We start from the raw sequence: 72,089 nt of genomic DNA on the forward strand, positions 1-72,089 counted from the left end.
ATACGGTACCCCTTCTAACCTTTGTGCAATGACGTGCAATCCATACTGGGCCTAACACCGTCTGAGCCTGCCTCATGCTGTATAGACATATATTTTGAATGTGTACGCTATCCATACATGTTATCCGGGGATACGGTACCCCTTCTAACCTTTGTGCAATGACGTGCAATCCATACTGGGCCTAACACCGTCTGAGCCTGCCTCATGCTGTATAGACATATATTTTGAATGTGTACGCTATCCATACATGTTATCCGGGGATACGGTACCCCTTCTAACCTTTGTGCAATGACGTGCAATCCATACTGGGCCTAACACCGTCTGAGCCTTCCTCATGCTGTATAGACATATATTTTGAATGTGTACGCTATCCATACATGTTATCCAGGGATACGGTACCCTTTCTAACCTTTGTGCAATCACGTGCAATCCATACTGGGCGTGAGAACGGCTGGCGAGCTGTTAAGCAAGCTACAGCACCTGTCCAGACAAGTACAGGGATTCCCTAGCGAGGAGACTTATTTGATTGTTTTCTATGTTGGGACAGCAATTTTTGGGGAGCACTATACTCTGGAGAATGATAGATGGGGCCCACCATACACTGGAACATTCCAAAGGTGGACATCAGACACTGGAGCAGCATTTACAGGGCCCATTATACACTAGAGCATTAGAAATGGGGCCCATTATGTTTGGAGCATTATTTGGGCCCATAAGACAGTGGAGCTTCATCCATGGGGACCAACATATACTGTAGCATTATGTGGAGCTCATCATATACTGTTTCAAACATTATATGGGACCAATGATTTTGTATGGAGAAATAGATGGGCCTCGTCATGAGATGTAAAAAGTGAGGTATTTTTCATTGTACTATACCGCTATTTCTCTGCCGTATCGGAGCATGATCATTGATGAGTTGTGGTATGTGTTAAAGGGGCGCTCTTTCGCCCAGGGCACATGAAAACCTGCAGCCAGCCCTCCCCCCCACAACTTTAGCCAAATAACCCCCATTTTTCAGTGCGTAACTTGTATTATGAAGTTAATTAAGGTTGACAAGCTTAAGTAAGAAGAATTGATGCTTTTGGCATTCAAATGGGCACTGTAGGTGTGTTTCCTGTCCTCCTCTCACTGCCGACTTTTATTCCCCATTGACTTACATTGGGTTTCGTGTTTCGGGACGACCCCGACTTTTCCCTATAATCGGACGATCTTGCTCGACCCGACTTTTGGAAAAGTCGGGTTTCACGAAACGAAACGCGACCCTAAAAAACCAAAAGTCGCTCAACTCTAGTGACAACTTCTATTCCTCCGGTTTCTACTGGAGGAACATCAGTATCCGTACAACCTCGTAGACCGGACTCCGGACCATGCGCTTTAACTTTGGGAAGGGCTCTGCTCTCACCCTGGTCCTCAGTTCTCTTCTCCCCACATTCCGTACTAAACTATCTTCCTTCTGAAGAATTAGGCTTTCTTTTGCTCTTTCCCATGCCAACAACTCCAGATCACAGGAGTCTGCTGCAGCACTTGCTTTCACTCCATCCCTCTCTGGGGATCTTCTCTCACTCACTACCCTTTCCTAACATTCTCCCGCTCTCATGTGCAGTCTAAGATCCACCCATTTTCCCAGCACCCTTCGTGAACCAAAGCAGCTGGCTTACAGGATGCTCCACTATTCTAAAGTGTCTGTGCTGGGTGCAGGTGTTGGAGTGTGGTCAGGTGTCTTCACCTTACCTGGATAGTGGGGTACCACAGCTCAGGAGGAGGTGCAGTACCTCTGTGGTGACTGAACCCTCAGGGGCCCACAATAGCAATAAACACATACTGTAGATCAAAACAGATGCCAATAGGAATGAGGGCCCTGCTCGCAAGCTTACAATCTATAAGGGAAAAGGGGAGACATGAAAGCTGGATGGTAACAATTGCTTTTATTGTTTTTATTGTTTGGACCATCCCTAGTGTAAGAATCTGGTGTTCCTGTTGCTGCATGAACCAGTTAACAGTCTAAATATGTAACAGTACAGACGAAGAGGGCTATTAAATGCAAAAAGCATGTGAGAATATGATGCAAGGAACCTGGATATGGTAAACAATTTTGAAATGAGCCACACAGGAATATTTAGGTTAGTGCATTGAGGCGATAGGCCAGTCTGAACAATTGCGTTTTTAAGGCACGCTTAAAACTGTGGGGATTGGGGATTAATCGCATTAGCCTGGGTAGTGCATTCCAAAGAATCGGTGTGGCACGTGAAAAGTCTTGGAGACGGGAGTGGGAGGTTCTGATTAATGAGGATGTTAACCTCAGGTCATTAGCAGAACGGAGGGCACGGGTAGGGTGGTAGGCTGAGACTAGGGAGGAGATGTAGGGTGGTGCTGAACCATGGAGTGCTTTTTGGATGAGGGTAATAAGTTTATACTGAATTCTGGAGTGGATGGGTGCCAGTGTAAGGACTGACACAAGGTAGAGGCATCGGTGTAACGATTGGTGAGGAATATGTTCCTGGCTGCAGCATTCAGGACAGATTGGAGAGGGGAGAGTTTGGTAAGAGAGAGACCCATTAGTAGAGAGCTACAATAGTCAAGATGAGAATGAATAAGAGAAACAGTAAGAGTTTTTGCAGAGTCGAAAGTAAGAAAGGGTCGAACTCTTGAAAAGTTTTGGAGGTGCAGATAACAAGAGTGAGCCAGTGATCGCATGTGGGGGGTGAAGGAAGGCTCGAAATCAAGTATGTCCCCAAGACAGCGGGCATGTTGCTGGGGAGTAATGGTGGAACCACACACGAAAATGGCAGTCTGGCATAGGTAGGTTGGTAGAGGGAGGAAACACAAGGAGTTCAGTTTTTGACAGGTTCAGTTTCAGATAGAGGGAGGACATAATGTTAGAGACAGCGGTAAGACAATCACTGCCACACGCTACTCAGTGTCTCTGCTGTGTGGCAGGCTTTATAGTCACATCATGCCACAAAGCAGTCTGCCACCTAGATGTAACATCATGGGACAAATGGATTATCATCTTCTCTGTGGAAAGGCGAGGAATACTGTGGTATATTATTTCAATTCTGTTACGGGAGACATTGGCTTATGTGGACTGGGTGATGACGTGAGTATGGTTTAATTTAGATTCATTAAAGGAGTCTGTGTCACTCTTTCAATTAATTGAGTTTATTATGGGTGAGTGCTTATTTACAACTATAGGATTAGTTATAGGCATCTCTTATTACCAAATAATAAGACAACATGAGTTTCATATTTAGAGCTTGCTACTGGAGATGTTTCTTTACAGACTTTTTCCCAGGAACACTAAATTAAACGTCTGCATATGACTACTACCATAACCTATTGTTTTTTCTCCTTTTTAGGCAACATTCACACTTTCTGTATTTGGACAGTATTTTACATCAGTATCTGTAAGCCAAAACCAGGAGTGGGTGATAAATACAAAAGTGGTGACGTGTTTCTATATTTTCCTCTGATTGTTCCATTTCTGATTTAGGCTTACAAATACTGATGTAGAATACTGAGCAAATACTGAATGTTTGAAATGGGCTTAAGCTAATTTCAGACTCTTTCCTTTGAAGGTGGTGTTTTTTATGGGATTTTTTTTGTTTTTTTGTTGCTTAAAAATGCCGCAACCTTGTGTTTCTTCAAAATCTATACAAAGATATTGTTTATACACAGAATGTTTGTGGCGTTGTTTCAGAGATTTTCGTGATAGTAGTTGTACTTTTTTTGTGTTTTCTTCCATAGGCTTTTCTATAGAACATAAAAAAGTCATAAAAATGAATAAAGTTCATAGAATTTTAAAATTATAGCTACGTAAAGTTTGAAGCAAGCCAACGAAAATTGTACTACTTCTTAAACGTTCAAACATTTAGAACTTTGTCAGCATTTTATCCCAGAGAGATAGAGTTATGCCTATTGCATCCTTTTGTCAATCAAAAGTTTTTGGCTGTTGACTTTTTTTTACTTCTCCTATTTCAATCTTGGGGCCACATAACCATAGTTCAAAATCTCATATTGCAGCACAAAAGGAGATCTACACACAATAACTATTTCGTATTCAAACTGGTTTTACAATTGGTTAAGATCATCGCAGTACACCAGAGCTATGCTCAATTATCCTCAGTAAAGCACTGTCTTCTATTTACTGCAGTTGAGCCTTGTGATCAATAGTACATATAAATGTATGTATTCCTAACCGCAAATTTACACAGTACAGTTCCGAAATTGCTAATGAGCATATATATACTTTTACTAACTATACACTATTAGTTTATATTTGGCTATCCTTAACTTTATTCTGTGCATAAAAAACTTTGTAAGTTGTGTTTTTAGTACTTGTACAGTAAATGGTTAATGAACTTGTCTTTTGGCATAATGGTGTGAAGCTTTTCATTTATCCTGATTCCTATTATGAATTTATTTAGCCTTACTATTATCTGTCAATCAAAGTGACGGATTTTGCATGAGGAAAACTTATGATAACTGGAGATTCATAGATTTTTTAACCCTTCCTCTGCTCTGAACTTAACAGGACTTTAATAAAAAATGTATTCTAGTCAATATTCTCTCCTATAAAAGCTTCATGAGGAGATTACCTTTGCAATGCAAGATGCAAGGAATGATGTTACATTTCTTGCAGTATGCAGAGGTCTACAAAAACATGAAGCATATGAAGGCATAAGAGTCCTACAGAAGCAACTTTACATATTTATGCAACAGCAATTCACAGATACACTTCGCACTAATAATTTAAACATTTATTTATTTTTTTACATCACAAAATTGTACAGTAATAAAGAGCACCCCAGGGAATTTTTGTTCTGCTGCCATTCATTGAAAAATGCTGGTATGAGGATACGTGTCTCACTGGCTTCCATCTATTTCCTTTTCAACAGGATGTCGTCAAGGCCTCTCTCTTCTGGCCACACATAACAGAGCTAGCTGTCGCTAAGTGCTGTCTTGGCCTTGCTGAACCCCACATCACCACTCATGTAATTCTTTTTTACACATTTTCAAATTTTGAAAACTTCTTTATTTTTGCACAAATTTATAACTGAGTTTCAATTTTCATTTTAATACTTATATTCATTAGTTTTTGAAAATTTTTTGTGATTTTATTTACATTATCCTAAGAGTCATGTTTCATAATGCCCTCGGATTGAATCATCAAAGTATTACATTTTCCGATACTTGTCGGTGTCAAAAATTTGTTATACTCATGAGTAATCAATCGCCAATAAGAAAACGATTAAAACTAACGTGATCTTTGCATTTTCTGTAAAAATAAGAGATTTCTAAACACTTGGGTATAGGAAACCCCACATCACCAGTTGCGTCACAAAAACCCCACCTCACCAGTTGAGGGTTAGTAAAATTTGACTTTTTTGGCCTACAGTTATAAATAGGAATAAGCAAATCGATATGTAATTAAATGAATTTGTGCCCAATTTCCTCATAAGTTTGGATTCGGTAGACTACAAATTTTTCATGATTCAATTTAAGTAAAGTCAAGGCAAAAAGTTAAATAGTTGGGAAACATTTAACCTCATCTTGATGAATCTATATTCCATCTTTTTGTTTTCTTTCTCCCCTTCTTATAATAGCCATAGCTTTTTTATTTTACCATGTATGAGGGCTTGTTTTTGCAGGGCAAGTTGTACTCTTAAATGACAAGATTAATTTTATCATGTGATGCTCTTGAAAGCAAAAAAAAATCCAAGTGTGTTGAAACTGCAAAAAAAGTGGAATTATTATTTTTTTTTATCATATTCACCATACAGTAAAATGGACCTGCTATATATGGTGAAAATCACGATATCCTGTGAATTAAAGATAAACACTGGTTTTCAATGTAATATCATAATAAGGCTACTTTCACACATCAGGTTTTCGGCGTCAGGCGCGTTCCGGCGTCGTGCCGGAGCGCCGGATCCGGCAAATGTTTTGTAAAACCGGACGTGACGGATCCGGTTTTCTGCCGGATCCGTCTTGCGCATGACAGCCAAAACCGGATCCGTCTCATCCGGTTCATCTGTTTTTCGATCCGTTTTTAGACGGATTACACCTAATCCGGTTTTTAAATAGGCCCCTTGTGGCCGTCCGAACGGGATTGGCTACTGAAAAACTATATACTGTATACCGTGTTCCTACAGCCCTTCTTTGACAGGTTGTAGAGGAGAAAGTGCAGGTTGGAGAGAAGAGCAAGTGACTGGCAAAGATGGATGTTGTGATTGGAAATATTTTGAAGAATTTGGCGGATTTTACAGAGGAGGCGAATCGTTTGAGGGTGATTGTTCTGGAGAAGGAGAGAGCGAGACAGCAGCGCATCAGGCATCTTAGACGACGTTTGTGGATCCACCCCATCACAGCCAAGAGAATGACGCGTGGGGTCTATTCTACACTCTGCATGGACCTTAGACGAAACCCGGATAAATTTTTTGGATATGTTCGGATGAAAATGGAGAATTTTGTTTACTTGGTGGAGCGCATTGCACACCTCATAAGAAAATCGGACACCTATTGCCGCTTCTCTGTTTCACCCGCAGAGCGTCTGATGGTGACTTTAAGGTAAGCCACATTTATTGGATATGCTCGCATCAGAGCACACTTTCACTGCAATCTTGTTGGTGGTAGTTTGTATCTCCAAGTGTTATAGCTGAGTTTTGGTATGTAATGCTGTGATTTTAAACTAATTGATTGTTTTTTAATTCCCCACAGATTTCTTGCAACTGGAGAATTCCTTTCATCACTGCATTTCCAGTGCAGACTCGGGATTTCCACCATATCTGGAATAGTGCACTGTGGGACTCCTTAGCTGAAGAGTTTTTACCAGAGCCCACAACAGAGAGGTGGATTGAAATTTCTGAAAAGTTTCTACAGATATGTCAGTTTCCGAACTGCTTGGGCGCTGTGGACGGGAAACATATCCGCATTGTAAAGCCAGCCGGATCGGGATCGGAATATTTCAATTGCAAGAAATATTTTTCAATTGTCCTCATGGCCATCGCTGACGCGGAATACAAATTTATTGCTGTTGATATTGGGGCCTATGGCCGCTCCAATGACTCTCAAGTTTTCAAACTGTCTGCCATGGGGCGTAAACTGTATGGAAACACCTTCCAGTTCCCCTCCCCTAGACCGCTGCCGCAAACATCTGGTCCACCTATGCCATTTGTCTGTGTAGGGGATCAAGCCTTCCAGCTGTCAGAACACCTTTTGAAACCGTACAGTAGCAGAGGATTGTCAAGAACAAAACGCATTTTTAATTACCGACTCACAAGAGCAAGAAGAATGGTTGAATGTACCTTTGGTATTCTGACAGCCAAATGGCGGGTCCTATTGACTGCGATCAACCTCAAGACAGAAACTGTGGACGAGGTGATCAAAGCTTGCGTGGTACTCCACAATTTTGTTATCTGCAAGGAACCCATTTCCATTGAGGACACCTCTGAAGAAACCACCTTGCAAGATTACCATGACATTACCACTAGAAGTTCTGTGACGGTTTCAGTAATGAGGGACAATTTTGCATTATACTTTGTCACCTCAAGGCAGAGTACACTGGCAGGATGACAGAGTGTGAAAGATTTGTGCCCTTAAACAAACTTGTGTACCTTCTGTACCAACAGTATATACCTTTGCCAACCAAAGTTGGCTATCTTGTCATGGTCTTACTATTTTTACCTTTAGGCCAGGTGTGTACCTGGTTGTGTTTTATGCAAAGTATTTCACCTTTTAACAAAAGTTGTGTACATTGTTAGGAAATCACCAACAATAAACACAACTTTTTAGGTGAAATACTTTGCTTCAAACACAACCAGGAACACAACTGTGGCAAAAAGCTAAAATTTACCCACAGTTATATACCTGGTTTTGAATACCTTTCTACCTTTTAAATACCCTGTATTTAACCTTTTTTTTAAACATATTTCGCCGCAGAAAGAAATGACAGACAACCAGTGTAAACGATAATTTAACTTTTATTTAACTTTTTTTTTTGTAAACTGTTCTTAAAGTTAAAAAAACTTTTTTAATAAAGGTTTGAAACCATAAAACTGGTCATTTTTATTACAGACATTATAAATTTGTGTAGTGTGGGGTGGAAATACTGCTGGAGGGGCTGCGGGACACTTCGACACTGGGAGTGTGGAGAGAGGACTGGGATCGTGGTGGGGAAGGAACAGTTAAAGGTGAAGGTGTGGAAAAAGCTAGAGAATGGGTGGACATGTGGGAGGCAGAAGAGGTGGTGGGCGGTGGAGTGGAGGGTTGGGCAGGGACTGTAGGAGCAGATGATGTTGATTGAAAGTTGTATGGGGAAGGAGTTTGGTACGGGGAAGGAGTTTGGTACGGGGCAGGTTGCTGGAAGTGGGGAGATGTCTGGTACTGGGGAGGTGGCTGGTATGTAATAGGAGGGGGAGGATGGAAAGTGGCTGGAGGGGGTGCAGGTGGAGGAACTACTGGGGTGGGAGGAGGAGGTTGGGAGGTAACGTGCTGGAGAGCACCGTGGCATGAATGCATTACATGCATCTGCTGGCTAGGAGAGAGCGTTTCCATGCGCTCCACAACAGACCTGAAAAAGGTGTGGTTTGGCGAAGATCTTGCTTCTGAATGCATGGTTTGCAGAAGTGTCTTCACCTCCAGAATGCTGGAGTTGATCTGCTGAAAGCCTGCGGAGATTTGCTCTGACAAGACTTTTAGACAGTTCTGGAAAGATGCATTCAGATGCAAGAACTCTGGCGCATAAGTCTTTTCCTGACCCCTCTGCCGCTGCCGCCCAGTACCCGCAGGTGTACTAGAGGTGGCAGGGGCAGAAGGGTGGGGTAAAGTGAAAGCGACCTCACCAGCAGCTTCATGTAATGTAGGCGGCCACGATGCTCCTGTGCTGGTGGATGGGACAGATGGGTTGAATGTGTGGGAAGGCTGGGAAGGTGCAGATGTACCGGGGCGGTCGAAGTGTCCCTCGGTGCCGGTCTCCTCAGGGATCGCCTCAGAAGGGTCCAATCGTGCAGGCTCCCGAGTGCTGCTCACCGTGCTGTGGAATAAAGAGAAAAAAAAACAATTAAAATAGTGACATGGCATGGCCCTGGCTGAAAAAAAAATTGTTACATCTAAACATTTTTTTCACATGTGGTGTGTAATATTTACCTTCTGGTGACCATTGTATCCCGGAGGAACGACAGGGCTCGTGCGTACTTGTACTTGCTCCTGCGCCCTCCAGATCCACTCGGTTCCCGCATCTCTTTATTGAACTCCTTCTTGAAACGATCCCTCACAGACCGCCACCACTTCACAATTCTGTCCCCTGAAACGAGAAAGGACAAAGTGGTTAGTATACAACATCAGTGTTTCCCAAACTCCAGTCCTCATGGTCCCCAGGGGTCATGTTTTCAGGATTTCCATAGTAAATAGAAATCCTGAACACATGATCCGTGGGGACCACGAGGACTGGAGTTCGGGAAACACTGGTTTACATCAAGCAACCGGTACTGTATATACTTACGCTCTTTAATCTGGGCCCGAGCATCGAGGTCCTCCCAGCGGTCCACAAGGAGCGAACAGATTTCCTCCCAGAGCCATCGGGTAACAATCAGATCAGCATGGCGGCGGTCAGCCATATTCCATAGCGGCTCCCTTTCTCTGACGAGATCGATGAGGTGGTCCACATCAATTCCTCCATCCTCACCGTCAGAGTCGGGAGCACGCTGTGAAGGCTGTTAAAGTAAAAATAGCAAAATTAGTCACCACACTTTAAGACATGAAATAAAAAGTGTACCAAAATTTAACTTAAATATTATACTTACACGCTGGTGACCACCGCGTTGCTGTCGCCGACGACCCTGGGAGGCACTGGGAGGACCTCTTGGCCGAGCACCAGATTGGGAAGACTAGAGAAGAAAAGAAAAAAATTTATGTGTTTGGATGTTGGCATATTTGTTTGCTGTGTGATGTCTGCGGTACATTGTTTTCTATGTGTTGTGTGTAGTGTGATGTTGTGTTTCTGCGTTTGATGCAAAAAACATACCAATTGTGAGCCCACTCCAGGTGTCTGTCCACCCCTTCCTTCTTCTTCTGGGAGCTCCTCTTCAGCTTGTGATTCCTGTTTTGAAATAAAAGCCAATGAATAGACATATATTACAGAGATGATGGATTTTGGAAATAAAAACTTACCGTCAAACGCTGACGATGCGAGGGAGGGCTCCCAGAAGAAGATGTGCTGTCCTGTTGCTGGCCAGACTCCATGGCTGTGGGTGGTGCTGCTGCTGCCAGTGCTGCCAGTGCTGCTGCTGCTGCTGCTGCATCTCTTGGGCGGCTGTTGAGTAAAGAGAAACAAAGGGCCAATGAATATCTTGATATTCCTTGGCCCTAGTTTTGAGGAATGGGGGATTTGATAATTACCATCTCTCATCTGCTGCTGGACTCCCCTCCTATTGTTCAGCATGTTCCCTTTGCTGCTCCATTTGGGGTGGTGGTGGTGCTGATGGTGCTGCAGTGGTCTCCTGCCTTCTCCTGCGCCTGGTTCCTGTCTTGGGTGGCAGACCCAAAAAACCAGATCCGGCCACTGGATCTGGCTTTCGCCAGTTCCGGCGCATTGCGTGAAAAAGCTGGACCCGCCAGATCTGGCCGTTTTTTTCCAGACGCCGGATTGCGACACATTGCCGGATCTGGCGAAAACCGGATGAAACGCATGGCCATCCGGCGCGAACCGACGCAAATGCAAGTCAATGGGAGGGAAACCGGTTCCGGCATTGCATTTCGCCGGATCCGGTTTTTGTCAAAAGAGCCGGATCGCGCCTGACAGCGAAAACCTGATGTGTGAAAGAGGCCTAACAGGCATGTTCAGCAGACTCTCCATTGTCATTTCAACCCATTGGTTCCCCGCAATCACATGGAATGATGGACCCCCTGCCTGCGCATGTTAAATGTTGCTGTCAGAGATTGACAGAGGCATTTAACAGATTAACAGCTGCTGGTGGAGCTCTGCTCTGCTCCATCTACAGCTGTTAAAGGCACATAATGGGTCGTTAAATCAGCCATCATCTGCCAAAAAAGATATGGGCTCAATGTTTAACCCTGCATCAAATCAAGGAAGTCGGCATATGTGTCATATCTCAGTAAATAGTTAAAGGGAACCTGTCACCTCGTTTTTCAGCTATAAGCTGTGACCACTGCCTTTCGGGGCTTATCTACAGCATTCTATAATGCTGTAGATAACCCCTTGATCTAACCTGAAAGATAAGAAAAACAAGTTTTATTATACTCATCTGGGGCGGTCCGGGTCTGGCGCCTCCCATCTTCATGCAATGTCGTCATCTTCCTTGCTTCATGTCGTGGCTCCTGCAGGCATACTCATGTGCCCTGTTGAGAGCAGAGCCAAGTACTGCTGTGCGCAGGTGCCGGGAAAGGTCAGAGAGGCCCAATGCCTGCGCACTGCAGTACTTCGGCAGATCAGTACACCTGCGCAGGAGCCACGACACGAAGCATGGAAGATGACGACACTGCATGAAGATGGGAGGCGCCGGACCTGGACCTGCGACGCTCATCGGACTGGACCGCCCCGGGTGAGTGGAATAAAACTTGTTTTTCTTATCTTTCAGGTTAGATCGGGAGCTTATGTACAGCGAAAGGCAGTGGCCGCAGCTTATAGCTGAAAAGCGTTGTGACAGATTCCCTTTTAAAGAAAAAAAGCTTTGCAGCATTTCCCATACCTCACCTGTCACCGTCAGTTCTTAAATTGACTCTTCTAGTTGTACTTTCTGTCTTATATCGTCTTCTCTTTCTGGCACCTTTGTTGCTGTTCTTCACTAGGCCAGACTGTGGGAGAGATAGTGGAAAAGCCAAGAAAGGTGAGGTTTTTTTAACCCTTTCTCTGCAGATTTGAATTGCACTTATTTTATTCAATGCTGTTGAAAATACCACTGCAAATTTGAGGGAACATGCTAAATTAAAAATTTGACAGATTCACTTATCTCTATAGCTATTAGCAATGTTTTAATGTTGTTCTGTTAGTTATGCAGTACACTGTTTTCTTATAGGGGTTGTTGTACAGGACGATGTAAGAGTAATGTGCACACAGGAGATGTTGAAAATAGTTTTTCACCCAACTATTCAGGTAATTTCATTATTAAATGTTGCACACTGTTAGTTCTGGTGATCATAGAGGCCAAAATATTTTGCTGAACATAATGTAAGTTCTTCTGTTAATGTTGCCTCAATTTGACACAGGCATATATGACAAGTCACTCATTATTGCTGAAAGACACAATACTTAGCTTCCTAATAATGTATCTATGCAAATTATTGATTGATCTTTATCTTTATGGCTGTATTCACATTTTCATTAACAAATGTTAGACCCACAATTTGCCATGAGACCTGTGCTGTGGCTTAACTTGAAGCTTGTGGCTAGTGATGAGTGAATTTGTTAGAAAAAAGATCGCTAAGCATAAATTCGGCACAAATATGGCACATTCATATTCGTCATGGAAACATGAGCAAAAATGAATAAAATTGGACAAAATCTTTAATATTTGGAAAACAGTGCAGGAAAATATTTGCGTTGCCACTAAAGTATTTTCAGCACTTTGGCTATGATAATGGTGGTGTAACATGAGCATGGGGCGCGTGTTTGATGAGAGGAGGGGGTTTGCAGAACTCAGAGGCTTGTAAACAGTATTTTTTTTATCTAACTTTAGATGTGCACATTGTACCTAGCCAATCAGGGAGCAGGAAACATCCACAATGTCCTGACACAATGGCTCGTGTCATTGGCTGCGGAAATCACATGTCCCTCTCCATATACAGAGCGGAAATCTTGGTTTAGTGCCATTTTGATACTGTGACAGCACAGAGAGGCTGCTCCTGACGCTGACACTGTTAGCAGCTATATTTTAGGTAGTTAGCTAGGTGGTTGTTTCTTACTCAGATAGTTTAGCTAGGTAGTGTCCTGTGTGACTGTGAAATCGACCTTCCAGCAATATTTTTTTTTTTTTTGCCATTACTGAGGTCCACAGACAGGGCGCATGTCATACAAGTATGTTGTTGACTGCTTATATTGTGTTCCTTGCATGAGTATACCATTCTAAATATTATTTTTTCACTAGATAATTGTGAAACAGCATGCAATATCCCACGTTGTCATTCAGGCACGTTTTTTGCGCATTTTTTATGCGTTTTTTTTCTGGAACACCCCCAGTCTCATAGAATATATTTGGAAATGCGTTTTTTACTGCAAAATTAATGTACATGCTGCATTTTTTACCGCGATGCATTTTTTGTGCAGAAAAAAACACATCATGTGCACAAAAATTGCAGAACGCATTATAAGAATGGGATGCTTAATGTATGCGTGTTTTAAGCATTTTTGCATGGGAAAAAACGCTTAAAAAATGCAAAAAAAACGCTTATGTGGGCAAACATCCTTAGTGCTGTGGTAACATTGATCTGTGATTTGAGCTGTTGTGTATGAAGAAATATTTTTGGAGGGCAGTTGCTACCACAATTAACCATGCCATACCTTGCTGTTTAGTGGAGGTGAAATTCCACAGTGTGCATAGCTCATGCGCATTAGAAAAAAAAAAATTCTGTTGCAAAATGTGATACAGCCCGCCGTAACCCATATTGCCATTTTGTGGTATTGATATGAAGCTGTCAGCAGATCTCACGCACTTTAAAGAAAAAAAAATTCTGTTGGCAAGCGTGATATAGCCCACCGTATTCCATGTTGTCATTTTGTGGCAGTGATTTGAAGCTGTCTGCAGACCTAACACACATTAAAAAAAGATAAATTTTTCTGTTGCAAAACGTGATACAGCCCCTCATATCCCACATTGTAATTTTGTGTCGGTGATATGAAACTGTCTGCAGACCTCATACAATTTAAAATATATATTTTTTTCTGCTGCTAAACATGATACAGCCCATCATATCCAACATTATCTATTAGTGCTGTTGAATTTGTTCTGTGTTTTTATAAACATGATACAACATTCGAGATCTGAGTTTGAAATTGTTCTGATCCTATTTTCTAGATTATGTGCATTTTTGTCAGCCAATTTCTCACGGTGTCTTTTATACCTAGCTTGAAACACACATAGGTTACACTTATCTTCTGATGAGGATAAAATGCTCTCTGGTAATTGGTGTTGGGTAAATGACTAATTGTTGTAGGCTACATTCTGGATCTCATACCTCCCATCGCCGCATACCTCCCATCGCCGCCCTTTTATTGATCCTGTTGTATTTCCTCATTCCTGTCATCATCATGCCTCTTTTCCTGATCAGTTCATCTAACGACATGTCTGCCATATTTCTGCACCTTACCAACAGCAACTGTCGGAAAGAGGGCATTCCAATGCCACGGACAATCTTCTAGATTATACAGGCCTCATCCACATTAAAAAAAAAATATGTTACTATCATGATATGGAAGAGGATATCTCAGTTTTAAATTGTTTTGAGCAACTAGCCAATGTTATACAGGCCTCATCAACAGGCCAAAAAAATATTCTGTTAAGTAATACGTAATGCAGTAGGGACAACTCACTAAGAAATTATTTATAGCATCTAGTCAATGTTATACAGGCCTCATCCACAGGTCTCCCAAAATTTTGTCAGTTATTAATGCCATACAGTAGAGGATATCTAATTAAAAAATTATTTGGAGCATATCTTCTTTATCATCCAGCCTTCATCCGCACTTAAACAATTCTTTCTTCTGCTACTAATGTAAAAAAGTAGAGGACATCTCAAGTTGAAATTGTTTGTAGCATGTCGTCAATGTTATACAGGCCTCATCGACAGGCCTCCTAAAATTTTGTCAGTTACTAACATCATACAATAGGGGACATCTATTTGTTGTTTGGAGCATATCTGCTTTGTCATCCAGCCCTCATTCACACTTAAACAATTATTTTTTCTGTTACTAATGTCATACAGTAGAGGACATCTCACTTTGAAATTGCTTGTAGCATCTAGTCAATGTTATACAGGCCTGATCTACAGGCCCCCCAAAATTTTGTCTATTACTAATGCCATACAGTAGTAGTTATTAAAAAATTGTTTTGAGCACATCGTCTTTCTCATCCAACCCTCATCCACACTTAAACAATTCTTTCTTCTGTTACTAACTTCAAACAGTGTGGGAAAAATATTCTTCTACTATAGTAGGGGATATCTCACTTAAAAATTGTTTGGGGCATGTAGTCAATGTTATACAGGCCTCATTGCCAGGCCCAAAAAATATTCCTCTGTCAATAACGTAATTCAGCTGTGTGCAGAGGTGGTGCAGAGTAAAATATCTAATTTTTAGTTACTAATAGTGAACTCTTAGCACACTATCTGAGCAACTTGACTGGGAAAAAGTGAGGTTGTGGTGGAAGGGAGATTAGGCTTGATGTTTGAGGTGTATGTGAGGTATATGTTAATGTTTCTGAAAGCATTAGTGAACCAACATCGTGACATCCTATCCAAAGACAACAGACAACTTTACTAGATGTTGTGGTTTTTAGTGTGCTGCATTGTTCTTGTGTAATTGCAGTATCTGATATCTTTAGGGGTGCTACTGTGCCTGCTGTTGCTGCTGCTGTTGCTGGAGATGTTAACACTAATTTGTGGAAATGTGAACTGTCCTGCTTGGGTGTCCATCTGCTGGGTTTGGTGTCAAGGAAGACTTAATGATCCCTATTAGACTTTTCCTACTGTATTAAAATGTATGCCAATTTGTTAGTGTCTGCCACTAATTTTTGAAATTTGAACACTCCTGGTTGGGTTTCAAACTATCTATCTGCTGGGTTGGGTGTAGTGGAAGACCTGTCGGTTCCCATTATACTAATTTCACTGTGGTTAAATTGTCACTTTGTTGCTGTCTGCCAATAATTTTTGGAAATGTGATCACTCCTGTTTGGGTGTCCATCTGCTGGGTTTGGTGTCGTCGAAGACTTAATGGTCCCTATTAGACTTTTTCTACTGTATTAAAATTGATGCCACTTTGTTAGTGTCTGCCACTAATTTTTGACAATTTGAACACTCCTGGTTGGGTTTCAAACTGTCTATCTGCTGGGTTGGTTGTAGCGGAAGACTTGTCGGTTCCCATTATTCTAATTATACTGTGGTTAAATTGTCACTTTGTTGGTGTCTGACACTAATTTTTGGAAATGTGATCACTCCTGTTTGGGTGTCCATCTGCTGGGTTTGGTGTCGTGGAAGACTTGACGGTCCCTATTAGACTATTTCTACTGTGGTAAAATTAATGCCACTTTGTTAGTGGTTACCACTAATATTTGGAAATGTGAACACTCCTGGTTGGGTGTCCATCTGCTGGGTTGGGTGTAGTCCAAAACCTTTCGGTCCCTATTATACTTTTTCCACAGTGGTAAAATTGTAAAATTGACGCCTCATTGTTAGTGTTTGCCACTAATTTTTGGAAGTGTGATCACTCCTGGTTGGGTGTCCATCTGCTGAGTTTGGTGTAGTGGAAGACCTGTCAGTCCCTATTAGACTATTTGTACTGTGATGAAATTCATGTCACTGTTGGTGTCTGACAATACATTTTTGTAAATATGTAGACTCTTTGTTGGGTCTCCTTCATGTGTGTTGCCTGTAGCAGTACCTGCAGTCCTCCACTCTCTTTTAGTCATCTACCTGTGTTACTATACTTACATTTGTCTGACAATAGTAATCTATGAAACTGATATGTGTGCCACCTGAGTGTGGATGAGTATCAATATAATTTCTTTTTGTTTTATCACTTATATAGCACCAATAATTCAACATTCGCTTTACAGACTTTTAAAGACATTACTGACACTGTCACCATTGGGACTCACAATCTAAATAGACTATCTGTATTTCTTTGCAATGTGGATAAAAAAATAATTCCTGGGAGTAAACCCTCGCAAACACGGGTAGAACATACAAACTCTTTGCAGATGCTGTCCTTGTTGGAGTTGGAGCACAGGACTCCAGCACTGCAAAACTGCTAATGTTTTGTGTTGACAACTGAACTTTTCTGCGGTTGGAAGCTTATCACGGTGATGCATACTGTGTGTCTTGGGGAAAACCATTGTCAAGACAGTCTTCCAGCATGTTTTCATAATGCATCATGGGTGCGGCGAACTGCTGGGGGCGAAACATCCGGGGGTGAACTGTTGGGGGCGAAATGTGCGGGGGCGAAATGCTGGGGGCGAAGTGTACCTGGGGGCGAACTGTACCTGGGGGCGAACTGCTGGGGGCGAAACTTCCTAAAACCATTTCAAATATAACTACAGTGCCTTGTGAAAGTATTCGACCCCCTGGAACTTTTCAATCTTTTCCCACATATCATGATTCAAGCATAAAGATACCAAATGTAAATTTTTGGTGAAGAATCAACAACAAGTGGAACACAATTGTGAAGTTGAATGAAGTTTATTGGTTATTTTAAATTTTTGTGGAAATTCAAAAACTGAAAAGGGGTGTGTAATATTATTCGGCCCCTTTACCTTAATACTTTGTTGCACCACCTTTTGCTGCGATTATAGCTGCAAGTCACTTGGGGTATGTCTCTATCAGTTTTGTACATCGAGAGACTGAAATTCTTGCCCATTCTTCCTTGGCAAACAGCTCGAGCTCAGTGAAGTTTGATGGAGATCATTTGTGAACAGCAGTTTTCAGCTATTTCCACAGATTTTTGATTGGATTCAGGTCTGGACTTTGACTTGGCCATTCTAACACCTGGATACATTTATTTGTGAACATTCCATTGTAGATTTTGCTTTATGTTTGGGATCATTGTCTTGTTGGAAGACAAATCTCTGTCCCAGTCTCAGCTCTTTTGCAGACTCCAACAGGTTTTCTTCAAGAATGGTCCTGTATTTGGCTTCATTCATCTTCCCATCAATTTTATCCATCTTCCCTGTCCCTGCTGAATAAAAGCAGCCCCAAACCATGATGTTGCCACCACCATGTTTGACAGTGGGGATGGTGTGTTCAGGGTGAAGAGCTATGTTGCCTTTACACCAAACATATCTTTTGGCATTGTTGCAAAAAAATTCAATTTTGGTTTCAACTGACCAGAGCACCTTCTTCCACATGTTTGGTGTGTCTCCCAGGTGGCTTGTTGCAAACAACACTTTTTATAGATATCTTTGAGAAATGGCTTACTTCTTGCCACTCTTCCGTAAAGGCCAGATTTGTGCAGTGTACAACTGATTGTGGTCCTATGGACAGACTGTCCCACCTCAGCTGTAGATCTCTGCAGTTCATCCAGAGTGATCATGGGCCTATTGGCTGCATCTCTGATCAGTCTTGTCCTTGTTTGGGATGAAAGTTTAGAGGGACAGCCGGGTTTTGGTAGATTTGCAGTGGTATGATACTCCTTCCATTTCAATATGATCGCTTGCACAGAGCTCCTTGGGATGTTTAAAGTTTTGGAGATCATTTTGTATCCAAATCCAGCTTTAGACTTCTTAACAACAGTATCACGGACCTGCCTGTTGTGTTCCTTGGTATTCATGATGCTCTCTGTGGTTCAAACAGAACACTGAGACAATCACAGAGCACGTGCATCTATACGGAGACTTGAATACACACAGTTGGATTATATTTATCATCATTAGTCATTTAGGACAACATTGGATCATTCAGAGATCCAGTTTGCTGCACTGAAAGTAAAGGGGCCGAATAATATTGAACACCCCACTTTTCAGTTTTTGACTTTCTCACAAAAATTTAAAATAAGCAATAAATTTCATTCAACTTCACAATTGTGTTCCACTTGTTGATTCTTCACCAAAAAATTACATTTGGTATCTTTTTGTTTGAAGCATGATATGTGGAAAAAGGTTGAAAAGTTCCAAGAAGCCGAATACTTTTGCAAGGCACTGTATATGGGTAACAATAACAATCATGTTGCAGATAGTGCTGCAAGAAAGCGCACATGGGTCGATCTATTTCATGAGGTCCAAGTCCACAGTAAGTTGGTGGCAGGATAACACTCAAGCTTTCTTCATCCATACCCTCCTGACAACCACAGACAACAAAGAGGGAAACATTATCGTTTTCATCTCATAACTGATGCGTGTCCATCACCTCTTCCTTCTCATGGTCCTTCTCCATTTGTTCCTCCCATGGCAAATGCCTTGTAGATGACTGTAACAGGGTCTACCCAAGCTGGGGTACCACTTTCAGTAACACCCCGTGTTTTCGGAGGTCCACTCTGCGTTGGCTGGAGTCTGAATGAATGACGCTGGCTGTAATTCCCTGTTTACATGGGCGCATATAAAAGATCACCACAGATACAGAGGGCCGGCCAATAGAAAAGCGGCAGGCCAGACATACATTACCAAAGCCGCAGGTGGCCGGAGCCTGCCGATGTTTACTGTGGAAATTACAAAGGTGGGGGGAGGGCGGACAAAAGGGGAATGCTGATGCATTAGGGACATGCATCTCACATAGAACCTATTATACATCCATATAACTGCACAACATATTCTGGGTGCTAAGTGGTTATGTACACGTAACACGGCTCCCCTTTTCAGTGATGCGATCGGCATACACAGTCTGATCCTCAACGGATCGGTTTGGGGATGACCGAAGTTTATGGGATTGGTACAAGTTCTGTTTGTCGACTTAGTCCATCGGCGTTACCGTTTTTTTTGCCGGGTCTGTGGTGGATGGTGAAGTCCAGAGGTTGCAGGGCTAAACTCCACCACAGCAATCTGGCGTTGTCTCCGGAGACCCGATTAAGCCAGACTAGGGGATTATGGTCCGTTATGAGGGAAAACTGTCGTCCATACAAATATGGTTGCAACCTCTTGAGTGCCCATACTACCGCCAGGCACTCCTTCTCGATGGCCGCATAGCTTACTTCACGGGGCAGTAGTTTCCGACTCAGGTAAGCTACCGGGTGTTCTTGGCTGTCTGGCCCGACTTGGCTCAGTACTGCCCCCAATCCAAACATAGAAGAGTCTGTGTGAACCAGGAAACGTTTAGTTGGATCGGGTGCGGCCAATACAGGGGTATTGGTGAGGGCGTCCTTTAGTTGGCGGAAGGCTTCCTCACACTCTGAGGTCCAGGTTACCTGGTGGGGTTGGTTCTTAAGGGTCAAATCAGTGAGGGGCTTGGCTACGCTGCTGTAATTGGGAACAAATTTCCTGTAATACCCCGCTGTCCCTAGAAACGCCATGACCTGGGTTTTAGTGCGTGGGATTGGCCATTTGGCTATGGCCTCAATCTTGGCTGGTTCTGGTCGCTGTTTCCCACTTCCCACCCAATGCCCTAAATACTGAACCTCTGTTTTGCCCACGTGACACTTGTTTGGATTCAGGGTGATTCCGACCTGGTGGATCCTGTCCAATACTGTCTCTAGGTGATTTAGATGCTCTTCCCATTTCGTACTGTAGATGGCGATGTCGTCCAGGTAGACACAAGCATAGTCCTGGAGACCATCCAGAAGACAGTCAGCCAGCCTTTGGAAGGTCGCCGGGGCATTCTTCATCCCGAATGGCATAACTGGAATAAGCCGAACGGGGTGACAAATGCCGACTTGGGAATAGCGTCAGGACTAAGGGAAATCTGCCTGTAGCCTTTGCATAGATCGATGGTGGTCAAATACTTTGCCCCGCCAGCTGGTCTAACAACTCATCCACACGCGGGATGGGGTATGCATCCGTCACTGTTTTCTCATTGAGCTTATGATAGTCTACACAAAACCGTGTAGTCCCATCCTTCTTGGGCACAAACACTACGGGGGATGCCCAGGGACTATCTGACTCTTCAATGACCCCTAAACGCAACATTTCTTGTATCTCTTGTCGCATCTCCTCTCGTACAGACTCAGGAACGCGGAAGGGGTTTTGTTGCAGGGGGGTCTGATCCTGGGTCTCAACCTTGTGTTGTGCCAGGCAAGTTTACCCCGGTCTCTCTTAAAACATCCTCTGTCACAGCCTCAACAACGCCTCCGCCTGCTGTCTCTCCCGGGGGCCTAGGTCTTCACCCAAGTGTACATGGTCCCATGTTTTAGACTGAGTCCTTTCCCCTAAGACATCCGTCAAGGGAAGTCTGGCTAAATCCTCTGCTTCAGGTGCACAGATGGCCACTACCTCTTCAGGGCGCTCCCGGTAGGGCTTCAGCATATTCACGTGGAACATGCGGATAACCCTGGGGTCATCACAATCGGCGACATTATAGGTTGTGTTGGCTATTTTCCCCACTACCTGGTAGGGCCCCTGCCATGCAGCTTGAAACTTATTCTGCTTAGTGGGCTCTAACACCAGGACCTTCTGTCCTATTTCCAAAGTGCGCTCTCTGGCCCTCCGATTGTACCATATGCGCTGGCGCCGCTGGGTCGCCTGCATGTTCCCACGTACAGCCTGAGTCAGCTCCTGTAGGCAGTCCCGGAATTCCAGCACATAGGGTACAATAGGTACCCCTTCTATGAGGCCCTCCCCTTCCCAGTGTTCCAGCACTAAGTCTAGGGGTCCCCTTACCCGTCTCCCGTATACCAGCTAGAATGGGGAGAACCCCATGGATTCTTGGGGCACCTCCCGATAGGCAAACAGGAGGTGTGGCAAGAATTTCTCCCAGTCCCTGTAGGTCCTGGTAAAAGTTCCAATGAGCTGTTTTAATGTCCCGTTAAAGCGTTCATACAACCCATTGATTTGCGGGTGGTACGGGGCGCTTCTAATGAACTTTACGCCGCACAGCTTCCACAGTTGGTTGGTCACCTCTGCTGTAAACTGGGTACCCTGGTCCGAGACAATCTCCCGGGGAAATCCAACCAGTGAGAACACCTGGAGCAGGGCGACCGGCACCGTCTCTGCCAGTATGTTAGGTAATGCAACCGCCTCTGGATACCGTGTGGCATAATCTACCACTGTCAATATATACTTTTTCCCGGACGGACTGGGTTTGGCTAACGGCCCTATCAGATCGACCGCTACTCGGCTAAATGGTTCCTCCACAATAGGGCGGGGGCGTAATTTGGCCTTGCATCGATCCCCCCTCTTGCCAATGCGCTGACAACTGTCACAGGTCTGGCAGTACTGACGAACATCATAGGTTACCCCCGGCCAAAAGAAGTTTTGTGTCAGACGATGCCTGGTGCGACTGACGCCGAAGTGCCCGGCCAAGGGTATATCATGAGAGATTCGCAGTAGCTCCTGCCTATTCTTCTTGGGAACTACCAGCTGTTGTTTTATAGTGGGGCTCGTCCCTGTGTGGTGCTGCTCTTTGATCCGGTAGAGGAGTCCCTGCTTCCATACAAACTGTTCGCCTTCCACTACTCCTCTCCCCTCCTGTGCCTTCCCACGATATCCCTCTAATGAAGGATCCTCAAGTAACTCCCTCTTAAATTCATCTGGGGCGGCCCAAGAAATGTGTCTGGTTATGGGAATACATGCAGGGCTGGGATGTCTTACCTGGGCCTTCTCTGAGTGTGATTCCGCCTCTGCAGCTCGAGCTTGTCTCCGGGTGGTCACAGGATAGGTCTCAGCCAGAGGGGCCACCGAGAATGCAGACAACATGGGCCCCAAGTCATTTCCCAGCAAGACGTCTGCAGGCAAATTCTCCATAAAGCCGACCTCAACAAGGCCATCCCCGACTACCCAATTCAGGTGAATCCTGGCAGTGGGTAGTCGATGTATAGCTCCCCCTGCTGCATCGACTGCCACTGTCCGGTCCATCTTCTCTTGGTCCCAGACGAGATGAGGCTTCACAAGGGTCAAAGTTGCCCCGGAATCTCTTAGTCCCTGCATACGTTTCCCATTAACCCACATGACCTGTCGATGCTGTTGTCGATTATCTGCCCGGGCTGCCTGCATGGGGTCTACTTCATGCAGCACTTCCTCCATCTCTTCCACCCCTTGGTTAGTCGTAGCCCCCAATGCCGGGTCAGCTTCGCCTTGGTAGCAGTGTACATCATCCCGGCTGAAGTTAGCTGTTCCCGCCTTTGGCCACTGGGTATGCTGAGTCCAGTTGGGGCATTGTCTTTGCAGGTGGCCCAGCTGACGGCAGGTGTGGCATTGCGCCCCAGGGGGACTGTGGTAGGCCAGGTTTCTAGCTGGTCCCCCTACAATCTTCGGTGGTTTGGGGCCCTCCAGGTCGATGGGCGGGCCCCTAGTGACCACCTTTGAACCAGAGAACTGCGACCTCCTGGCATCATGATGTTCATCGGCCAGATGAGCGGCATCCTCAAGAGTCGTTGGCCGCTTGTCCCGAAGCCATTCCTGTGTCTCTGGGTTTAGTCCATTAAAGAATCGTTCTAACAGGAAGAGCTGGAGGACATCCTCCTTAGTGGTTGCTTGGCTCCCTTACACCCACTGTAGCAGTGACCGCCGTAATTTACAGGCCTATTCAGCGTGGGTATCGGTTACGCATTTTATAAGTCCGCGGAACTTTTGGCGGTAGGCCTCTGGTGTCAGCGCATGCCGGGCCAAGGTCACTTCTTTGATCCGCTCATAGTACATACAGTCCTCATAAGGTACCGTGCGATAGGCGTCTGCTGTCCAGCCTGTCAGCTTGCTGGCCAGAATCTGAACCCGTTCCTCCGGCTTCACTTGATGAAGGGCACACTGCCGCTCAAAGTCCTGCAGAAAGCCATCAATGTCTTCCTCTGCCTTCCCCAACTGTCGGAAGGCATTATACTGGATCTTTTTGTGGCTTACTGTTGAAGGTACCTGGTCGAAAGCCAGAGCTCCCCCTGCTCGCTGGCTCTCCTCTTTCCGCTCTGCCATCTCCATCTTGGCTAGCTCTATCCTGGTCCGCTCGGCCATCTATTCCTTCAGATCAGTACGCACATCAGCCATCACCTCTCGTATGATATCTACTGCAGGGTTTAGGCCATAGAACGACAGTCTGTTCTTTACCTCCCTCTGGAATTCGGTCTCCTCCACGTTCACCTTGGGGGGCGCTGCACTGTTGTGTTCCATGATGGCTGCTATCAAATCCGCTTTTGTTTTGTTGCTGGCGATCAACCCTCGGGCTCCCACCAGATCTTTTAATGTAGTCCTCTTTAACTTCTGGTAGTTATTTTCTATTCATTCCTTTCCTCCTGTAGAAGGGGTATCAAATCCCGCTGTCTGCCACCAGTGTAACGGGGTCTACCCAAGCTGGGGTACCTCTTTCAGTACCATCCCGTGTTTTCGGAGGTCCACTCTGCGTTGGCTGGAGTCTGAATGAATGACGCTGGCTGTAATTCCCTGTTTACATGGGCGCATATAAAAGATCACTGCTTCTCCATGTATTTCCAGTCTGACAACACTTTACTCACAGGACACAGAATATATCACACAGATACAGAGGGCCGGCCAATAGAAAAGCGGCAGGCCAGACATACATTACCAAAGCCGCAGGTGGCCGGAGCCTGCCGATGTTTACTGTGGAAATTACAAAGGTGGGGGGAGGGCAGACAAAAGGGGAATGCTGATGCATTAGGGACATGCATCTCACATGGAACCTATTATACATCCATATAACTGCACAACATATTCTGGGTGCTAAGTGGTTCTGTAACACGTAACAATGACAAACCTGAACTTATAGATGTTGATAACCCTAAAAGCATTCTCCTCTGCTTCCTCTTCTTCCCCGGGACCACCACCACCACCTCCTCACCCAGACTATTTAAAGTGTGAAAGTGTGCTCCAGCATGTAGATGACAGTAATAGTGATGCTGATGATGGCATCTTCACCACTTACCATCTTAGTAGTCATCAAGAAAACATGGAGAAGGGTGCAGAGGTCCTTCATCTGTGTCCACTATGCAAGTGTGAAATGCACCATGTCCATACTGCGTTGTACCAGGCTATGAAAAATGTCATACTTCTCCAGGTCTCGACACCGATGCCAGAGTCACTGCAACATGTGCTGAGTTGAATTCCATGGTGTTGTCACATCGCATATCAATCATTTAACCTGGAGTCTGAAAGATCTCCATACCAACTGATGTGAAATGGTGGAAGTGAGCACACAATAACAGTTTCTGCAGCAGCGCATCCAGGCTGGGACAGTGGTGGAGGAATTGCTGTATCATCAGGTTGAGGATGCCTTGTGAAAATAATTTTTTTTCGGCTAAAATAAACTTTTTTGGGGAAAAATGGGATCTTTTATTTTCACAGCTCAACATTATAAACTTATGTGACATGGCTTCAGCTAATTATTCCAGCAAATCTTACATTCAAAACATTATTACCACATTATAAAATTCACATGCCAAGACACACTACAGTATATATGAGTGCGTGTGTATATATTTTGTAAGACAGTGCTTACTGTATGTGTTGGGGACATTCTCTTGGCAACGGGATGAAGGCACACAGGCACGTTTTCCTCATAAAACAGTCTACTTGGTCTATTTAGGCATCGCAAACTGCCATGTTACACCTCCCATACCTAACACATAGTCCATCGTACTTCACAGTTCACAGTCTAACACGCAGTCACTAAACATGCCGGACTTCTCACTTCGTCCCGATACAGTGGGTGACCACACGATTAAACGTCCAGTCAGATCTAATGACAGATACTTCTCTGCTGTTATTGTAACCCCATTTCCTGGAGTTACCTTCCTGGAGCTCCTGCTTCACACGCTGACTCCTGTCAGTCCTCTCTCCTGGGGAAGCTGCCTTATGGGGATCACTGCCCTTGTGACCAGGGCACTCCTGACAGTCCAGACCCTTAGAACAATGATAGCTTCCACAACTCAGTGCCGTCACAGACTCTGCACATATGGCCTCTCCATGTGCTCGTCAGGAAGTCCACTCCTAGGACCTTCCGACACACAGGCCTGCCCTGTCTTGCAGGACCTTAGAACACAGACCATGTGACCCAAACCCTGGTCACATTCTGCAGCTGTTACTACCACCATAGGTAGGCAGTGTATGTGTGGTTATCCAGTCCCACCCAACTCTCTGACTAACCCTGTAAGCCCCCCTTATAAGTAAACAGACACTTGTGGAACTACAAGTTCCAGGGCAACAAAATTTCGGACTTACAGCGTAGAGGACCTCCTCTGTGACACATACTGGCCATTTGCAATAATGTCGGTCACTGTCTCACCATCACAGTTACGCCTCCATGCGTATCCTGATGAGCACATACAGTGCCCCCTAGCTGTAACAGGGGTCACTGCTTCACTATATATATATATATATATATATATGGTATATGTATTGTGTAGTGTGTCGTTACGTTACATGACATCTCTGGTAGGTGAACCTATTCCTCAGCTATAAATCCTGATGAGCAGTGTCCTAGTGACCCCCATCCTCCTGCAGAGACTCATAAGGCTGCTGTGCCCCATCTGCCCCCTGACTGGACACAGCAGCTCAATTCTGAAGACTGATGTTATTCAGAGCACTTTGGAGAGTAAATGTAACCTGTAGAAGTCTTGAGAGGGGGGCTGCTATGTCATGTCAGGGGGCAGATTGGGCTCAGCCATCCTTATCCTTCTTTGCAGGAGATGAGGGGGAGGAATCACTGCGCTCTGCTCTTATAAGGATCTATAGCTAACACAGAGAAGGGGACAGGATGTAGCAGCATCCTCAGTCAGCCAGCTGTTGTGCTGATAGTATGGCTGATGCTGTCAGTGAGCACACCAGATGACTCACTAACAATGTGTCAGAGGCAGGGACTGGACTGGAACCTGTCAGGACACCATCCATACACTTCACCAGCACAGGCTCAGACACTCACCCGCTAGGGGCTGCGCTGCTCCTGCTGCTCAGTGACTCACTGACTGTCACTGGGAAGAATACTGCACTGACCTCATGCTCAGCAGGGATTGGATGCTGGAGTCCCGCGCTCCTGAAGCTCATCACTGGCTGACTCTCTTGGTGTATGTTCCCACGGTCAGTAAACACTCTGCGGGTTGGACGTTGCTTTCATCTGCAGCATCCAACCCACAGCAGCCAGATGTTATAGTATAGTGGATGGGAATGTTGTAGCCAGATGTTATAGCATAGTGGATGCTCCAAAACCCACGGCTTCCCTATGGAGATGGACATGCAGCACATCTTTCCAGACAGCAGCATGTCTATTTATCTTGCGGAGACGTCCAATGTTTTGGACACAGTGATTCCGCACGGTTCAGTGAACATATGTGGAGTCACCTATGTTCAAAAGCCAACAGCACTTTGGATGCAGTGGACATGTGCTGCATCCAAAGCACTGCCTAATACTGAATGTCTGCACATACCACAGGTGTCTGTCACAATGACATTCCTCTTACTGCTCCCTCCACACACCACTCTGGTTTATGAAAACTCTCCAAGCTCACAGGCCCCATAACCCAGTAAGGGTAATAATACCCTGATGGCGGTTCCTGTGGTTGGGTGTGACAATGGCCGTAGCCTGGTATCTGCTCTGAAGCTTGGCAATGTCACACTCATATTATGCCTGTCCCACGTGCTCAACTTAGTGGTTTAGCGGTTTCTCAAAACCTAACCAGAACTACCTGAGCTACTTGAGAAAGAATGGAGCACACATGACCATTTCTGCAAGTCAGATACAGCTGCTACTGCCCTGGCAGTGCCGCAGCAGCATTTGCAACTTCCAGCTCACAAACTGGTGTGAATGTCACCAAGAGTTGGAACTCAACATTACCTATTTTAGCAAGGCTTTGAGAGCAGCAGAGGTCAGTAGTTGAATACCAGCTGCAACTTGCCCTTTGGTATTCCCGATCAGCTTCTGCACATAAGAGCTGATGAATGGGCATGTCTTTCATCTGTGCAGTTCTCCAAAACTTTGAGGACTTGACCAAGATGGTGAACAGCGAAGACGCCATAATCAGTGTATCCATCCAACTTTTCTGCATACTGAATCGCTTACTGCTCACAATTAAAGAGGAGGCTTTGCAGGCGGAGCAAGTTGAGATGGAGAAAGAAATTAGACATAGTGATGCTACACGGCTCAGCCTTATTTTATCTTCTCAATGCATATTGGGTGATAATGAGGCGATGCAGCTGCAGCAGAGGTAGGGAAGATGCAGATGCAGCAGAGGCAGGGGAAAACTCTCAAAAACTGGGACATTTTTCTTAGATTCTTCCATTTCCCAGACCCTGATGCACAGGGTACTCTGAGTAAGAGGGAAAAGTTTTGGAAGATGCTGAAGGAATACCTTGCCGACCATACCAGCGTCCTTCGTGATTCCTCTGTGGCTTTCAACTATTGGGTGTCCAAGTTTGACACATGGCATGCACTGTCTCGCTATGACTTGGAGGCCCTAGCCTGCCCTGCTGCTAGCGTTTTGTCAGATTTGGTTTTTAGTGTCACCAGGAGTATTATAACTGATAAACGCATCCGCCTGTGAAATAACAATGCTGACAGGCTGACTCTTATCAAAATGAAGAAGGACTGGATTGCCTCAGACTTTTCAAAACCACCACATGACATCAGTGGAACATTTTTTGGTCTATTCCCTTCCCACCCAAATATGGGTATACACTTCAGGATTTATTATTTTTTGTATCGTCCTCCTCCTTCTCCTCCAACACCATGTCAACAGGGTGATCACGCTACCCTTGCTATAAATTTTTTAAGGATGTTTATGATGCTCGCATTAAGAATTTTGAGAGGCCTACCTCGAATATTCTTATATATACCCCCCAGGGGTAAATATTTATAAGGCCCTGCCAGGTGGTCGTTACATAGGGAGTTTTCACAGGTACAGAAGATCCTCGTCTTCTCTATATTAGGCTAAGTAGATGCAAATTGCTCCAAGTTAACATCTTTTCTATTCCCATTTAATGCCACTGTTAGCTGCATTTAGTGTAGGGGTAGGTTCCAGATATCATCTGCTGGAAATGAGTTTTCATTCTGGTTAAATACATCTCTTCCACAGTTCATAACTTGGTTACATTTTTCTATACACTCATTGACAGATTTGTGTTTTTTGCATCTATTCTCAGAAAATTCATCAACGCATACAAAATTACTGTAACTGATTTAATGTGTCCATTTGCAGGTTCTCTGTAGAATCTGTATGTAAGATGTAATGGTGGGAGACTTTACACTACTAAAGCTGGAAAAAACACTTCTGAACCCTCCAGTACTTTGTTTCCATACATTTCTTGTTGCTTTTTGAAGCATGCTGGGGTCATAATCTAGCTTGAAGACCCATGACCTAGGATGCAAATCTAGCTTTTGGACATTGGTCTCTACATTGCCACCCAAAATCCTTTTGGAATCTTCACATTTCATGATTCTTTGCCCACAACTAAGACATCCAGTGCCAGACACAGCAAAAGAACCCTAAAATATATTGGAACCTCCACCATATTTGGCAGTAACTACTGTGTTCTTTTATTTGTAGGCCTCATTCAATTTACAGTAAACAGTAGAATGAGGTGCTTTAGCAAAAAGTCTCTATCTTGGTCTCATCTGTCCACAAGATGCCTGCTGATCCTCCACAATTAAGCCCCCGTTACACACTACGATATCGCTAGCAATATCGCTGTAAAGTCACCGATTTTGTGACGTAGCAGCGATATTGCTAGCGATATCGCTGCATGTGATACTTACCTCCGACCGGCTCCCCCGCTGCTCATCGCTGATTGCGCGAGAAGCTCCTGGACCATTCCTGGTCGGCCACTTCCTGCTGGGCTTCCTGTGGCACCGACGAGCGATGCGTGGACGCGGGCGGGAGGACGTCAGGATCGCCGCGTCTGACAGGTAAGTAGCGATGCCCGTCCCCAGCGATGTCGCTGGTGAGATCTACCTGTGTGGCAGCTCACTAGCGACCACCTAGCGATGCACCAGCGATCCTAACCGCGTCATATCGCTAGTCGGGATCGCTGGTGCATCGCTAGGTGTAACGGTACCCTTAGAGTGAGGGATGCCTGATGACCCTCTAACAATAGGGAGGGCCATCTGCTGGCCCACTAACAATAGTAAGGGCCGCCTGATGGCCCTCTACAAGTAATGAGAGCTGCCTGATGGCCCTGAAAAGAAAATTTGTGTCTTTCATAGTCCATCCTTCATAATTTAAACAGGATGTGTCTGATCATGTTTCAAACACCACATGGCCAGATAAGGTAGTAAAATGTTCAAATTACATTTCCTGTTTTTTTCACCATTGAAAACATTGCAAAAATGCATCAAAAACACTTCTTGTAAACATAACTCAAGGTGTGGAGGAGCATTTTTTTCTCTTATTTATTTTTCCTTATATACAAGTCATTATCCTTCAAAGAATTGTTCTTAACATTTTTTCCAGTAAAATCAATTTTATCTTCTGTTTTGTATGTTTTATTGTCAGTCTGTAGAGGTGGCGAAATACTCTGAAAACATTGTTTCCAGCAGCGACCTGGTCTTCCAGGGATCTTCCCCATGCTGTTCCCATGCCATGCCAGCGATGTTTCCATTAATTTGAGCAATTTTTAGACCCCTACAGACCTCTGGGGGGGTGTTGCCAGAAAAATGTTGTGTTTCTCATTGACTTCCATTAAACTCGTTACTCGGGTCAAGCACCAGAGCATTACGGTTTGCTCGACTCGAGTAACGAGCACCCGGGCATTTATGTGCTCACTCATCACTATTCACAAATACATGCAAGCCATATTGAACAAATTTTATGACTATTGTGACTTCCACAGAAGGAGAACTGACCACCTCTCTTGGCAGCCAGTTCCACTCATTTATCACCCTCACTGTCAAAATGTTTTTTCTAACATCAAATCTGTGTCTCTCCTCCCATTCAGTTTCATCCCATTACTTCTAGTCTTTCCTTATGCAAATGAGAATAAAGATGATCCTTCTACAATGTGACAGCCCTTGAGGTATTTTTAAACAGCTATTAAGTCTCCTCTATGTCTTCTTTTTTGCAAGCTAAACATTCCCAAATCCTGTAACCATTCCTCATAGCACTTGGCTTGCAGACCGGTCACCATTCTGGTTGCTCTGCTCTGAACTTGTTCCAGTTTATTGATGTCTTTTTTAAAATGTAGTTCCCAGAACTGGACACATTATTCCAAATGAGGCCTGACCAAAGAGGAGTAGAGGGGATAATGACTTCACGTGATCTAGACTGTATGCTTCTGTTAATACATCGCAGAACTGTATTTGCCTTTTTTGCTGCTGCATCACACTGTTGACTTATGTTTAGTTTATGATCTATTAGTATACCTAAGTCTTTTTTCACATGTGCTGTTGCTTAGCCCTATTCCTCCCATTCTGTAAATTGTTTTTTAATTTTTATTGCCTAGATGTAGTATTATGCATTTTTCCCTGTTAAAAAACATTTTGTTAGTTGCTGCCCACTGCTCCAGTTTATTTATCTCTTTTTTTAACCCTCTCTCTTTTCTCTAGTATTATCTATCCCTCCTAACTTTGTATCACCATCAAATTTAATCATTGTACCCTCAATTACTTCATCTAAATCATTGATAAATACGTTGAACAATAAAGGGCCCAGAAGAGAGCCCTGTGGTATCCCACTTGAGACATTCTTCCAACTGGATGTGCAGCCATTTACTGCCACTCTTTGGGTCCGATCACTAAGCCAGTTATGAATTACCTAACAGCTGCCTTGTTCATTTCATACTTAGTCATTTTTTTCAATAAGGATGGTGTGAGATACTTTGTCAAATGCTTTGCTGAAGTCCAGATATACTATATTTACAGTATTTCCCTGAGCTACCCAGTCAGTGATTATGTCACAGAAGGAAATTAAGTTAGTCTGCCATGATTTACTATTTACAAACGCATGCTAACTCTTGTTAATCACTTCATTGTAATCCAGGTATGCACATACATGTTGCTTAATAATTTGTTAAAAGATCTTTCCTGGTATAGAAGTCAGATTCACTGATCTATAGTTCCCTAGGTCCACCTTCTTCCCCTTTTTGAAGATAGGAACAACATTTGCTCTTCTGGGACTTGTCCTGATCTACAAGAATTTTCAAAGATTATGGAGAGTGGTTCAAAATTTATTCTGCTATCTCCTTCAGTACTCTGGTGTGTAATTCTTCTGGACCTGAAGACTTGAATTCATTTATGTTAGTATTCCCTCACTATTTTTCTGTTCCTTTAATAGGACAGTGAAGATCAGTTGATGTTACATTTCTTTCCTGAGAGAAAACAGATGCAAAATAGGAATTTTTAAGTTCGGCCTTCTCAACATCCTTTCTTACCTATAGCATCTTTGACTTTTACTTTTGACATATCCCCAAAATCAAGCCTTAATTCATTGTCAGCTTTAGATAATCTGATGCATCCCGTGCAGGTTCTGCAGACAGCATTATATTCTTCTTTAGATATGCTTCCCTTTTTCCATTTTATAAACATTCCTTTCTTCCTTTTTAGCGCGTGTTTAAGTTCTGTGTTCATCCATCCTGGTTTCCCTAAATGCTTCCTATTCTTCCCTCATTTTGGAATTGTTAGCGATTGTGCTTTGAGAATCTCATTTTTCAAAATTTTCTAACCTTCCTGAGACAGGAAAGATATATGTCTTTGTACCGTGTTAGCCAGTAGATAGAAGATTTTGTATTAGTCTAGCCTGATGAAGAGACCTGCATAGTCTCAAAAGCAGGCAATTTGTTACCATTTTTTCAGTTAGCCATTAAAAGGTATCAACCACTGAGGACTCTCAATTCTGAATATTCTTCTAACCTTCCTGGAAATTTTTGTCCATAAGGATATCCAGCCATTGGATCCTTCCAATTTTCTTTCTGAGTCGCTTAAAAATCTGCCTTTCTGAAATCTATCCTTGAAGTTTGAGTCTTCACAGGTCTTCCTAATCTAGTTATCCAAAGTTCTAAAATAGCATGGTCAGTACCTCCTAGTATCCCAGCTACATTTACCTCCTCAACCATTTCCTCCCTGTTTATCAGGATTAGATGCAAGGTAGCAGATCCCTTTGTTTTCTCCCCTACCTTTTGGAAGATAAAGTTGTCAGGAAGAGAGGATAAGAATTTGACTGACTTGTTAGTTTTGCCTGAGAGAGAATCACAACAAATGTCTGGATAGTTGAAATTTCTCATGACCATTATGTCATATTTTTTGGAGAACTTGGCCATTTGATGCATAGATTTCATCCATATATTCAGCATGCACAGGCAGCCCATAGTAAATGCCTACAATGGTGTCCTTTCAATTTTTCTCTCCTTGTATTCTTACCCAAACAGTTTCCACAGAACTCCCAGTCTCTGAAGCTTGGATCTCTGTGCAGATATACGCTTTTCTAACATACAATGCGACATTTCCTCCTTGTTTATCAAGTCTGTTTCTTGCAAATAAGTTGTATCCTTCTAGCCTTGTATTTCAATCTTGTGCATCGTCCCACCAAGTTTCATTGATTTCAATGACATTATATTTCTTTTCCTGCATTAGTAGTTCCAATTCTCCTTGTTTCCCATGCTTTGTGCATTTGTATAGAAACATTTTAGTCTGTGATTGGTTTCATTTTCTCCAATATTTTTATTATTTACATTTTTTGTCTTTGTTCTTCCTTTCCACTTCTAATAGCAGAGTTCTCAATAGTATTTGTTATTTGTCAGGGGTATGGCTTTTTCTGGCCTTTTGTTATTACCAAATAAACTGTCACTGGTCAGAATTGTAAAATTTGGCCTGGTCAGGAAGGTGAAAGCAGATTTTGGGGTGAAGGGGTTAAACCACTTACTAACAAAATAAAGAACTTGGCACTCAAATTAAGATATGGTGAAATAAAGCTCTTTTCAATTTTGCATTCAAGGTTATGTTGAATGTTTTTGGTGTTAATTCAGATATTCATCAAAACTGAATGCCTGGAAGGAGGAACCACGGTAAAGCCACGCTTGTGAACGCTTGTGAATATGACCTGCGTTAAACCACATAGTTGGTGCATTAGTACTTGAAATAGATAGGGACACAAGGGTACATTTCCTAACCCACAGAGAGATCAGCAGAGGAAAATTATTTTATTATTACATTATTTTGAAGCAAAAAGGATAAGAGCAGTTTTTGGGGCTGGACCACACTTCAGGATTGAACAAAATACAAAACATATCAAAAACCAGAGAGGCGACAGTGAGGAAGGTACTCCACTCTTTTACTTTACTTTCTGACTGACTTGATAAATTGCACATACATGTAGCTGCCACTAAATAGTAGCTAGCCCAAGTTTTCCAAAAATAAGTGTATGTGTAATATGGCTTTTGTAGATTTCGTTTTGTAGGTAGAGGAGCCCCAAGCACACTTTTTGTACAGGGAGCCTCTAGTATTAGGGTATGTCCCTGAGATTTGTAAATATTTTTATCTTTTGCTCTATATATTCTCTAACAGACCAAAGTAACAGCATATTATGTGTGGCAGTGGAAGTAAGTGAATGCATGAAAGTTTAATTTTCATCAGAAGGCCCAATGTGCTGAATATATATAACTGCTGAAGTAGTTGAAATTCAAAACTATAAAGTTAGAGAAGGTGTGAATAATTTCTCAGGACTAGGTTCAGTTGCCATACTAGTAATCTGTAAATGCCATGAGTCCTACAAACAGCCTACCTCCCGGAATTTGTAGTTCTTCTTTTGATTAGCTAACCTGGCTTGACATCACATGTGTGTAATGCCATAAAAATAATGCAGCACCAGGCCGCTAATCAAAAGAGAAGCCATGAATGCCATAAAATGAGACACGGTTTAACACGATTCCTGTCCGTCGACACAGACAAATTTTGTTATCGTTAGACCCAATCCAGTGGAGTGATGGGCAACATATCTAATTATAATACATTATTATTATTATTGTTATTATTATTATTATTATTATTATTATTATTATAATCCTCATTATCCTCTTAACCAAACAAATGAAGATGTTTGCTGATTGAAATAAAAAAATGCTTTCGTTAGGACACTGGATCTTATTTCAGTGAATGTTGCCATCTCATTTATTAGGCTACGGCAGTTTTCTAAGAATGATGGACAGTAATTAAAACTTATCTGGTAATAACCTCCTCACTCTTGACATTTCTTCAGGGTTTTTCGTCCGCCACTATCTACATATAGATTAAAAATTGTAATTGGCCCATGGAAAGGGTAAAAGAAATAAGCCCAGTTCGTTTGCTTGTGACTGACATTCTGGGAATTTATTTAATTTGAGAAAATTGAGTTGAACCACAGAACACCAGTAATGGTGAGTTGTCTTGAATGATATAAAATGGATGAAAACATTTCTACATTTTAAAAATTTAAGGATGGAAATTGTACTGTAAGATGAAGAAAGCTGAAATTACTTTTCAGACAGAGGTAATGTGTACAATTCTGTTAGTTTAATGTTGTCATTGTTATATCATTCCTGTGCAAAAGTCAATTCTTTATAGGTTAAGATGTGTTTCAATCGGTCAACAAAATAGGTTTGAACAGGTTAACGTATATTAACAACACAAAATAAATGGAAATGCATGTTTCTGTTTATATTTTTCATTTTCTGAGAACATAAGCTTAAATGAGCAATTTTGATTGGTTACTAAGACATTTCCTGGTAATTTCAAGGTATTTGTGCTGTTTTCTATAATCAGCCAATTACGCCTATACAGCATTCGACAGCAGACAGGCCCATACTGGCCCTCCCCCTACATCCATTTCACCAGTTGGGAGATGTCTTTTACTAATATTACTCTGCCTGTTGTTGGAGGAAATCAAGCTGCCCAAGAAGCTCAAATTAGTGGCACCATGAAAAGTGGCATCAATTGACCAACAGTAAAAATTTTATAATGGTGCAGCAGTCAGACATGGATCATGAGTGAGACGGGGTCTGAGCCATCATTTACAGCCTGGAATTGAAGATTCAAAGAGGATCTAATGGTTAAGGGAGTGGTGTAAGTCTGACCTGATACCTCATGCAATGCCTCCAATATATATTATTTTATTCCAGCCACACTCAGATGGCACAAACATTAGTTTCATACCATAATAATGGTAGAAAAATGTAAGGAAAGTAACACAGCTAGTTGACTGAAAGTAAGTGCATGTCTACCTGTCTGGGAGCCCTACTTACACAGGCAACCCAGCAGATGGAGACCTAACTAGGAGTCTCCACAATTCAAAAAATAATTGCCACGCAACACTAAAGTGGCAACAAATTCCACAGAGTAGAAACAGTATAATATGCTTCTGACACATCTTCTACACTGTTATACCCGGTCCCCATGCTAGCCCTGCGCCCCGGTCTGCCGCTGCACTCCATGCTGGCCTCTCACCTCCTGGTCTGCAAGCTGTCCCTGTACAGCAGCGTGCTCCTTGTCTGCCTCATGCTGCTTCTCAGCATCCTATTCTCTCCCCCTCCTTCAGCTCCTGGCGCCCGGCCAGTAGGTCTCCAGCAAAGCTATTAGTGCACGCGCGCACTCCCCTGGCTTCTTAAAGGGACGGGTGCATTTTTCAAATCTGGTAATTATCCAATGGCAGCACACTGGCTGCTATTTCTGGTCTCTCCTCCATAGGGAGAGCGCCGGAGCAACGAGCATCTACCTTTGCTACATCCGGTTCTGATCGTAACCTGTCTGCGCTGCATTTGAAGTCTCTGTGCATTCTCTCATGCTATCTGTCTCCACAGATTATCTGTATCCTTATAACCCTGGCTACCTCTGCAATCATCTGTGCAAAAAGTCATCCCGCTCCGCCAACAGCCATCCGAGTCCGTGGACTGTGACAAGGTTACTGGAGCCTGCTACCTACCAACTACCTGGATCCAGGACCCGCCTCACTACGGACTCTGCTATTGTATCTGTTATCCCTTTTGGTCCTGCTGGGACAGATGCCACGTGTCCGGGGTCTAACTGAAGGTAACACCTGTGTCCTTCGGGTATTCCATTCTACTCCTGTCTGAGGGACTTTACTACGGGTACCAAGGGCTCACTAGTTCGCCCCCTTCGGACCGTGGTCCCGAGGTTCCACTTTAAAAATAAAAAACGAATGTGAACTTCACCATCTCTGCCTCCGCTTCCATTCGTTACATACTACTGGCAATGGAGACCGAACTTAGAGTTTATACATTTCAAAAAATAATTGTCACACACCACTAAAGTGGCAACAATTTCCACAGAGTAGACACAGTAACACACCTGACACACCTTCTACTACAGGTAACCCACCAGATGGAGACACAACTTGGAGTCTTCACATTTTCAAAGAATTGTTTGTAACATCAGCATCAGTTGCAACAGCAGGCACAGAAGACACCACAAAGATGGCACTGACTGCAATAACATGAGATAAATGCATGACACTAAAAACGACACCATCCCCTCATTTGCCCAGTCTGCGACTGGGGTGCAAAGGTCATTGCAGATCCATGACTTGTTCTTTTTGATGAAAGTTAAGGTACTGTCACACTTAGCGATGTACCAGCGATCCCGACCAGCGATATGACGCGGTCAGGATCGCTGGTACATCGCTAAGTGGTCGCTAGTGAGCTGCCACATAGGCAGATCTCACTAGCGACATCGCTGGGGACGGGGATCGCTACTTACCTGTCACTCCAGGCAATCCTGCGTCCTCCCACCCGGCTCCACGCATCGCTCGTCCTCACAGCAGGAAGCGCCACAGGAACCTGACGACGAGAAACAGTCCTGAACGTTCTCGCGCGATCAGCGATAACCTGCGGGGGAGCCGGTCGTAGGTAAGTATCAGACACAGAGATATCGCTAGCAATATCGCTATAACGTCACTAGTTATAGCGATATTGCTAGCGATATCTCTTAGTGTGACATGCCCTTAAGGCAGTCAAAACTTTTGGAAGACAGCCAGATGAACTTATTCTTCATGACACCGCCAGTAGCACTGAAAACGCTTTCTGAGCAATGTGGTTACCTGCAGCAATCAAAGCAGTTGTTGTGCATTTGCTGACCATAATGTAACAAAAATAACATAAAAGTGGGTGGATGTCAATTAGATTCAATAAAAAAAGTCAATAATTTTTTTTCAGTTTTAGAGATCACTGAATTGTTCTCAGAACATGTAACACTGTATGGTTGAGAAATGGAAGCCTAAAAAATATTTAAAAGCTTTTTATCATTTTTAGAGATCACAGAATTGTTCACAGACCACGTAACACTGTATGGCTGAGAAATGGAAGCCTGCAAAATTTTTAAAAGTGTGAAAAAACTTTTAAACATTTTGCAGGCTTCCATTTCTCAGACCATGTTCACAGACCTTGTAACATGGTATGTCTGAGAAATGGAAGCCTACAAAACTTGTAAAAGCTTTTGCACACTTTTAGAGGTCACATAAATGTTCACAGACCATGTAACACTGTATGCCTGAGAAATGAAAGCCTACAAAATTTTTAAAAGCTTTTTAGCAGTTTTTCAGATCACAGAAATGTTCACAAACCACATAGCACTGAATGTCTCAGAAATAGAAGCCAACAAAATTTTGAAAAGCACTTGTTCACTTTTAGAGATCGTATAAATGTACTCCACACTAAAGCATAGTGTAGGATTGAGAAATGTAGCCCATGAAAAAGTTTCAACATTTTTTGGGTGTGTTATATAACACAAAAAAGCACCCCAAAGCACTTCTTAATAGATTAAAATATATTCAATTCTTTCAGCCTAAACAAAAAAACCTGCAACTATATATTTGTCAACAAACTGCACTGGCCTAATCCATGTCTACAGACTGAATTCTGTCACTCTCCCTGCTCCTGCAACTCGCGCTCCCTCCCTAGGCTATATGCAGATTGTATGTGATACAAACGATTAGCCCTTAGAAGGGCTGCTAGTATGATGGCTCAGCTTCAGCCCCAGTATCAACACTACAGGCCTCTGATTCATTATACCGTGCACACAGGCCTAGACAAGCACTCTCTCCCTCCAATGCAAAATGTCTCAGAGCTGTACAGTGGCATCAGTGTGCTGAGTGGGCGGTGCCTGTTCTTTTATAATCCTTGTTGATGCCAAATGGTCAGCCAATCACAGTAATGCCATAACTAAGGGGGCTATGGCATTATATTGACTCACAGGCAATCCCAGCAGGCTTATTTGCTGCATAACAGGCGCCAAAGAAGGGGGGCAGGGTTTTGAGTTTTAAATCAAGCATCGCCCGTTATTTGTCGAGTATCGAGCACATCCAAGCATCATGATACTTGAGTGATCCCTAGTTGGCACCCATTAAATTGTTCTGAAAAATGAAGAATTTCTACTAGAAACTTATTGGAATTGCACATGCCACATTCCCTGTTGAGAAGAACAGAGGCCGCTTTCTGCAGAGTGGATATAACCTCAAGTGAAATATCCAGTCTTCCAGGTGCAAAAATCAAGGATGTGTCTGATAGAATATCCGGTCTTTTAAGACCTACAGATGAATACCATTCCTGCTAATACATGTGGACAAATGACACCGCGAGAAAGGACCTGGAAAGCATCTGCAGTGACTTTGAAGACTTTGGCCAAAAATGAAAGAACAGGGAGCACTGGTGCTGTCAGCAATGATTGGGATTTCTGGATCACGGAGTGAATTACCTATATGATTAACTACTTGCTAGAAATGGGCTGCACCTTACTAAGACAGGAAAACACATTTGAAAGTCAGCTTGCTACATTCATGAAGAGAGCTTTAAAGTAGAACATTATAGGAAGGGAAGGAAAAGGCCAGCAAGACCCATACAGCAAGCAAGTAGTATTGAGAACTCTGCTATTAGGAGTGGAAAAGAAGAACAAAGTCAAAGAAATCAGAATTGTAAAAATATTGGAGAAAGAGAAATCGATCACAAACTGAGATGTTTCTATACAAATGCAGAGAGCATGGACAACAAACAAAGAGAGTTGGATATACCAATGCAGGAAAACAAATATGACGTTATTGGCATCACGGAACCATGGTGGGATGATACAAATAATTGGAATACAAAGATAAAAAGAACATTTCATTGTGAAGAGAAAGAAAAAATAGGATGGCACTCTCCATTCATGTGAATCAAATCACTTTATTTCACATACACAAGGCATCGGCATAGGCACGGGAGCAATGTGCTGGAAGATGGACAACAGCCGTTTCGCGCTCATACGCTTTTTCTCAATTTGTTGACAAAGATAAAAAGATACAACTTATTTGCAAGAAACTGACTTAATAAATGGGGAGGATGAGTTGCATTGTATGTCAGAAAAGTGTACATCTCCACAGAGATTGAAGCTTCAGAGACTGGGAGTTCTGCGGAAGCTGTTTGGGTAAGAATACAAAGAGAGAACAAAGAAAAGGACACCAGACACCATTGTAGGCGTTTACTAAAGGCCACCTGGGTACTGAGCAAAGGCTCTGAATACTTATCACCATGTGATATTTCAGTTTTTCTTTTTTAATACATTTGCAAAAATTTCTACATTTCTGTTTTTTTCAGTCAAGATGGGGTGTAGAGTGTACATTAATAAGAAAAAAATGAACTTTTTTGAAGTTACCAAATGGCTGCAATGAAACAAAGAGTGAACAATTTAAAAAGGTCTGAATACTTTCCGTACCCACTGTAAATATCACCAGTGCAATGTATAGGACCTTGTGATACCGCACGGTTCAGTGAACACATGCGGAATCACCTATGTTCAAAAGCTGGCAGCGCTTTGGATGCAGCAGACATGTGCTGCTTCGAAAGCACTGCCGATTACTGACCGTCTGCACATAACCAAACACATGCTAAAAAGGAAGAAAGAAATGTTTATCAAATGGAAAGAGGGAGGCATATCTAGAGAAGGCTGTAATGATGTCTGCAAAACCTGAAGGGCATGCATCAAATTACTTAAGATGGGCTTACAAGAGATCTCAAAAGCAAAAAGAAAGGATTTTGAGGGTATGTCAAAAGTAAAAGAAAAGTCAAAGATGCTATGGGATCTTTACAGGATGAAAATGGTAAAGTGGTAAAAAATGATGTTGAGAAGACCGAACTTTTAAATTCCCATTTTGCATCTGTTTTCTCTCAGAAAATAAATGCAACATGAACTGATCTTCACTGTACTATTGAAGGACTAGAAGAATCCACACTATCTATAAACCGAGAGATAATGAGGGAATACTTAGCTAATATAAATTAATTCAAGTCTCCAGTTCCAGATGAATTACACCCCAGAGTACAGAAGGCGATAGCAGAGGAAATTACTGAACCACTCTCCATAATCTTTGAACATTCTTTGAGAACAGAAGTCCCAGAAGACTGAAGAAGAACAAATATTGTCCCTATCTTTAAAAAGGGGAAGAATATGGACCCAGGGATCTATAGGCCTGTGAGCCTTACTTCTATACCAGGAAAGATATTTGAATAAATTATTAAACAACATGTATGCAAGTACCTTTATGACAATTAAGTGATTAACCAGAGTAAGAATGGGTTAGTAACTAATAAGTCATGTCAGACTAACTTAATTTCTTTCTATGACAGAATCACTGACTGGGTTGATTAAGAAAATGCAGTAGTATATCTTAAGTTAAGCAAAGCATTTGAAAAAGTATCTCTTACTATCTTTATTGAAAAAATGACCAAGTATGGAATGGACAAGGCAATTGTTAGGTGGATTCATAACTGGCTAAGTGATCGCACCCAAAAAGTGGTCATAAATTGCAGCACATCCAGTTGGAAGAATGTTTCAAGTGGAGTACCACAGGGCACTGTTCTTGGCCTGTGTTGTTCAACATCTTTATCAATGATTTAGAAAAAGATATTGAGGGTAAACTGATTAAATTTGCTGATGACACAAAGCTAGGAAGGATAGTTAAAACTAGATAAGAGAGAGAGGATTCAAAAAGATCTAAACAAGCTGAAACTGTGGGCAGCATCTAACATAATGCTTTTTAACAGTGAGAAATGCAAAGTCCTACATCTGGACAAGAAAAATAAAAATGCATATACAGAATTGTAGAATAGGAATAAGCTACAGCACATGTGAAAAAGACTTGGGTATACTAATAGATCACAGACTGAACATGAGTTAGTAGTGTGATGCAACAGCAAAATAGGCAAACACAATTCTGTGCTGCATTAACAGAAGCATACACTCTAGATCACGTGAAGTCATTATTGCTCTCTACTCCTCTTTGGTCAGACCTCATCTGGAATACTGTGTCCAGTTCTGGGCGCCACATTTAAAAAAGACATAAACAAACTGGAGCAAGTTCAGAAAAGAGTGACCAAAATGGTGACCTGTCTGCAATGTCCTAAAAGGAACGATTACAGGATTTGGGAATGTTGATCTTACAAAAGAGAAGACTGAGAGGAGACTTAATAGCTATCTACAAATATCTCAGGGCCTGTCACACTGTAGGGGTCGATCAGCTTTATTCTGATTTGCACAAAGAAAGACTAGAAGCAATGGGATGAAACTGAATGGGAGGAGACACAGATTAGATATTAGAAAAAACTTTTTGACAGTTAGGGTGATCAAACGAGTGGAACAGGCTGCCACGAGAGGCGGTGATATCTCCTTCAATGGAAGTCTTCAAACAGGAGGCTGGACAGACATTTGTCTGGGATGATATCGTGAATCCTGCATTGAGCAGGGGTTGGATCAGATGACCCTGGAGGTCCCTTCTAATGCTACCATTCTATGATTATATAATTCCTATGTCTGTATTGGAAAAGCACAAAAAAAACAGAAAAAAATAATAATATAATAATAATAAATGTTATTTCTATAGCGCCGACATATTCCGCAGCACTTTACATTTCAGAGGGGACTTGTACAGACGATAGACATTACAGCATAACAATAACAATAATTAGAGTTGAGCGAAACGGGTCGAAAAAATTCAAAAGTCGACGACTTTTGGCAAAGTCGGGTTTCATGAAACGAAACCCGACCCTAGGATGAGGTCGGCCACGAGGTCGGCGACTTACGTGCCAAAGTCGCGTTTCAAAAGTTTGTTTTGCGCTCTTTTTCAGCCAATCAGGATCCACGGACACTGTGGGCAACGTGATGACATAGGCACGGGTCACCACCATCTTTCAGAAGGGCATGCAAGTGATTGGCTTGCTTTGGTGGGCGTCACAGGGGGTATAAAAGGGCGTGCACGCCGACCGCCATCTTACTTCTGCCGATCTTAGCATAGGGAGAGGTTGCTGCTGATTCTGTAGGGAGAGCGTTAGGCAGGGAAGAAGACCAAAAAACTGCTTCTGCTGCTAGCGATTTGGCCTGCACAACACACCAGTCACTGTGTGTGCAGTGCAAGGGGAGGCTATATAGTGGTGTATCAGTGGTGTTGGTTGTTGGGCTGCCTTCTAAGGCTTCCTGACAGGCTGGCATTGCTGTTTACCCACTGCTCCGCAAACTGCTTTTTTAAAAGCAATCCAATCTCACTTATCCTCTAGTCACTTTGGTCACAGCTGTGCCATCGAGCCTGTCACATAGCGCTCAGATATTCATTGGGCCTCACACAATCCAAAAGTGTCCAGTGTCCAAAAGTGTGTGCAGAGATTCAAACTCTCACTTATCCTCTAGTCACTTAGGTCACAGCTGTGCCATCGAGCCTGTCACATAGCGCTCAGATATTCATTGGGCCTCACACAATCCAAAAGTGTCCAGTGTCCAAAAGTGTGTGCAGAGATTCAAACTCTCACTTATCCTCTAGTCACTTAGGTCACAGCTGTGCCATCGAGCCTGTCACATAGCGCTCAGATATTCATTGGGCCTCACACAATCCAAAAGTGTCCAGTGTCCAAAAGTGTGTGCAGAGATTCAAACTCTCACTTATCCTCTAGTCACTTAGGTCACAGCTGTGCCATCGAGCCTGTCACATAGCGCTCAGATATTCATTGGGCCTTACACAATCCAAAAGTGTCCAGTGTCCAAAAGTGTGTGCAGAGATTCAAACTCTCACTTATCCTCTAGTCACTTAGGTCACAGCTGTGCCATCAAGCCTGTCACATAGCGCTCAGATATTCATTGGGCCTCACACAATCCAAAAGTGTCCAGTGTCCAAAAGTGTGTGCAGAGATTCAAACTCTCACTTATCCTCTAGTCACTTAGGTCACAGCTGTGCCATCGAGCCTGTCACATAGCGCTCAGATATCAGTGGGCCTCACACAATCCAAAAGTGTCCAGTGTCCAAAACTGTTTGCAGAGATTCAAAATCTCACTTATTCTCTAGTCACTTAGGTCACAGCTGTGCCATCGAGCCTGTCACATAGCGCTCAGATATCAGTGGGCCTCACACAATCCAAAAGTGTCCAGTGTCCAAAAGTGTGTGCAGAAATTCAAAATCTCCCCTGTCCTATAGACACCTTGTACCTTGTTTTACATACTATATAGTTTGTTGGATTTTGTCTACATTTCTACCAAAAATGAGGAAGGCTGGTGGAAGAGGCCGTGGAATTGGGCGGGGGTTGGCAGCTGGTAATGATGGTGTTGGTGGTGGATCTGATGGTAGTGGCAAGAGCAAAATAGGACCGAATGCAGGAGGTGTTGAGCCTGCGTCATCGTCTGGCTACATAAGACCTCGAACGCTTAGTTTTCTAGGAGTTGGCAAACCGCTTTTAAAGCCAGAGCATCAGGAAAAAGTTTTGTCTTACATTGCTGACTCAGCCTCCAGCTCTATCGCCTCCTCTTCTTCAGTTGTAAAAAGTAAAAGCACTGAGTCGTCATTGGAGGCTCACGTTCATGAACCACACCTTTCTTTGTGTCCTTCACCCCAACCAAGATTGAAGGATGACGCAGGCCATACTACTGATTACTCCATGGAGCTGTTTTCACATACCATGCCTGGATTATCAAGTGAAATGGTGAATTACCCAGGCCAAGATGAATCTGACATGGAGTGCACTGATGCACAGCCGCTGATGGATGATTCTGCTGGTACATTCACTCAGAGCACTACATTGTCCTCGCAGTGTACAGAGCCAGATTCTGACCCTGATGAGACTCAGGTGCCCCTTCCCGCACACTATACCACCATACACGGTGACACAGAGGAAGGTGCACATGACATAGAAGAGGAGGTGATGGATGACCCAGTTGTTGACCCAGATTGGCATCCATTGGGGGAAGAGGGTGCTGCTTCCAATAGCTCAGATGAGGAGCATCCACAGCAGACATCGACATCGCAACAGCTGTTATCTGGCAGGCCCGGAGCACTCCAAAGACAGGTTCCAAACATCAAAAGAGTTGATGGACAGCTTGTCCAGAGGGTCAAAAGATCACAGCGTGCTAGGCCGCAAAATGTCTGCCAAAGTAGGAAGAGTGCAGTGTGGCAGTTTTTTTAACAAAATCCTCATGATCAGGCCAAGGTTATCTGTAAGAAGTGCGCAAAGACCTTTAGCCGAGGGAAAAATCTGAAAAATTTGAATACCAGTTGCATGCTTAGACATTTAACCAGCATGCACTTGCAAGCGTGGACACAACACCAAACCTCAAGTGCCACATGTGCAACTGATCACAACGAAGGTAGTCAGCAACGCTACATTGTTTCCCCCACTGTAAGCCCACCGGTTAGCACAGAAGCAAATGTTGAGGTGTCGTTGCAAGGCCACAGCAGTCGGGGACTCCCACTGTTATATCAACGAAAGACTGATTCTAGGCCATCAGAAAGAACACCAACTCCATCACCATCATCAACCCTCTCTCAGTCCGCCCTGTCCACCGCTACTTCCACCATATGCAGCTCTCAAGTCCAGCTCACCCTCCCAGACACTATGAGTAGGTCAAGAAAGTACTCAGTCTCTCATCCGCGTACACTGGGTTTGAACGCCCACATTGCCAAACTAATCTCGTTTGAGATGATGCCCTTTCGGTTGGTGGAAAGCACAGCTTTCCGCGAACTCATGGCCTATGCAGTACCACGCTATGACCTACCCAGTCGCCACTTCTTCTCTCGCAAAGCCATCCCAGCCCTCCACCATCATGTGAAAGACCGCATTGTCCATGCACTCAAGCAGTCAGTGAGCGGAAAGGTGCACCTCACAACTGATGCATGGTCCAGTCGGCATGGCCAGGGCCGTTACGTGTCCATCACTGCGCACTGGGTTAATGTGGTGGATGCAGGGTCCACAGGGGACAGCGGTGGTGGGACAGTGCTGCCTAGCCCACGGTATAGGAAACAGTTGGCTGTAGGCGTTCCACCCTCCTCCTCCAGAAGCGAAAGCTCGTCCACAGAGCGCAGTCGTACGAGCACTCCATCTGCAGCTGCCACTGTTGCACACGATGTGTCCCCCTATCGAGCAGCTAGTGGAAAGCGTCAGCAGGCTGTGTTGCAGATGATGTGTTTGGGCTACAGACATACCGCCGAGGTGCTGGCCGAGTACTTGAAGCGACAAACTGAGTCATGGCTGGGCAGTGTACATCTTGAGGCAGGCAAGGTAGTTAGTGATAACGGCCGTAATTTTGTGGCAGCCATAGCCCTTTCAAAACTCAGCCACATACCTTGCTTGGCTCACACCTTGAACCTGGTGGTGCAGTGCTTCCTCAAAAATTATCCGGAGTTAACAGCCCTGCTCCAGAAGGTGCGAAGACTGTGCGCGCACATCCGCCGGTCGCCTGTACACTCCGTTCGTATGCAGAAGCTGCAGCGATTGCTCCACCTTCCCAACCACCGCCTCATTATCGACATTGCAACAAGGTGGAACTCCACCCTGCACATGGTGGAGCGGCTGTGCGAGCAGAGGCAGGCCATAATGCATTTGTGGGAGGATACACGGCCAGGCACTTTGAGAGCAGACATGGAGTTGACAGGTGTGCAGTGGTCGAAGCTGAAAGACCTCTGTAAAGTCCTTCAGTGTTTTGAGGAATGCACACGGCTGGTAAGCGCAGACGACGCCATCCTAAGCATGAGCATCCCACTTATGCGTCTGCTCATGCAAACTTTGACGCACCTTAAGGAGCAGGCGTCTGCAGCCAATGTTGATGAGGAGGAAGAGGAGGAGGGAATCCTTGATGACATTCAGCCATTGTCTGCTCAGGGACCTCTCCTGGACGAGGTGGAGGAAGAAGAGGAGGAGGAGGAGGAGGATGATGGGGATGATTACTTAGGGGAGGAGGATACATCTCGTGGGGCAAGTGAAAATGTTGGCATGGCAAGGTCTGGTACAGGGTTTGTGCGTGACTGGAGGGATGTGGATTTGCCAGAAAGTGCTCCTCCAACCAGCACTCGCAGTGCATCATTGACACCGGGAACATTGGCCCACATGTCAGATTATGCCTTGCGGATCCTAAAAAGGGACCCCCGCATTGCCAAAATGATGAACGATGACGACTACTGGTTGGCCAGCATCCTGGATCCACGCTATAAAGGCAAATTACAAAACATCATGCCACAGGAGAACCTTGACCTAATATTGGCTAATAAACAAGCAACTCTGGTAAATCGGTTGCTTGAGGCATTCCCAGCACACAGCAGCGGTGATGGTTCTCACACGAGCCGTACGGGCCGGGGGCAGCTTGGCAGAGGTGTTCGTGGTGCACACAGCAGAAGTGGCATTGGAGACAGGGGTTTCATGACAATGTTGTGGACTGATTTTTCAAATACCGCTCACACAACTGGTAATACTGCATCGATGGAATGTGACAGGAGACAGCAGTTGTCAACCATGGTTACAAACTACTTTTCCTCCCATATCAATGTTCTCCCACACAGGTCATTCCCCTTTGACTATTGGGCCGCTAAACTGGACACCTGGCCTGAATTGGCACAATATGCCTTACAGGAGCTCACTTGCCCAGCTGCAAGTGTGCTATCGGAAAGAGTCTTCAGTGCAGCTGGATCAATCCTGACAGAAAAAAGGACCCGTCTGTCAACCCAAAATGTGGATGATCTAACCTTCATTAAAATGAACCGTGCATGGGTTTCCAAGGATTTTGTCCCACCTTCCCCTGATGACACATAGGGTGACAGAAAAATGGCTTGCTTTGGTCCACCTCTTCCTGGGACTTGACCTATTTCGCCTTTTGCATCAGCTGAATGTCCAACATCAACATATGCCACTTTCTAAAACTCCCTAACTGTGCTGCCTCCCCCCCCCCATGGCCAGGGTCACCACCTAGCGAACGACACCGTGCGAGTGCCGTTGCCCTGTACAGGTGGGTAGGCCGACTCTTGGGCGCGGGCACTGGCACAGGGTCCCTCATAGTGCAATCAAGTGTCTCTGACGGTGGTGGTGCACACCCGCCGTCAGACACACCGCTGTACTATGAGGGGCCCAGTGCCAGTACCGACGCCCACAAGTGGGCCCCCCTTGCTTGGGCAGGACCCCAGCATTTGCAATCTTTACTTCTCCCTGCTCCTCCGCTGTGTAATCTGGGCCGTCAAATCCATACTGTGCCTGACACCATCTGAGCCTGCCTCCTGAGACATATATTTTGAATGTGTACGCTATCCATACATGTTATACGGGGATACGGTACCCTTTCTAACCTTTGTGCAATCACGTGCAATCCATACTGGGCCTGACACCGTCTGAGCCTGCCTCCTGAGACATATATTTTGAATGTGTACGCTATCCATACATGTTATCCGGGGATACGGTACCCTTTCTAACCTTTGTGCAATCACGTGCAATCCATACTGGGCCTAACACCGTCTGAGCCTGCCTCCTGAGACATATATTTTGAATGTGTACGCTATCCATACATGTTATCCGGGGATACGGTACCCTTTCTAACCTTTGTGCAATCACGTGCAATCCATACTGGGCCTGACACCGTCTGAGCCTGCCTCCTGAGACATATATTTTGAATGTGTACGCTATCCATACATGTTATCCGGGGATACGGTACCCTTTCTAACCTTTGTGCAATCACATGCAATCCATACTGGGCCTAACACCGTCTGAGCCTGCCTCCTGAGACATATATTTTGAATGTGTACGCTATCCATACATGTTATCCGGGGATACGGTACCCTTTCTAACCTTTGTGCAATCACATGCAATCCATACTGGGCCTGACACCGTCTGAGCCTGCCTCCTGAGACATATATTTTGAATGTGTACGCTATCCATACATGTTATCCGGGGATACGGTACCCTTTCTAACCTTTGTGCAATCACGTGCAATCCATACTGGGCCTAACACCGTCTGAGCCTGCCTCCTGAGACATATATTTTGAATGTGTACGCTATCCATACATGTTATCCGGGGATACGGTACCCTTTCTAACCTTTGTGCAATCACGTGCAATCCATACTGGGCCTAACACCGTCTGAGCCTGCCTCCTGAGACATATATTTTGAATGTGTACGCTATCCATACATGTTATCCGGGGATACGGTACCCTTTCTAACCTTTGTGCAATCACGTGCAATCCATACTGGGCTTAACACCGTCTGAGCCTGCCTCCTGAGACATATATTTTGAATGTGTACGCTATCCATACATGTTATCCGGGGATACGGTACCCTTTCTAACCTTTGTGCAATCACGTGCAATCCATACTGGGCCTGACACCGTCTGAGCCTGCCTCCTGAGACATATATTTTGAATGTGTACGCTATCCATACATGTTATCCGGGGATACGGTACCCTTTCAAATCTTTGTGCAATCACGTGAAATCCATACTGGGCCTAACACCGTCGAGCCTGCCTCCTGAGACATATATTTTGAATGTGTACGCTATCCATACATGTTATCCGGGGATACGGTACCCTTTCTAACCTTTGTGCAATCACGTGCAATCCATACTGGGCCTAACACCGTCTGAGCCTGCCTCCTGAGACATATATTTTGAATGTGTACGCTATCCATACATGTTATCCGGGGATACGGTACCCTTTCTAACCTTTGTGCAATCACGTGCAATCCATACTGGGCCTGACACCGTCTGAGCCTGCCTCCTGAGACACATATATTTTGAATGTGTACGCTATCCATACATGTTATCCGGGGATACGGTACCCTTTCTAACCTTTGTGCAATCACGTGCAATCCATACTGGGCCTAACACCGTCTGAGCCTGCCTCCTGAGACATATATTTTGAATGTGTACGCTATCCATACATGTTATCCGGGGATACGGTACCCTTTCTAACCTTTGTGCAATCACGTGCAATCCATACTGGGCCTAACACCGTCTGAGCCTGCCTCCTGAGACATATATTTTGAATGTGTACGCTATCCATACATGTTATCCGGGGATACGGTACCCTTTCTAACCTTTGTGCAATCACGTGCATTCCATACTGGGCCTGACACCGTCTGAGCCTGCCTCCTGAGACATATATTTTGAATGTGTACGCTATCCATACATGTTATCTGGGGATACGGTACCCTTTCTAACCTTTGTGCAATCACGTGTAATCCATACTGGGCGTGAGAACGGCTGGCAAGCTACAGCACCTGTGGTTTGCACACGTAAGTTTTTCATTTTTTCAGGAATGACGGTTAGGCCTAAATCCGGAACTGCAGTTGACCTGCACTTACTGGGAAATCATTGTTCGCGGGTAATAATTGTAATCACTCAGTGATCCCCATCACTAACGTTGTTCAGCGGGTTATCTGCACCTGTAAGCGACAAACGCTGGCCTTTTCAGTGTAGCACACATGCAGCCACGGACATGTAAGGGCATGACACACCAGTTATTGGCCAATCTCATGTTCCAGAGCCTCACGTGTCCCTCTAGTAAGCCGGACTCGGACCGCGGGGCATGACGGAGTCTCGTTCGTTAACGGAATTAAGCTTGCAATGTGTGCATCTGTTCTGTAGCTGGCATGGTTGAGGTTTCCTAGGTGGAGTCGAATTTAACCGTAGGCTCCACTCCTGGTGGTGCCCTTCTGGACATTCCTTTAAGGTTCAGCTTTGCAACCATACTGCCCACGTAAAACAAACACTTTGCCTTCATGAACGCTGTTTGGAGGGTCATGACTCGTGGGAATAACGCCGCCCAATCAGTTAACCTGCTAGAGAGATCCTTCATTGCTCCCAAGCATGACATCACACTCCCTAGGAGGAAGGTAATGCCACTGTGGTGACCGTACTCCTGGGGGCGACACAAGTGCACTGATGCCCAGCGACTGCTCGATGAATCTGCTGGTACATTGACCCAGACCACTACATTCCCCTCTCACTCTACACGGCCTGAATCTGACCCTGATGAAACTCAGGTTACCCTTCCCATATACAGTTCCATCTTACACGGTGACAAAGAGGAAGCTGCAGATGAAAGTGCAGGTTCGGCCCACCCGCCATCAGACACACCACCGTACTATCAGGGGCCCTGTGCCAGTGCCGTCGCCAACGAGTGGGCCCCCCCTGCTTGCTCAGGATCACAGCACTTGCAAGGTTGAAATACTGTGCAGTGAGATGGAAGATGGGGACGACGAGGAGTCCAGACTAGTCCAGGGATTCCCTAGCGAGGAGACTTATTTGATTGTTTTCAATGTTGGGACAGCAATTTTTGGGGAGCACTATACTCTGGAGAATGATAGATGGGGCCCACCATACACTGGAACATTCCAAAGGTGGACATCAGACACTGGAGCAGCATTTACAGGGCCCATTATACACTAGAGCATTAGAAATGGGGCCCATTATGTTTGGAGCATTATTTGGGCCCATAAGACAGTGGAGCTTCATCCATGGGGACCAACATATACTGTAGCATTATGTGGAGCTCATCATATACTGTTTCAAACATTATATGGGACCAATGATTCTGTATGGAGAAATAGATGGGCCTCGTCATGAGATGTAAAAAGTGAAGTATTTTTCATTGTACTATACCGCTATTTCTCTGCCGTATCGGAGCATGATCATTGATGAGTTGTTATATGTGTTAAAGGGGCGCTCTTTCGCCCAGGGCACATGAAAACCTGCAGCCAGCCCTCCCCCCCCACAACTTTAGCCAAATAACCCCCATTTTTCAGTGCGTAACTTGTATTATGAAGTTAATTAAGGTTGACAAGCTTAAGTAAGAAGAATTGATGCTTTTGGCATTCAAATGGGCACTGTAGGTGTGTTTCCTGTCCTCCTCTCACTGCCGACTTTTATTCCCCATTGACTTACATTGGGTTTCGTGTTTCGGGACGACCCCGACTTTTCCCTATAATCGGACGATCTTTCTCGACCCGACTTTTGGAAAAGTCGGGTTTCACGAAACGAAACGCGACCCTAAAAAACCAAAAGTCGCTCAACTCTAACAATAATCACATAGATCATAACAGATACCAAGATCTGATGAGGGCCCTGCTCGCAAGCTTACAATCTATGAAAAATAGAAATTGGACATGATTTTACACAAAACCCCCAAAATCGGCTCGACAAAATAGTTTACACCATCAACTTAATATTCGGTTGAACACTCATAGGATTAAATAACTGCAATAAATCGCTTCCTATAACCATCAACTAGCTTCTTACACGTCTCAACTGCTCCAGGTCTCTTGTTTGTGAAGGGTGCCTTCTCCCAAAATAAATTTTAAGATTTCTCCTCAGGTGTTCAATGTGATTTAGATCTGAATTAATTACTGGCTTCTTCAGAACTCTCCAGCACTTTGTTTCCATCCATTTCTGGGTGGTTCATGAACTATGTTTGAGGTCAGTGTCCTGCACGAAGACTCATGACATAGGACAGAATCCAAGCTTTCTGAAACTGGGTACTACATTGCCACCCAAAATCTTTTGGTAATATTCAGATTTCATGATACCTTGCACACAGTCAAGGAACCCAGTACCAGAGGCAGCAAAACAACCTCAGAACACTGTATTTGACTCTAGGTACTGTGTTCTTTTCTTCTTAGACCTAATTTCATTTTTGGTAAACAGTAGAATGATGTGCTTTTCCAAAAATCTCTATATTGGTCTCATCTGTCCACAACATGCTTTCCCAGGAGGATGTTAGCTTACTCATGTACATTTTGGAAAACTGCAGTCTAGCATTTTTATGTCTTTGTCAGCAGAGGGGTCCTCCTGGGTCTCCTGCTTTAGTGTTTTATTTCATTCAAATGTTGATGGACAGTTCACATTGACACTGATGCACCATAAGCCTACAGGAGAGCTTGAGTTTTTATGGAACTTGGTTGGGCTGCTTATCCCTCATCTGGGCAATCCGGTGTTGCAACCCTTCATCAATTTTTCTCTGTGGTCCACGTCCAGGGAGATTAACTACAGTGCCATGGGTTGTAAACTTCTTGATTATGTTGCGCACTGTGGACAAAGGAACATTAAGATCTCTGTAAACTGACTTATAACATTGAGATTAAGGATATTTTTCAACAATTTTGGTTCTCAAATCTTCAGACAGTTCTCTCCTCCACTTTATGTTCTCCATGCTTAGTGTGGCATACACACAATGTAAAGATTGAGTCAACATCTCCTCTTTTCATCTGGTATCAAGGGTGATTTTCATATTGTTCATACCGGTCTCTTGCCAAAGATGATTTTAACAATCATCACATGCTTGAAACAAAGTTGTTTATCCACAATTTTGGAAAGGGACCAAAAATGTTATATATCTTGGCAGTTACTAAATTGGTTGTCCTATTTGGGAGACTTTATTAAGGCACATGAATGTCATAGAAGGAGTTAATTTGGTTTTGACTGTCTTGATTAGAATTGATACAAATATATTGTTATTAGAGTTGAGCGATACCGTCCGATACTTCAAAATATCGGATCGGAATGGATCGGCCGATCTTTAAAAAAAGTATCGGTATCGCCGATGCTGATACCGGAAGTCCCATTCAAGTCTATGAGACTTCCGGTATCGGAATTGGAAAAACCCTTTCCTGCCCTTGTACAGCCTCTCGGGGGTCTGTACGGGCCTTCCGGGGGTCTCTGCCGGCCTGCCGGGGGTCTGTGCCGGCCTGCCGGTGGGCTGTGCGGACTGCCCGGGGTCTGTGCACCCTGTGGGGGTCTGTACCGGCCTGCCGGGGGGCTGTGCTGATGTCCGGGGGTCTGTGCAGGCATCGTCCGATGGGACTACAAGTCCCATCGGGCGATGCCTGCTACCATGACAGTGATTGACACATTAGCCAATGATGGGACAGTAGTAGTCCCATCATCCAGCTAATGTGTTAAATGTAAAAAAAAAAAAAAAAATACTACATACATAAATACTACATGCATGCTACATACATACTACATGCTACATACATAGTACATATATACTACATGCATGCTACATACATACTACATGCTACATACATACTACATATATACTACATGCATGCTACATACATACTACATGCTACATACATACTACATACTACATACATACTACATATATACTACATGCATGCTACATACATGCTACATACATACTACATACATACTACATGCTACATACATACTATATACATACTACATATATGCATCATACATACTACATACATACTACATATATACTACATGCATGCTACATACATACTACATGCATGCTACATACATACTACATGCTACATACATACTACATACATACTACATATATACTACATGCATGCTACATACATACTGCATGCATGCTACATACATACTACATACATACTACATATATACTACATGCATGCTACATGCTACATACATACTACATATATACTACATGCATGCTACATACATACTACATGCTACATACATACTACATGCTACATATATACTACATACATACTACATACATACTACATATATACTACATGCATGCTACATACATGCTACATACATACTACATGCTACATACATACTACATACATACTACATGCATGCTACATACAATACATTCATACAATACATACATAGACATACAGTACATATAACATAGAGTAACATACTTACCAATACTTGTCACATTGTTCCCCGAAGCCATTGTCGTCTACGGAATAAATATTAACATAACAAACCACAAAAATACTCACCCATGATCTGAAGCAGTCCACGAGTGTGTCCCACAATGATCTTGGGTAGAGAACTGCATCAGCTGATGCTGCCGCTCTCTACGGGCTGCAGGAATCCAATGACGGAAGGTAGGTATCCTTCCGCACTGTATTCCTCCGCCACTTAAAAAAAAAAATTCCCACACAGCTTTTACCATAAAGTGAGACTAGGGATTTTTTTTTTTTAAGTGGCGGAGGAATACAGTGCGGAAGGATACCTACCTTCCGTCATTGGATTCCTGCAGCCCGTAGAGAGCGGCAGCATCAGCTGATGCTGCAGTTCTCTACCCAAGATCGTCGTGGGACACACTCGTGGACTGCTTCGGATCATGGGTGAGTATTTTTGTGGTTTGTTATGTTAATATTTATTCTGTAGACGACAATGGCTTCGGGGAACAATGTGACAAGTATTGGTAAGTATGTTACTCTATGTTATATGTACTGTATGTCTATGTATGTATTGTATGAATGTATTGTATGTAGCATGCATGTAGTATGTATGTAGCATGTATGTAGTATGTATGTAGCATGTAGCATGTATGTAGCATGCATGTAGTATGTATGTAGCATGCATGTAGTATGTATGTAGTATGTATGTAGCATGTAGTATGTATGTAGCATGCATGTAGTATATATGTAGTATGTATGTAGTATATATGTAGCATGTAGTATGTATGTAGCATGCATGTAGTATGTATGTAGCATGTAGTATGTATGTAGCATGCATGTAGTATATATGTAGTATGTATGTAGTATGTATGTAGCATGCATGCAGTATGTATGTAGCATGCATGCAGTATGTATGTAGCATGCATGTAGTATGTAGTATGTATGTAGCATGCATGTAGTATATATGTAGTATGTATGTAGTATGTATGTAGCATGTAGTATGTATGTAGCATGCATGCAGTATGTACACTCACTGGCCACTTTATTAGGTACACCTGTCCAACTGTGTGTTAAGACTTAATTTCTAATCAGCCAATCACATGGCGGCAACTCAGTGCATTTAGGCATGTAGACATGGTCAAGACAATCTCCTGCAGTTCAAACCGAGCATCAGTATGGGGAAGAAAGGTGATTTGAGTGCCTTTGAACGTGGCATGATTGTTGGTGCCAGAAGGGCTGGTCTGAGTATTTCAGAAACTGCTGATCTACTGGGATTTTCACGCACAACCATCTCTAGGGTTTACAGAGAATGGTCCGAAAAAGAAAAAAAATCCAGTGAGCGGCAGTTCTGTGGCCGGAAATGCCTTGTTGATGCCAGAGGTCAGAGGAGAATGGGCAGACTGGTTCGAGCTGATAGAAAGGCAACAGTGACTCAAATTGCCACCCGTTACAACCAAGGTAGGCAGAAGAGCATCTCTGAACGCACAGTGCGTCGAACTTTGAGGCAGATGGGCTACAGCAGCAGAAGACCACACTGGGTACCACTCCTCTCAGCTAAGAACAGGAAACTGAGGCTACAATTTGCACAAGCTCATCGAAATTGGACAGTAGAAGATTGGAAAAACGTTGCCTGGTCTGATGAGTCTCGATTTCTGCTGCGACATTCGGATGGTAGGGTCAGAATTTGGCGTAAACAACATGAAAGCATGGATCCATCCTGCCTTGTATCAACGGTTCAGGCTGGTGGTGGTGGTGTCATGGTGTGGGGAATTTTTTCTTGGCACTCTTTGGGCCCCTTGGTACCAATTGAGCATCGTTGCAACGCCACAGCCTACCTGAGTATTGTTGCTGACCATGTCCATCCCTTTATGACCACAATGTACCCAACATCTGATGGCTACTTTCAGCAGGATAATGCGCCATGTCATAAAGCTCGAATCATCTCAGATTGGTTTCTTGAACATGACAATGAGTTCACTGTACTCAAATGGCCTCCTCAGTCACCAGATCTCAATCCAATAGAGCATCTTTGGGATGTGGTGGAACGGGAGATTCGCATCAGGGATGTGCAGCCGACAAATCTGCGCCAACTGTGTGATGCCATCATGTCAATATGGTCCAAAATCTCTGAGGAATGCTTCCAGCACCTTGTTGAATCTCTGCCACGAAGAATTGAGGCAGTTCTGAAGGCAAAAGGGGGTCCAACCCCTTACTAGCATGGTGTACCTAATAAAGTGGCCAGTGAGTGTATGTAGCATGCATGTAGTATGTATGTAATATGTATGTAGTATGTATGTAGCATGTAGCATGTATGTAGCATGCATGAAGTATATATGTGGTATGTATGTAGCATGTAGTATGTATGTAGCATGCATGTAGTATGTATGTAGTATGTATGTAGCATGTAGCATGTATGTAGCATGCATGTAGTATCTATGTAGCATGTAGTATATATGTGGTATGTATGTAGCATGTAGTATGTATGTAGCATGCATGTAGTATATATGTAGTATGTATGTAGCATGTAGTATGTATGTAGCATGCATGTAGTATGTATGTAGTATATATGTGGTATGTATGTAGCATGTAGTATGTATGTAGTATGTATGTAGTATGTATGTAGCATGCATGTAGTATGTATGTAGTATGTATGTAGCTTGTAGTATGTATGTAGCATGCATGTAGTATATATGTAGTATGTATGTAGCATGTAGTATGTATGTAGCATGCATGTAGTATACATGTTGTATGTATGTAGCATGTAGCATGCATGTAGTATGTATGTAGTATGTACAGTGGGGAAAAAAAGTATTTAGTCAGTCAGCAATAGTGCAAGTTCCACCACTTAAAAAGATGAGAGGCGTCTGTAATTTACATCATAGGTAGACCTCAACTATGGGAGACAAACTGAGAAAAAAAAATCCAGAAAATCACATTGTCTGTTTTTTTTTCATTTTATTTGCATATTATGGTGGAAAATAAGTATTTGGTCAGAAACAAGCAATCAAGATTTCTGGCTCTCACAGATCTGTAACTTCTTCTTTAAGAGTCTCCTCTTTCCTCCACTCATTACCTGTAGTAATGGCACCTGTTTAAACTTGTTATCAGTATAAAAAGACACCTGTGCACACCCTCAAACAGTCTGACTCCAAACTCCACTATGGTGAAGACCAAAGAGCTGTCAAAGGACACCAGAAACAGAATTGTAGCCCTGCACCAGGCTGGGAAGACTGAATCTGCAATAGCCAACCAGCTTGGAGTGAAGAAATCAACTGTGGGAGCAATAATTAGAAAATGGAAGACATACAAGACCACTGATAATCTCCCTCGATCTGGTGATCCACGCAAAATCCCACCCCGTGGGGTCAGAATGATCACAAGAACGGTGAGCAAAAATCCCAGAACCACGCGGGGGGACCTAGTGAATGAACTGCAGAGAGCTGGGACCAATGTAACAAGGCCTACCATAAGTAACACACTACGCCACCATGGACTCAGATCCTGCAGTGCCAGACGTGTCCCACTGCTTAAGCCTGTACATGTCCGGGCCCGTCTGAAGTTTGCTAGAGAGCATTTGGATGATCCAGAGGAGTTTTGGGAGAATGTCCTATGGTCTGATGAAACTAAACTGGAACTGTTTGGTAGAAACACAACTTGTCGTGTTTGGAGGAAAAAGAATACTGAGCTGCATCCATCAAACACCATACCTACTGTAAAGCATGGTGGTGGAAACATCATGCTTTGGGGCTGTTTCTCTGCAAAGGGGCCAGGACGACTGATCCGGGTACATGAAAGAATGAATGGGGCCATGTATCGTGAGATTTTGAGTGCAAACCTCCTTCCATCAGCAAGGGCATTGAAGATGAAACGTGGCTGGGTCTTTCAACATGACAATGATCCAAAGCACACCGCCAGGGCAACGAAGGAGTGGCTTTGTAAGAAGCATTTCAAGGTCCTGGAGTGGCCTAGCCAGTCTCCAGATCTCAACCCTATAGAAAACCTTTGGAGGGAGTTGAAAGTCCGTGTTGCCAAGCGAAAAGCCAAAAACATCACTGCTCTAGAGGAGATCTGCATGGAGGAATGGGCCAACATACCAACAACAGTGTGTGGCAACCTTGTGAAGACTTACAGAAAACGTTTGACCTCTGTCATTGCCAGCAAAGGATATATCACAAAGTATTGAGATTAAATTTTGTTTCTGACCAAATACTTATTTTCCACCATAATATGCAAATAAAATGAAAAAAAAAACAGACAATGTGATTTTCTGGATTTTTTTTTTCTCAGTTTGTCTCCCATAGTTGAGGTCTACCTATGATGTAAATTACAGACGCCTCTCATCTTTTTGAGTGGTGGAACTTGCACTATTGCTGACTGACTAAATACTTTTTTTCCCCACTGTATGTAGTATTTTTTTTTTTTTTTAAACATTTAACACATTAGCCGGATGATGGGACTACTACTGTCCCATCATTGGCTAATGTGTCAATCACTGTCATGGTAGCAGGCATCGCCGGATGGGACTTGTAGTCCCATCGGACGATGACTGCACAGACCCCCGGACATCAGCACAGCCCCCCGGCAGGCCGGTACAGACCCCCACAGGGTGCACAGACCACCGGCAGGCTGGCACAGCCCCCCGGCAGGCCGGTACAGACCCCGGGCAGTCCACACAGCCCCCCGGCAGGCCGGCACAGCCCCCCGGCAGGCCGGCAGAGACCCCCGGAAGGCCCGAAATGACGGCGCATCATGATGCGCACACACACATTTCGGCTGTCAATCAACTTTGAACTTCCGATTCCGATGCCCGATATTGAAAAAATATCGGATGTCGGTATCGGAATTCCGATACAGCAAGTATCGGCCGATACCCGATACTTGCGGTATCGGAATGCTCAACACTAATTGTTATGTTTAAATTCAATGTAACCATGTGTTACATTGTCGATCTTCCATTTTAATGGGGACTATTATTATTATTTATTATTATAGCGCCATTTATTCCTTGGCGCTTTACATGTGAGGAGGGGTATACATAATACATACAAGTACAGTAATCTTAAACAATACAAGTCACGACTGGGACAGGATCAGAGAGGACCCTGTGGATCGGTGGTTACTGCAGGTTGTAGGCTTGTTGGAAGAGGTAGGACTTCAGGTTCTTTTGAAGGTTTCCATGGTAGGCGAGAGTCTGATATGTTGTGGTAGAGAGTTCCAGAGTAGGGGGGATGCGAGAGAGAAGTCTTGTATGCGATTGTAGGAAGAGGAGGATAAGAGGGGAGTAGAGAAGGAGATCTTGTGAGGATCGGAGGTTTCGTGTAGGTAAGTATCGGGAGATGAGGTCACAGATGTATGAAGGGCACAGTTTGTGGATGGCTTTTTATGTCATGGTTAGGGTTTTGAACTGGAGTCTTTGGGTAATGGGGAGTCAGTGCAGGGATTGACAGAGGGGAGAGGCCGGGGAATAGCAGGGGGACAGGTGGATTAGTCGGGCAGCAGAGTTTAGAATAGATTGGAGGGGACTATGTAAAGCTACAGAGAACATGAATACAAAATCCCAGCTTATCCCTGTAACACTATGCATTTTAAATGGAATCTGTTAGCATGTTTTTGCTACCTCATCTGAAAGCAGCCTGGTGTAGAGGAAGAGAACCTGAATCCAATGATTTATCACTCAGTTTACTGGTTGCAGCTATTCTGACACTACTAGAGTTTTTAGATTAAGGAATGCAGCAAAGCCGCTGTATACACCTGGGTCTGTATATACAATGGCTATAGACCCTGAGCTGCTTATCATAGAAAGGGTTGAAGTAGGACAAGGAGGTACATACGGCTGTGTCCTAGCAATAATAAGCTACTGGTTAAATCATTTTTAACCCTTACCTCATGTTGTCTTCAGGTTACAAAGCAAAAAACTGCTGATGCATTGCTTTTAAATGCTATCAGAAGATAAGTATAGTAAGAAAAAAATAATGTAAAAAAGTATGTAAAGGAATTACATCAATAAAAAATCAAGTAATATTTAATCACTGTTCCACAATATTAATAGTAATGTAGGTAGTATTCAAATATTGAATTTACGTGGCTGAATTTGTTAAGAATAATTCCATACCCAAATAATATTATTCTAGAAAGCAATTGTATTTTATCACATTTAAGAAACAGTCAAAATATTTATGAAATGCTTTAACTCTCCACATATGGTAAAACATATTTGTTTGACACAAATAAAAAGTATGATATCTGTTCTGTTAACCAATCAGTAAGCAGAATGCTTATTGTTTGGTGGTTTCACTTTGCAAATGAATATTGTACTTAGAGGAAATCTTTCAGCACATTTCTGCTTTGTAATATGAGAACAGCATAACGTAGGGGTTAAAACACTGAATTCAATGAAGTGTCAAATGTCAGGCTGCATTCTGTTGTTTACTTACAATGAAGGATTTATAAACAGGACATTATCATTGCTGTGGCTAACTGGCGCGCAGGCACTCATCCGACTCCGCTCCCTGCTGTGACAAGTGCTCACTCTCTATAGATTATATACACAGAGAGCTCAGTTTTGTTGCATTGCTAAATCTAAAATCTGATTTTTTTAGAACCGCTGCAACCAGTAAGCAAAATGATAAATAATTGGATTTAGTTTTCCTTTCGCTACATCATGCTGCTACTAGATGAGGTAACAACCTGCTGACATATTCCCTTTAAAAGCACATTACTAGCATATACCGTAAAAATATGAGATACTTTGGAATATTTCCTGCACATTAGTGCTTCCATAACCTATTGTTATCAGAACTGCAACACTGTTAGCTAGTTAAAAAGCATAGCAATCCTGTCTGAAAAGTTGCAGGGACATTTTGTTGTAAAGCAAAAGTATTTATTTTTTTACTCAAGAATCGGGAATCTGAGTTGTCTCTGTATAAGTGGTACATACAGTGGCATGTAAAAGTTTGGGCACATCTGGTAACGAATACTGTTATTGTGAACAATTTAGCAAGTTGAAGATAAAATGATCTCTAAAAGTCCTATAGATATATAAACAGTGTGATCTATTTCAAGTGTTTATTTCTGTTAATGTTGATGATTATGGCTTACAGCCAATGAAAACCCAAAAGTTATTATGGGCCACAAGCTTCGAATTCCTTGTGTCAAGCTACTCATTACCAATAGACAATGCCAGAAGCATCTTACCTGGGCCAAGGAGAAATAGAACTGGGCTGTTGCTCAGTGCTCCAAGATGTTGTTTTCAGATTAAAGTAAATTTTGCATTTCATTTGGAAATCAAGGTACCAGAGTCTGGAGGAAGAGTGGAGAGGCCACAATCCAAGCTGCTGGAGGTCTAGGGTGAAATTTCCACAATCAGTGATGGTTTGGGGAGCCATGTCATCTGCTGGTGTAGGTCCATTGTGTTTTATCAAGACCAAAGTCAGTGCAGCCGTCTACCAGGAAATTTTAGAGCATTTCATGCTTCCCTTTGCCAGCAAGTTTTTTGGAGATGGAAATTTCATTCTACAGCAGGACTTACCTGGTTTAAAAACAACAGTATTGCTCTGCTTGATTGGCCAGCAAACTCACCTAACCTTAACCCCATAGAGAATCTATGGGGTATTGTCAAGAGGAAGATGAGAGACACCAGACTCAACAATGCAGACAAGCTGAAGGCTGTTATCAAAGCAACCTGAGCTTCCATAACACCTCAGCAGTGCCACAGACTGATCGCCTTCATGCCATGCTGCATTGATGCAGTAATTGATGCAAAAGTAGCCCTGACCAAGTATTGAGTGCATTTACTGAACATACATTTCAGTAGGCCACCATTTCAGATTTTAAAATCATTTTTCAAGCTGGTGTTGTATTCAAAGTATTCTACAGTAATTTACTGAGATAATGACTTTTGGGTTTTCATTGGCTGTAAGCCATCATCATCAACATTAACAGAAATAAACACTTGAAATATATCACTCTGTTTGCAGTGACTCTTTATAACATGAGTTTCAGTTTTTGTATCGAAGAACTGAAATTAATTAACTGTTTGAAGATATTCTAATTTAGTGTTAGTGAGAAAACATCTATATATATATATATATATATACACTATCATATTTAAAAAAGGAAAATGCAAAAGTTTGCGCACCCTTGGAGATTAATTTGACCAAGGTTTCAAATATAATTAGCCTGTTATGGTTATAGCTTGTTCACTGCCATTTTTAGTAAAGGCCAGGTGATGCAAATTTCCCAGCTCTATAAAAACACAGCCTACTCTAACCTTGTGCCAAAAAACAGCAGCCATGATTTCTTCTAAGCAGCTGTCTAGCACTTTGAAAATGAAAGTGATGGGGGCCCAGAAATTAGGAGAAGGCTACAAGAATATAGCAAAGCATTTTCAAGTTTCCCATTCCTCAGTTTGAAATGCAATTAAGAAATGTCAGTTAACAAGAACAGTGGAAGTCAAGAAAAGGTCTGGAAGACCAAGCAAAATGTCAGTGAGAGCTTCGCGCTGGATGGCTATAGAGAGGCAAATGAGAACCTCCCCCCACCTTGACTGCAAAAAATCTTCAAAAAAATTTCGCAGACACTGGAGTTGTGATATATTGTTCCACTCTTCAGAGACACCTGCACAAAAATGGCCTTCATAGAAGAGTCATGAGAAGAAAACCTCTCCTGCATCCTCACCATAAAATTCAGCCTCAGAAGCATGCAGAAATACATCTAAACAAGCCTCATGCATTTTGCAAGCAAGTCCTGTCCACTGATGAGGTTAATCTAGAACTCTTTGGCCACAATGATCAAAAAGATCAAAGATCAGGAAAAGAGCATCTTGTCAACTATTAAGCATGTAGAAGGATCAATCACGCTTTGGGGTTGTGTTGCAGCCAATGGTATTGGGAACATTTTACGGGTAGAGGAAAGAATGGATTCATTTTCAACAAATTCAACAAATTCTTGATACAAACATAACACCATCTGTAAAATAGTTGAAGTTGAAAAGATGATGACTTCAACAAAATGATAATGATTCTAGACACACATCAAAATCTACAATAGACTACCTCAAAAGGCATAAGCTGAAGGTCTTACATTGGCCCTCACAGTCTCCTGATCTGAACATCAATAAAAATTTGTGTCTGTCCCACAAAATAGCAGTGCGTGCAAGATGACTCAGGAATCTCACAAAGCTGGAAACATTTTCCACGGAAGAATGGACAAAAATCCCTTAAACAAGAATTGAAAGTGTCAAGGCTGGCTACAGAAAGTGTTTACAAGCTGTGATACTTTTAAAAGGTGCTTTTTCTAGGTACTAATCATGCAGGGTGCCCAAACATTTGCATCAGCGCATTTCTTCTTTTTATTTTTTAAAATGTAAAAGATTAAATATATATTTGTATGTATTTTGCCTAAGATACAAAGGAAATGTGTTTTCTTTAACTTTAGGCCTTTTAAGCCTGATGTCGTGCATCCCACTTTGTCACAATTTCTCAGAGTGTTTGGTCATATAACTGCAAATATGTGATTTGTATAAATGTGGTCATCCTGACTAGACAAGCTTGGTCTCTTTCAACTTTCAATTCAGATGCATTTAGTGAGGCCTTGCTTGTTTAATCACTACAAGCAAATCGCACACTTGCAGTCAGAAAACAGCCTGCTGTTAACAGCAGACTGTCCATACCTCATAAACTTGCCCCTCCTTTTTTCCCCCGACGCAAAGAAAACAGCCAACACCAACGTTTAATTTATAACTTTATTTGGGAGTAATTCATTATAAACCAGACTCTTCTTTTATATTAACACCCAAACGTTGGAGGGGTAAGGTCGCAGCTCTCCATGTTAACCAATTGTAAACTTGTGGGGATATGCCACCGGACTCCCGCCACATGTTACCCAGTCTTGTTCTTCTGCCATGGAGTAGCGAACCCCTCAGGAAGCTACGACCCCCCCACCTAAAGAAAAAATTGCCTCTTCAATTCCATCCTGTAATTCTGAAAGGAAAATGTCCAACCCCAAATCAGTTAAATGTACACCATCTGGAAGCAAAAACCTAGCATTGTTTCCTTCTAACTGCCTGTGCCTTACTATAATGCCTCCTTTGAAATGTATGAAACGAGAAATACACTGATTTACTACTCTTTGTGTTCTTTCAATTCCTGTCCCATCTCGCGCTCTGCGCCACACCATTCTGGGAATGATCTCCGACCAAACTACTACCGATCGATAAAATAAACCCGGAAACTTATCCAAAACATCTCTCATTAACGTAAGAAGTTCAGTCAATTGAATAGACCCCAAATCATTCCCTCCCGCATGTAATACTAGAATAACCGGAGGGGAAGCAATTCTGGCTATTTGAACCACCTCCAGTAAAACCTGTGACCATCTCAATCCCCTAATGCCCCTCCAATTCACCTCCAGATTGTAAAACCCCAATGACCTCCCACCAGGATGCAACTCAGCCCTCCTCTCTGCATACAGGATGTACGAATGTCCCAATATCCAGATACTGGGTCTTGATTGACCTAAAAAATGATTGGAATAAATTCAAAGGTTATTAAAGAATTAACAATTCCGGCTTAATATACCGGAAAAAACACCTGCCTATCTTCATAATCTCCTCTTCTCTGAGACCCGTGCGCGCTGCTTCAGTCGCTGCCCCGATTCTAAACGAATGTGAACCAAACTCACCCGGAGACAAACCCAAAGAAATGATGATTTTACTCAGCATCGCTGAAAACTGAAACCTAGTTAAAAAAGAACCATCCGAGTGCGCAAAAAAACAATGGGCTGCACGGTCTTATAAACCAATACTTCAAAACCAAATCGATAGGACAAACTGGGCCCTGAATTGAAAACAATGAACACCATAAGCCTTTGTCCATGGCATCAGTTTTTAACCTACGAATGCGAATACGTATAACCCCATTACACCACGACACATCGTTGTAAAGCAAACCCCCCATTGTCCGTCCCGACAGTGCCACCAGCTCGCTGACTCACAAAGCCCCAAAAAATGCAATCCCAAAAGCTGCAGAAAAAGGAATGGACTCAAAAACGGAATTGCAAACTGCTTTTGAGCCTTCAGTAATTCTTTCCTTGGTTTTTTCCCAAACTTTCAAAGCTTGACGCAAAATTAAAGATTTTGTGACATCCTCCCAATCCCTCAGTTTGAAGTGAAAAGCCAAACCCGATAGCCTGCTTCTGGCTAGCGTCGACGAAAAACCCTCATCGCGCAGGCGTTGCACATATAAAATAGTCACTTTCAGTCTGGCCTGACCCGACGAACCCACCGGTAAGTCTCCCACACACTCCCACCATTCCCTCCACGCCTTACCATATCCGTTACATATCGATGGGACTACTGATGCCCTGATCAGCGGCATTAAAATGTTTCCAGAATTTTCCAAATGTGCTCCGGGCATCGCATTCCCTTCTGATCGGCGTCTGGAGTCAGCTCTCGAAACTTCTGAAAATTGAAACGTGACAGTGAATCAGCCATATCATTTTCTATACCCGGAACATGCCAAGCTCGGAATCAAATGTTCAAACGCAGGCATTCCAAAACAAGGAACTGAATAAGCTTTATGACTTGAATAGAAGAAGAGGACAAGTGATTTACCACGTGAACCACACTTTCATTATCCGTCCAAAAACAAATGCGAGCATTCCGCAGCTGCTCACCCCAAATCCCCAGAGTAGAGTTGAGCGACTTTTGTTTTTTTAGGGTCGAGTTTCGTTTCATGAAACCCGACTTTTCCAAAAGTCGGGTCGAGCAAAATCGGCCGACTATAGGGAAAAGTCGGGGGTCCGACCGAAACACGAAACCCAATGTAAGTCAATGGGGAATGAAAGTCGGCAGTGAGAGGAGGACAGGAAACACACCTACAGTGCCCATTTGAATGCCAAAAGCATCAATTCTTATTACTTAAGCTTGTCAACCTTAATTTACTTCACAATACTAGTTACGCACTGAAAAATGGGGGTTATTTGGCTACAGTTGTGGGGGGGTAGGGCTGGCTCCAGGTTTTCGTGGGCCCAGGGCCAAAGAGCACCCCTTTAACACATACCACAACTCATGATGCTCCGATACGGCAGAGAAATAGCAGTATAGTACAATGAAAAATACTTCACTTCTTACATCTCATGACTGATATCCATTTGAAATTCTCCAATACCTCCAAAAACGGACAGTATATAACTCCATACAGTATAATGGCCAGCGTTTAGTGCGCTATACAGAGTAATGAGGCCCATATATTTCTCCATATGGAATCATTGATCCCATATAATGTTTCAAACCGTATATGATGAGCTCCACATAATGCTATAGTATATGTTGGTCCCAATGGATGAAGCTCCACTGTCTTATGGGCCCAAATAATGCTCGATATATAATGGGCCCCATTTCTACTGCTCTAGTGTATAATGGGCCCTGTAAATGCTGCTCCAGTGTCTGATGTCCACCTTTGGAATGCTCCAGTGTATGGTGGGCCCCATATATCATTCACCAGAGTATAGTGCTCCCCAAAAATTGCTGTCCCAACATTGAAAACAATTACATAAGACTCCTTACTAGGGAATCTGTTATGATGAGTCACCGAAGGAGGAAAAAGCAAAATACCAGCTAAGTCCAGAAAAACCAGAGAGGTTGGCAGCTATCGGATTGCAGACCCCTGAACCTATCCACAACAACTAGCAGTAGCCATGGGGGGTTCCTACGGTGCCCTAGACCCCTCGATCACAGCCGGAGAACTACATAGCCTAAAGACAGAAAGGGGAAAAACTAAACTGCCCCAGAGCAGACCCCAAAGCAATAGGCAGCCCCCAACATATAATGACGGTGAAGCAAGATGAAAACACTAACACAGATAGAAAGATAGGTTGAGCAAATGATGGGGCCCAAGCTAACTACATAGGACAGGATAGGAAAGCTGCTGTCTGCCATCCGCAAAAACCCTATCAAAATGAGCCAACCGACTGATAGGAAAAACAGGCCCTGAAGTCGTTAGGCTTCAAAAGATTATATCAGCACTCAGGTATATTCTGAAGACAGAGCAAAAGATCAACAGATCAGAGACAGAAATGGAGTTCAGCTCACCCCCAGCCGGGGATGGCAGAACTCCCAAAAAACAAGGCAAAACAAAAACAAAACTGAAGAGTACAAAGAAGAGCAGAAAAACTTAGCTATGAGATGCAGGAATCAGACTGGTCTCCAAGAATCCAGCAGGAAAATCACCAGTCAGGAAGAAGGGCGTCGGCAGCCTTATATCCAGTCCTCAATTCCAGCCACCCAGTCATCATCTAGCTTCCCAGGTGTTTGGTAATCAGCCTCACTACCTTCCTTCACCAGAGGAGGGAGTTCATCAGACCTCAATGGTGAAGGGAAAAATGAACTCACAACAGAAATCCCTGCACTACTCTGAACTCCTTGTCGTCCCCATCTTCCATCTCACTGCACTTGGCTGTTTAGGCCCTCCCACCGGCAGAGACACTTTTGCGTACTATGCGGTGCCCTGTGCCAGTGCCATCGCCCATGAGTATGCCCCCCGACCTGCTCAAGGAACCTGCACTTTCATCTGCACCTTCCTCTTTGTCACCGTGTAAGGTGGTATAGTATGTGGGAAGGGGAACCTGAGTTTCCTCTGGGTCAGATTCTGGCAGTGTAGAGTGCGAGGGGAATGTAGTGGTCTGGGTCAATGTACCAGCAGCATCATCCAGCAGTGGCTGGGCCTCAGTGCACTTGTGGCGTCTCCAAGAGTACGGTCGCCACTGTGGCATTACCTTCCTCCTAGGGAGTGTGTTGTCAAGCTTGGGAGCAACTAAGGATCTCTCTAGCAGTGAAACCAACACACAACACATTTCCCACTCCAGGCTAGCAGGGAGACCTCTGAACCTGACTGCTGAGGAGCTGCTGTCTGTGGTCGGGAGGAGGTAAGTTAGGGCACTCTGTGCAGGGAAGGGGAAGTGTGTGGACGTGAGAAGGGGAGCTGGAGGATGCGCTAAGTTAAGGCTCACTCCTAGCTGGAGCGCATGGTCCCGATTCCGGTCTCCGAGTTTGTAGGGACACTGACGTTCCTGCAGCAGAAACCGGGGAAAGTAGCAGCTATAAATGCTCTGTACCCAACTAAGGCTCGGAGGCCCCAACATCGACATGTGGGAGCCAGAAGGAAAAGGCTACAGCTGTCTGCCATACAAGTAAAGTCTGAGGAACATCTGTTAGACAGGAGGCGCTTCAGTGAACCACGGTCCTGTGAGTGCTTCCCCCACAAGCGCTAGAAAGGAGACGTTCAGGAAGGTACATGTTGGCGGAGTGTTGGAAGGGAGCTTTCCATTTTGGTCCCGGAGGTTGGCTGAGGTCCTGACCCGGAGGACACAGCACGGAGGCAGGCATCTGTGTGACCTGCAGACTGTGAGTAAAGCTTTGGAACTGCACGCTCTGGTGTCCTACAGTTATTCCAGCACGGCTACATCTGGGTACCAGCACCTACACCGCCTGTGCCTTTCCCCCATCACTATATCTACACTTCCCTGGGACTCCAGCTCCATCTGTGGGGAGCTTCACCATCTTTGCTGCACAACACCATCAATCCCAGAGGATCTGCATGCAGCGTCGGCCTAACATCTATGTTGCCGAACACCACAGGTGGCGTCAAACTATCTATATAAACTCTTTACCATTATACCACGCCATTTACATGGGCGCCCAGGGCCACCGTCTGGGCCACCGCTGCTGTGACACATCCCTCTGACACCGGCCCGGTACCGAGTACCCCACAGCCCTGGAAGGGCGACCCATATGCCGACAGCTGATCGGGCGGCGTTATTCCCACGAACCTCCAAACAGCGTCCATGAAGGCAAAGTTTTTGGTTTCCGGGGGCAGTATGATTGCAAAGTTGAACCTTAAAGGAATGTCCAAAAGGGCACCACCAGGAGTGGAGCCTGTGGCTTAATTGGACTCCACCCGGGAAACCACAACCATGCCACCTAAAGAAAAGATGCACACTTTGAAAGCTTTGTTGATTCTGTGTGTGGTGTGGTATGTGTGTTTGTAGTTGTGCTAGCGATTTCTCAGCTTTATTCCGTTAACAACTGAGACTCTGGCATGCCCCCCCGCTGTACGCGTCAAGCTTACTAGAGGGATAAGCGAGGCTCTGGCACATGAGATCGAGCAATACCAGATCTAGCATTCCCGTACATGTCCAGTACTGCATGCACGCTACACTGAAAGGACCAGCTTTTGTCGCTTACAGGTGCAGATAACCTGCTGAACTCCGTTAGTGATGGGGATCTGGGATTCAGATTATTCCCTGCAAACGATGATTTCCCAGTAAGTTCAGGTCAACCGCAATTCCGGAGTTAGGACTATCCGTCATTCCTGAAAAAATCACGTGTCCAAACCACAGGTGCTGTAGCTTGCTTAACAGCTCGGCAGCCGTTCTCAGGCCCAGTATGGATTCAACAACATTGTAGAAAGTTGATGAAGGGTACAGTTTCACCGGATAACACGTATATATGTAGCCTAGTTTACACATTAAAAATATATGTCTATAGATCAGGAGGCAGACTCAGATGTTCTCAGGCCCAGTATGGATTTGACCAGATTGTACAAAGTTGAGAAAGGGTACTTTATCACTGGATAGCAGGTATATATAGCATAGTTTAAACATGTAAAATCTCCATGTTCTCAGTATGGATTACACAGCAATCTATAAAGTGGAAAAAAGGAAATGCATTTGAGGCATACACAACTATATACTTTTGGTGTTATTTTTAAATCTTCATATATATTTCTGTCTCAGTAATACAGTCCAGCCTCTCCGCAATAGGAAATGAGATGCATACAATTACTGACATAAAGGCTAGTGATTGCAGAAATCTAGGAATTACTATTCACGGGAAAAACTTCCGTCACAATTCTCATAGGCGATGCTGACCCTCAATTAATTTGTGTATTGAGACAGTGAAAACATTTTTTTGTGAATAAAGTCTTGCTGTATCGCACTTCCGTTGATTCCATCACTGTTACTCATCTCAATCCAATTTTTATCACAGGGAGCGATGTAAACATGGTGCTCACTGGCTATCATGATCTGTCACGTAACTTTGGAGTGCAAAAGACAGAAGCCACAGGCCGTAGGCGATTCTATTTGATTGGCATGAGAGGGCATATTTTAAAATGTGCGCCGGAATGTCACACGTTTGTGAGTAGGAAAACTGTGAAAGCTGATGATAAACCACCACTGCATGTCATTGTGAGTCGACGTCCATAAGAAATGGAAGTCATTGATCATCTGGAGCTAGAGCCCGGCCAGCAGGACAGGGCATAGCTACATCTTAACCATGATCTTTCAGTTCAATCAATTTGTAGTGGCACTCCCAGTGAAGGATTTGACAGCCCAGACTACACAGCGGAGGAGCAGGGAGAGGTAAACATTGCAAATGCTGGGGCCCTGCCCAAGCAAGGGGGGCGCACTCGTGGGCGTCGGTACTGGCACTGGGCCCCTCATAGTACGGCTGTGTGTCTGACGGCGGGTGTGCACCACTACCGTCAGAGACACTTGATTGCACTATGAGGGACCCTGTGCCAGTACCCGCGCCCAAGAGTCGGCCTACCCACCTGTCCAGGGCAACGGCACTCGCACGGTTTCGTGCGCTAGGTGGTGACCCCAGCCACGGGGGGGGGGCAGCCCAGTTAGGACGGTTTACAAAGTGGCATATGTTGATGTGGGACATTCAGCTGCTGCAAAAGGCGAAATAGGTCAAGCTCGCGGAATAGGAGGAGGACCAAAGCAAGCCATTTTTCTGGCAACCTATGTGTCATCAGGGGAAGGTGGGACAAAATCCTTGGAAACCCACGCATGGTTCATTTTAATGAAGGTTAGATCATCCACATTTTGGGTTGACAGACGAGTCCTTTTTTCTGTCAGGATTGATCCAGCTGCACTGAAGACTCTTTCCGATAGCACACTTGCAGCTGGGAAAGCGAGCTCCTGTAAGGCATATTGTGCCAATTCAGGCCAGGTGTCCAGTTTAGCGGCCCGAAAGTCAAAGGGGAATGACCTGTGCGGGAGAACATCGATATGGGAGGAAAAGTAGTTTGTAACCATAGTTGACAACTGCTGTCTCCTGTCACTTTCCATCGATGCAGTATTACAGGTTGTGTGAGCGGTACTTGAAAAATCAGTCTCAACATTGTCATGAAACCCCTGTCTCCAACGCCACTTCTGCTGTGTGCACCACGAACACCTCTGCCAAGCTGCCCCCGGCCCGTACGGCTCGTGTGAGAACCATCACCGCTGCTGTGTGCTGGGAATGCCTCAAGCAACCAGTTTACCAAAGTTGCTTGTTAATTAGCCAATATTAGGTCAAGGTTCTCCTGTGACATGATGTTTTGTAATTTGCCTTTATAGCGTGGATCCAGGATGCTGGCCAACCAGTAGTCGTCATCGTTCATCATTTTGGCAATGCGGGGGTCCCTTTATAGGATCTGCA

The sequence above is a fragment of the Dendrobates tinctorius genome, unplaced genomic scaffold, assembly GCF_039654945.1.
Source record: "Dendrobates tinctorius isolate UK_male_01 unplaced genomic scaffold, ASM3965494v1 ptg000073l, whole genome shotgun sequence".
Classification (NCBI taxonomy): domain Eukaryota; kingdom Metazoa; phylum Chordata; class Amphibia; order Anura; family Dendrobatidae; genus Dendrobates; species Dendrobates tinctorius.